Genomic DNA, 71,855 nt, shown 5'->3' on the forward strand with positions numbered 1-71,855 from the left:
AGAAGATGTTCCCAGTGTTGGAGCCTGCTCACCAGACAAAGTAATCTCAACTACTCCTTCCCGGCGAGGAATGGTCGCAGAAGGAACTGCTCCACGATGGAGGATGGAGGACGAGAAGCATTTAAATGACACATCAGGTGTATCCGTTTGAATTATAAGACCTTGTAGTAGTTTTTGAAGGTCTGTATAAGTTTGTAATTTATTGTGATAGTCTTAACATTTAATGATGCAACTGACATGACATTTTTAAAATCATGTATAGAACGGTACTATTTGTTGCAATGTAGTGATGAAATAGTTAGATTGAAATAACAAAATTTATGTATGGCTAGGATCATAAATTAATTACGAAACATTTTCACATAACAGTATAACACACATTTGTTCATAAGTTATCATGATATTAAATGTTTCCGTTGCAACGCACGGGCACCCACCTAGTATAATATTATATACTTGATAATCTTTAACAATACATTAACATGCACACGATGACTATAAAAACTCGATCTACGGGGGTAAGACATCCCTCGAGTATTGTATTAAAAAGAAGACCTTCTCACACAGGTTGAGAAAACCTTCGAACACATGCCCCACCTATATACAACGGTATCGAAGCCTATGACTGGGACTGAGCTTAGACCTGTGCTTTGGCGTGTGACAGAAGATGAGATTTTTTTAACCATAGCCTAAAATTTATCCCCACAGGGAGCCGAACCCAAGACCTAAGGAATGCTAAAATTTATCCCCACCGAGAGTCGAACCCAGGACTGAGTGAACCAACATGCACACGATGACTATAGAGTGGATGCACATACCAAATAGCGATCTCGAGTAACCTATTGTTTAAGTCGGGGTGATAGTGCGCTTCTTAGATTGTAATGTCACACATAATATATTGTACGAGAGACTTATCTAATATGCCAGCGTTATGTAAAACAAAAGAGCGGTGTGGCGGTGCCGCGGTGTGTACGACCATAAGCTGTTCATGTTAGAGCTGTAATAAGGCTGTAGGGGTTTGTCTCCATCTCCAGGTGCAGTTTCTAAGAGAGAAAAAATGCTACTGCATCGTTTCCTTTGCAATGACCGAATGACGTGGAGTGGAGACGAAGAAACTGCAGAAAGTGAAGCGCAGGCGACTGTGCATAAAGAAGTAAACTTGCTGGGAAGATGCCTCCAGACTCCAGAGCGGAGACAGACAATAACCAAAACCAACTGGAAACATGCCGTGCTGCCATAGCAATCGCCATCGCCATCGCCAGCCTCAGCCGAGCTGTTTGCAGGAATGCAATGGCGGAGCGCTCAGCTCTTCCTCTTTGTTAGCACGTTAACAGGGAGGAGCTTCGCGATCTGGGATTGGCGATGTGGACAGGTGTTATTCCTTGCGGTTCAAGTCTGTTCGGATTTGTTCAACAACCAAAAGCCAAAAGCCAAATTACAGAAATGGCAGCAGTTCGCCTTTTATATTTGCTACTGAAACCCGAACCAGAGATACGCCCATCCCCTGTGTTACAGCCAGTTGGCACCAATATATTTGGAGTTCGGCTTCTTAACTCTGCTGCTCCTTCTCCGCTTCACAGCTCCATCAGCTTCCGCTTCCAACGTCGGCTTTCCTCCCATCAGGTTTTCTGTAGTCGGGCTGGCGCCATCCTCGCGTGGTGTAGAGTTGTTGACATATTCCCCTCCTCGAGATCCAGCTTGCCCCCAAGCTGGTGCAAAAGGAAAGTGTTGTTTCACCATTACTTCATCTTCCCATGTTGCTAGAGAAGTATCACATCCCGACCATTTGACCAAAACCTGTGACACTGTCTTCCCTCCACGCCAGATCAGTCGCGTTTCTAGAACAGTTTCAGGAATTTGCAACCCAGTGGAAATGTCTGGTATAACTGGACTAACTGATGTTCTTGAACCCACTTTTGGCTTCAATTGTGAGACATGAAACACTGGGTGAATACCACAACCCACTGGGAGAGCCAATTCATAAGCAACTGAGTTAATCTTGCGTACCACTTCAAATGGACCAAAGAACTTAAATGCCAATTTTGGATGGGGTCGAGAACAGTGGCGGACGCAAGGGGTGGGCAACGGGGGCCACGGCCCCACCTTGATTTTTATAAACTCTTATACATAGACTTAGATATATAATAAAATAAATAAACTTTTATATACACTTAGATATATAATAAAATAAATAAACTTTTATATAGTAGGTTGGACTACATTTAATGAAAACTAGACTTTGATCTAACTTTTTCTCGGTGCTTCACTACTCAGCCCACTCCCTACCCGAGTCGTGGTGCTCATGGCCACATCGGGATCCTGCACGCAGTACAGCTACTTTGACTTCTAATCCGCACCGACAGATGTGTAGGCTATTAGTGAGATTCTACCTTGGCATCACAGCACCACCCCGCCCTGGCTATCTCACAAGGGTCCTGTTGCGCCGTCACAACGTTAACGCGACAATGGCTATCGCTTGCTGCCACCGCCTTTCGCCTCGTCGTCGCCATCTACTGTCGCATCGTCGTCTGTCCTCGCTACCCCACGCCTATTGTCGCCTCACCGTCGTCATTTTGCGGTGGAGTCGCTGACTCTCCACACCGACGTGTTGATGCGCCCGCTTCGCCCTAACGTCCAGTCCCCGTCAGTCCACCCTTTTGTTCTCTCCAACTCTCCTTTAGGGTGGCCAAAATGAAGTTTCAATATTCATGTTGTTTTAGAACACTACTCATATTATTACTTAATCTCCATGTTATTATCATAGAACTATTTTTATCAAATAGTCTAATATATTGACTTGTCTTCTACGTTATCGCCCTACCTGAAATTTTGTTCTGCGTCCGCCACTGGTCGAGAAGCAACAGAAGATTGACAATATGGCTGAAGCTTAAGGAAAACCTGTTGGCCAACAGTGAGAACCCGATCAGTCCGACCTTTGTCAGCTTGCTTCTTCATTCTCTGTTGGGCTCGTTGAAGATGCAATTGAATCTGCTGGAGCATCAACTGTCTTTCCTCGAGCATAATCTGCAGATCCGGGACTGCACACTGTCCACTTGCATCCAGACCAAAATGCACTGGTTTGTGGCCATACAACACTTCGAATGGTGAAGTACCCAAAGCTGAATGAGAGTTAGTATTATACCAAAACTCGGCTAATGGCAACCATGACAGCCACTTGCTTGGACAGGAATGGACAAAGCAACGTAAATAAGCCTCCAAGCATTGATTTACCCGCTCAGTTTGCCCGTCCGATTGTGGGTGATATGCACTGCTCAAACACAGCTTGGTACCAGCCAGTCTGAAAAGTTCTTGCCACAATTTGCTAGTAAACACTGGATCCCTGTCTGACACCATAGCAACAGGCAACCCATGTAAACGATAGACTTCCGACAGATATAATTTGGCCACCGATAAAGCAGTAAAAGGATGGCCCAATGGAAGGAAGTGAGCATACTTTGAAAATTTATCGACCACCACCATAATACAGTTGTAGTGTTTGGATCTCGGTAAACCAGTAATGAAGTCCAGAGTGACAGTATGCCATGCATGCGCTGGGACCGGAAGGGGAAGAAGAAGCCCCGGGTATTTTCCCCGATCAGGTTTTGCCTGTTGACAGGTGGTGCAGGATTGTACAAATTCCTTAGTGTGTTTCTTCATACCAGGCCAAGCAAAGGTTGCCTTAAGCCTACGGTATGTCACTGGAAAACCAGAATGGCCCCCTTCAGCACTGTCGTGTAACGCTGATAAAACAGTCTGTTGTAACTCCGTGTTAGCTCCTAACCAAACTCGACCTTTGTATCGAATTACCCCATTAATAAGACTATAGGCACCATGATCACTTCCAGTAGCTAAGATTTGCAACAATTCTTTAGTCTTCGGATCCTTCTCGTATCCTTGCACCACTTGCACTAGCCAACTAGGAACCACCGTGGAAACAGCTATCTGATTCAGTTGTAGCTGAGGTGCATCTCGTTCCAACCCCGGGCGCCTTGACAACGCATCAGCCACCTTGTTGTCAATCCCTTTTTTGTATATGATTTTGTATTGCAAGCCCAATAGCTTTGTAAGAGCCTTCTGCTGCCAGGCAGTAGACACTCTTTGATCATCAAGATGAATTAAGCTCTATTGGTCTGTTTTTATCAAAAATTCCCCATGCTGAAGATATGGACGCCAGTGATCCACCGCAAAAAGAATTGCCAAACATCCCTTTTCGTATATGGACAGCCCCAAATTCTTTGGTCCCAGTGCTTTGCTAATGTACGCAAGTGGATGCCCTTGCTGTTGCAGCACTGCCCCAATGCCAATGCTGCTAGCATCAGTTTCGATAGTAAAAACTTTGTTAAAATCTGGAATACCCAACACAGGAGCTTGCGCCAGTGCGGATTTCAGAGTGTCAAATGACTGTTGTGTAACCGAAGTCCACGCAAACACTGTATATTTTCGTAACAAGTCAGTCAAGGGCTTGCTTATAATACCAAAGTGTCGCACAAACTTCCTATAATACCCTGCCATGCCTAAGAAACTGCGAAGTTCCTTGACACAAGTAGGCACTGGCCAGTTTTGGACCACCTGCACTTTATGTGGGTCGGTAGAAATGCATTGAGCACTGACCACATGACCCAAGAACTCCAATTTGTCCTGGGCAAAAGAGCACTTAGATCTTTTCAAATGTAATTTGTGGTCATTGAGTAACTCAAACACTGCCTGCAAATGTTGCACATGTGTCTCCAAATTGGGGCTGTAAACTAGTACATCATCTAAGAACACAACCACACACTTTCGTAAAAGAGGTGCCAGAATATGGTTCATGAATTCTTGGAAGGTTGCTGGGGCTCCCGTTAAACCAAAAGGCATAACACGATACTCAAAATGGCCATAGTGGGCCTGGAACGCTGTCTTGTGCTCATCTCCTTCCTTGAGCCGAATTTGATGATACCCGGAACGGTGATCCAATTTAGAGAACACTGCAGCTCCACTCAATTCATCGGTGATCTCATCAAAAATAGGCATGGGATATCTGTTCTTTACAGTATAAGCATTTAACCTTCGATAGTCCACACACAACCGCCACTCTCCATCTTTTTTCTTTACCAACAGAATTGGGGACGCAAATGGACTAGAGCTGTGTTGAATAATACCACTGTTCAACATCTCTGTTACTTGTTTTTCTATTTCGTCCTTTTGCTGGGGTGTATACCTATAGGGACGTAGCCTGAATGGTTGGACCCCAGGAAGCAGTGGTATGGCATGGTCAATCCATCTCTTTGGAGGTAGACCCTTGGGCTCTTCAAATAGATGACTGAACTTGTTAACCAACTCAGTAATCACTGCAGGTGTTTCAACTCGACCACGTTGAAATTCAGTATGTAACTCCAACAGCTGCTCAATGGCCTCTTGTCGAACCAAGGATTCGAATTGGGTGCCACTGATGAGGGGGCATGATTGGGTCTTTGGTTTTACTCCTTGTAATTTGATCTGTTTCCCCTTGTACACAAAGGATAACCATTTGTGTCCCCAGTGAATGGCCATGGGACTATGTTGCTCTAACCAGTCCATGCCCACTATTAAGTCATATCCACTTAACGGTAATATCTTGAAATCAGTGACAAAGGTGGTTCCCTCACATAGCCACTGGCACCCAGGTACCATATGAGTGCTCCACAATTTCCTTCCATCTGCCACTTTCACCTGCAAGGGCTGTTGTAGTGGTCTAACCTCAGTCATCACTCCTGACAGGTTGCTGTCCATAAAACTAGCAGTACTACCAGAGTCAACTAATACAAGTACTTGCTGGCAATGTATAGAAGCCCAGAGTCGAATGGTTTTATTTCCTTCACTTCCTGTGGCAGCTGCGACAGAGATAGCCTCAATGCTTTCCTGGTTGGCTTCTAGAGCAGACTCCTCCATTTCCACCATGTGCTCCTCAGCAGAACCAGCTAATGCCCACATTTCTTCCACTACCTGTAACGGAACCGTGTTTGAACAACGATGGAGTTGACCCCAACGTTCGCCACACTTAAAGCATAGTCCCTTGGCTTTTCTGTAAGCTTTCAGCGCAGCCATCTTGCTGTCCTCCCCTTTGACAGGAAAGCCTGCTGAACGATTGCCTAGACCAGGAGGCAAAGGTAGTGGCAATGGTCCCGATTTGGAGGAAGCACGATTGAACAATCCGGCGTCAAACTTCCTTTGATCTTTGCGTACTGTACTGGTCATCACCTCCTCCTTCAACAGTGCTAGTGAACAAGCTGTATCCAAGTCCACAGGACGTTGTATGATCACCACCATTTTAATCTCATCTCTCAACCCATCCACAAATCGTGCTGTTACCATGGTCGATGTCAGTTGGTTCTCATGTGCCAATAGCTGATGCAGTAATATATCAAACTGCTCTATATAATCAGAAACAGATCCAGTTTGATGTATATGATAGAACTGTCGAATCAACAGATTATGCTGATCACGATCAAACCGAGTGATTAGTGCCAAACACAATTCTCCCCAGTTCATTTCTCTAGTTCTAGCTTCCATGGACTGCAACCAATAGAGTGCCGAGCCCTCAAAATGCATCACCGCCATTCGTATCCACATCTCAACCGGAATAGCATAATACTCAAAATAAGTTTCACAACGGCTCTTCCACAGCTTGGGGTTGGATCCATCGAACACCGGAAAATTCATTGGAGGCAAATTCACACCCGATCCTTGAGACCAGTTTATGGACGCAAATTGGCTCATAGGACTTGGTACGAACGACCCAAGTGCAAACTGCTGAGGCGTATACATACCTCCCATCGGTAAGGAATTCCGATGGATCTCTGGTTCAGGAATCGGCCTCCGGAATGGATCGGCGGTGCGATGCAGAGTTGGTCCTGTCGCCGTCTCCATAGACGCCATGATCGTGGAAGAAGTTGTCGACGCGACTGTACCACCTGGTACCGCGCCCAACGTTGTAGATGGTGGAATCGTGGTACCCTTTGATGTCGTCTTGTTCATCTGGTGCTGCATCTGACTCAGCACGTCCGCCATCTCGCCCACCTTCTTCTCGATTCCTGGCCGCCATTTCTGGAACTCGCTTCTATCGACCACCAGTCCCTGAACCGTGGACTCCATCTTCTCCATCGTTGCTTGTATTGCCTCCATGCGTCGACTCATATCCTTGTTACCGTCGTCGATTTTGGCCACCAACTGCGCCAAGGAATCCTCAACCCGCGGCGGCGCCATCCCTCCAGCCTTCGCCTGAAATCTGGTGTGATACTCGTGAGGAGGATCCAGATTGGCTCTGAATACCAATTGTTAGCACGTTCACAGGGAGGAGCTCGCGATCTGGGATTGGCGATGTGGACAGGTGTTATTCCTTGCGGTTCAAATCTGTTCGGGTTTGTTCAACAACCAAAAGCCAAAAGCCAAATTACAGAAATGGCAGCAGTTCGCCTTTTATATTTGCTACTGAAACCCGAACCAGAGATACGCTCATCCCCTGTGTTACAGCCAGTTGGCACCAATATATTTGGAGTTCGGCTTCTTAACTCTGTTGCTCCTTCTCCGCTTCACAGCTCCATCAGCTTCCGCTTCCAACGTCGGCTTTCCTCCCATCAGGTTTTCTGTAGTCGGGCTGGCGCCATCCTCGCGTGGTGTAGAGTTGTTGACACTCTTCCAACCCGCGGACAGGACAAACACAGACTCGACTGGAGAGGACGAACGGCGTCTGGTCAATTCGTCCGCACGCAACGAAACTCGCAAGCGAGAAGCAGTCCTCATCATGGACGATGACGGATCGACACCTATCTCCAGCCATTCTGCCTTTTGCCCATGCGCACACCGCCATGCTTCTTTTCGCGCAAGCGGAGCGACCTGCCGACCTCTGCTCCTGATCCCGATTGCACTTGCACCGCTCTGCCCGTGCCACACGTGCTTATCCCACAGCTCCTCAGATAAAACACCGCGACACGAAACTCCAACTCCTTATTAATGGCTGCTAGCCTGCTAGTGCTGCTAGCTAGACGAAATACGAGACGGGTGGAAGAGTCCGGAGACCGGAGCTTCGGAGCTGTTCGTTCATCACGCGGCACGTACTTGAGCTGACGCGTCTGGTCTCACGTACTGTAGCTGTAGCAGATGTCGGGCCAATGGAGGCAGGTCAGCCGAGATTTATCGCACAGCTGAATCAACGCCTTCAGAGAAGAAATGGTCAAGGAAAGGCTATCAGGCAACCTGGTAGACACGGTCTCGAACATCGCGCGTGCGTGGAGCATGATTGAACAAGCTGGTAGTGGTAGGTAGGATCTGCATGAAAATAAAGACTCTGTCTCTGTGTATATGATCGCGAGTGGCATCGGCCGGGCGACAGTGAATAACAGCAGTGGTTACCTCACATATAGTACAAGTCACAGCATCTGTCCGTGGTTATTCCTATACATCTGATGGTCTGAAAAAGTTGCCTGCCCAGGCAGGCTCCAGCTCCATCCAATCCAACCCACAGCCAACAAAATCTCATTCTCAGGGACGTCCGAATCAACCAGGCCCTCCTCAGTCTTGGGTCCAGCATGTCGCCGTCTTCCCGATCTTGTGGAGAGCCTTGACGACTTCCTCTGGGGTAACGCTCCCCGTCACCGTGACCTTGTTTATCTCCGTCTCAAGGCGATAGCTCTCCATGTCTGCATGGTGGCCGGAAGCATATAAAGTGGATGATTAATTTCTGTGGTATATATATAGAAAGAACTTACTTGACCATAAGCAAGTAATAAGCTCACCGTCAATAGTTTTGATTGCCTTCTTGATGGCCTTGATGCACCTCTCACAGTGCATTCCAACCTTCAGCTCCACAACCTAGCTATGGCCATACGAGCTTTCAGGCTTGCCTCCATATAAACATGACACACATACTTCTAGATGCATGTAAGGTAATAATAGACAAGACAAGGGAGCCGATAAAGAACTTACAGCCATGGTTTCCGGAGAGTAGAGCAGGAGAACTGAATAGCCGAGTAGGAGACCCACTGTGCACAAACTCTTCAAGCAGCTTTCAAGTAGAGATGCCTGGCTCTCTGCTTCCTGGAGCTTATATAGCTGCACCCGTACCTTCCTCTTTTCTGCAAGCAATCGCAACTTTTGTTCTCCACCGTGCAAAAATTAAAGCATGCACTTTGCGGTAGCTCACATGAGGTCAGGCACTTCACACTCGAGAAGGAGCACCCGAAACAGCCAAAGGCCGGCCACTACAGGAATAGGGTAGAATAAAAGAATCTCCTTTTGAACTGTACCCAACCAATCGCTTCTGAAGTTACTGATTACATTCAGCCGACTTGCATAATTGCTCTGTAAGAGGCTCGAACCTGCTGTTGAAATGGATATGTGTGTAATAAAGTGTAGATCTTTTTTTTTTTGCCTGTTGGCCTGTGTATCTCTAGAATGTCAGTTTAAATATCTCTGACGTTATTGCCTATGCATTCCATTTTTTTCCTTTTAATATAAAAGGCTAAATACCATGACTCGAACCATCCTTCAGTTGTGGGTTAGCTTTTGACATTTGCTATGGCCTCTGGATCGATTCCTTCTCTCTTCTGCTCTATTGGAGACCGGCAATTCAGCCGTAGCCGTTGATCCCGGCCCACTCTTCACATCGTCACTGTCCACAACTTTATCATAGAAGCTGCCGTTCTTCTCATCGTATAGATTCCCCGTGCGCACCTCCTGTGCATGCCCAGCAGAACAACCACTGCGTCTCGTCTGTTGGTGGTTGCTGATCCAAAGCACCACCTGCTTCTAGCAGCAGAAATGTCTTCCTCATCTGGATCCAAGTTAAACAGCCCGCCAGCCCATGCGGGATTGCTCACCACAGTTCCCTGTTTCAGGTGGCTTTGTCTCTTCTTGAACCGTATCTGATTCATTGGTTCCTTCATCAGACGGAGCCTCGTTGCCTCTGCTGAGAAGACTGTGCGCTGTGTAAACTCCAGCAAAGACTGGTGCAGCGATGCCTGGGATGAAGAAGAAGTTGTCAGCAAAATCACAGCGTGGTATGCTGGGGTAGCTCCGGTACAGGCTACAGTCAGCATACTGGCATAAGCAAGTCATGTGGAGGAGAGCGACGGCGACCACAAAGGATATGTGTGCTCGCTCGTTTGGACGGCACATACCATTCTTGCATTAAACTTCCGTGAGCTCAGCAGCATCCTCTGCTACCCGTTCAGTTTGTGATCCAAATTCTAAAGAATACGGCTAAGTTGGCGAACAAAGCAGAGGCCCGTCGCCGAAAAGCTTGGACTCGACGTAGGCCAGGGACGCCTGGGGGTGTGGAGGGCTCCGCCTCCCGCGGTACGGATCGTTCCCTACTCACATTAAGTCAAGATATTGATTGTGTCTCTTAAAAGGCCCCGACTAAAAAATTAAATAAATCTTCTTTTCATGTCTACACTACATTTTTAAACTATCATTATAGCCTTTTGTCGGTGTTTATAACTACATTATACCATTTTATAATGGGAGGTGGCTTTCTCAAGAAGGAGTCACTGGGTGATGGTAAAACCGAATGTTCTACCCTCGTAAAGCCACGTCCGCCCATCGGCTTCAGGGTCTCCTGGTTTGTCTTGTTTTTTTATCACGGATGGTGTGGGCAGCATGGCCTAAGCGCCATCATTCGAGCTACGCCGACCCCTGGTCTCCGTAGCCTGGGGCTCGATGCGGCTTGTCTCGTTGTGCCGTGCAGGTGGTCTGCGCACTCGGGTCTAGTCCCGATAGGTCATGAGTGCGCCGCAGGCCAGGGTTTGTGTGGGTCGTATGTGTGCCGCAGCTCGAGGGGCTCGTAGACCATGAGTGTGAGGCGGACTGTCGCCTCTGTTGTGGCTCGGTTCCAGGCATAGTTAGTGCGACTGGTCACCTTATGGCAGATCAGTCTCGGCCAGGTGAGGGATCCATTTGAGTGATTTCCCTTCGCACCCCCCCCCTTGTGTGGTTCCTCCATGTTCGACCCCAAGCTCGGTGCCACGGGGTTCGTCCGAGGGCGGGTGCTTCGAGGGTAGACGTTTCCTCCCCCAACTGACAGACGGATCCTAGTTGCCAGAGCCTTTTCCTTAACACTCTTGTTGACCAATGGTCCTCAAGGACAAGGGACCTTATCCCTAACAGTAGCCCCCGAGGGGGAGTATCTCTTCTCAGGGGCTAATGAAGGGTCGGGTGGCGTTTGACCTCAGCGACTGTGGTACTTATTTCCTTGGGGCTCTTGGCATTGTGCTGCTATACTTTGGTGGTAATCTTCGCAATGCCATCGATCCGCCTGAGGGTTCATCAGCGGTAGAGCTGGACCTGTTGTTAGGTGATTTTGATGTTGCTGCGAACGTCGTGCTTGGGGCGATGCTATGAAGGAAATAGCACGCAATCACTCGTAGTTTCGCGATTCGTAATTTTCCATGGCTCCACGTGTGACTTAGCTGCTCTGATGACACGTATTGGTTTCAGCCCCCTGACCCCATTTTGTCTAGAGCCCTTTTTTTGGTATGGGGCGCTTTCCGTGCAATTTTCACTCGTCCGCCATACTCGTGTGGGGCGAGCCCTCGAGCCCCTGCTCGATGAAGGGGTTCGTCTGGGTGGCTTGTCCCGTCTTTTTAGTTTTACTCTCCCCTCGTATTCCCTCCGCAAGGATGGGGGAGGTGAGCCGAAACATGCTTTCCTCGATGGGCTAGCAATGTCGCTCGGTGAGTTACAAACGGGTAGGAACCATCCGAGTGAGCCCCTGGTTCCTTCCGCACGATCCAAGCGCGGAGTCCGCTAGGAACCGCCCTCATATTCCCGGGCGTCGACTCATATAGTTGTTGATTCCGTTCGACCGAAATCGACGGCTCGCTGCCTCTCTCCACGATAAACCATGAGTCAGACTCTATCATGACTTGAACATGAGCTGGTGATGCCCTTAATTTTTCGTATGTCAGGGTCCTGGCCGCTAGCGTGCCCATCTCTGGCTGCCCCTCGCTCTATTTTCGCTGGAGCGGTCGTGAGCCCTCCGCGGACCAGCCTTTGAACTCTAGAATTCACGACTGCCTTGCTGTGAGCTTTTCGTTTTTTTGGTGCAGAGGGGTTTGTTCGGATGCGGGTGGTTCTAGGATAGACATTTCCTCCTCCAGCTGGTCGGCGGGTCCTACTTGCTAGAGGTTTTTCCCTAGCGCGCTTGCTGACCGGTGGTCCCCAGGGACTGGAGATCTTATCCCGACACTTTTCATCTATTTTATACTCCATTCTTTTATACTCCATTCGCCCCAAAATATAATCCATTTTAGACTAAACATACATTGTTTAATTAATCTATGAATATAGTTTGCACGTATGTCTATATTTATTATCATTTATTTGGATGTAAACGGAAAAAGGCTACAAAGAACTATATTTTGAGACGGATGGATAGTTTGAGAATATTTTTAACTTGATTTTAAAATTTAAGTCTTACTCCAGCCGTCCTAAAATAGTAGTTATTTTAGCTCTTTGTTTTTATGTCTATATTCAAATGGATGAATATGAACCTAGACACATGTATGAAGCACATACGTTAAGTATTTGCATGAACCTGTTAATTAACTAAAACAAATTTTAATTTGGGAACAAGAGACTATTATTTTTTAATTTAATCTTTAAATAAAAGATTTATTGTGTAATTTAGTGTATGCATACCAAATAATGTTCAAATTTTAAAACTATCACTGAATTATTAAATGGTTTGACCGAAATAATGTAATCAAATGTATATATAAATATTAGCATATGCATATCTTATTGTAAAATCCAGGATACCAACTGGCGTCGGCCAGCGTTTTCTGTGACCTGCGGAAAACGACCGGTAGACAAAATTCGTAGGAAAATGGTAGCAAAAGTGTCATTTGCTCCTGCAATGCTGCTTATATCAGCCAGAACGCAAATAATGGCGAATGCCACTGCATGTGCTAATTGCTAAACAAGTCCAGCTTCACCGTATCATCGCGAATGACGAACCCGAGCCGCGTTCCCGTCCAGGTACACAGGAGCATGGGCGAGCACACAGGAGCATCATCACCTCCAGCCCCAATCATACCCACCTCGCCTGTCGTGTTGAACATCACCCGCACGGAATGACCAAACTGCACCCTGTCGACCATATACTATACTAGTACCATTCTTCTTCCCTCACCACGGAAGAGTAAAACAGTAATTTCAGAGCTGGTACCAGTCGCGTGCTATTTTAACGACTGGTTCCCGCTCGTTCGTCGGCGAGCGCCACCCACACGCCACGCCCGAGAGCGCCCGCGAAAATGACGCCGCCGGCGAGAACATCAGGCAAACGCGCGGACGCCGGCGCCAGCGCGGGCGCGATAGACGAGCCGCTGCTGCCGGAGTCCTCGGCGGGTGGGCGGCACGGCGGCGGGGCGTCGGTCTCGGGCGCCGTGTTCAACGTGTCGACGAGCATCGTCGGCGCCGGCATCATGTCGATCCCGGCAGCGATGCGGGTGCTCGGGGTGGTCCCCGCGGCGCTCCTCATCGCCGCCGTCGCCGCGCTCGCCGACGTCTCCGTGGAGTTCATGCTGCGGTACACGGGGCGGGGGTGGGGCGGCGGCGGCAAGGACGAGGCGGCCACGTCGTACGCGGGGACCATGGGCGACGCCTTCGGCCGCGCCGGCGCCGCATTGCTCAACGTCTTCGTCGCCCTTACCACCACGGGCACGCTCGTCGTCTACCTCATCATCATCGGTGAGCTAGCGGCTTCGTCGATCGAGAACGAATTCAGGTCGAATCGAGATTGTGATACCGTGTGCGCGCGCGTGCCGCAGGGGACGTGATGTCTGGGAGCGTCGGCGGAGGCGACGAGCACGCCGGGGTGCTGCAGGAGCTGTTCGGCGCGCGGTGGTGGACGGGGAGGCAGTTCGTGCTGCTCGTCACCGCCGTCTTCGTTCTGCTGCCGCTCGTGCTCCGCCGCCGTGTCGGTAAGTTGTTCACATCTGTCAGTTGCGGGGTGCATTGGTTGATTTTTTTTAGAAAGAATTCAAGAGCAATAGTTTCGTTGAGATTACATATGATCACTTGATTGAGATTGTGTGACCGCGATTGGCGAATCGTCCAATCTGATTTAATATTACAAAAATGACCTTAGCGGACGGGTGATATAATAAAGCGGTAGTATAACGCATGTGGGCATGTCGGTTTGGATCTGGCCCCAAGTTTTAAATGAAATAGACAGTTTGGTAGGCGGGGCATGGTGATGAAGAGATGATGATGATCACTCCATTTCTGTGGAGTTCCGACGTGCAGCCTGTGGCCACAATCTTATTATTGTTTGTGTTTGACATTTTCATGGGAAGATGGGTTTAACGTTTAAGTAGTTGGCATCCTGCCTTTTCCCTTGTCCTTGAGCAGAACCAAAACGCTCCATTTCTGTGGTATACTATAGTAGAAGTCCAATATTAGGCTGTCTTTAGCAACGTCCTCTATATCTATATTAGAAGGTCAATAATGAGTTCCAGTAGTATTGATGCTAGGGATGGCAACGGGTCGGATTCGGATCGAATATTGAAAATATCCGTCCGCAGTCATATCCACGGTCATAGATAATATCCGCTCGCGACTATATCCACGGGTAGAAAGTCATATCCATATTCATGCCCATCGGGTTTCGGATATCCATCGGATATGATAAAACCATTTTCAACAATTGAATAACATAATTACATAACCACTTCTAGACGTCATCCTGCTAATACACCACATTGTCATGGAACCAAATTTATTAGAACCAAACAAAACTGAACAATCAACCAATTTTATGTACAACCAAACTGAGCACTCACTGTCAAAACTGAACCAAACTGAAACAGAGGCATATGTGTGTAGTGTGTGGTGTGTGTATTAATATATATAATTCGCGTGCATTCAAAGTTGGCAAGGAATTAGTAGTAGCAGTAAACTATTCATTCAACCGTGAACGGCGAACCTGAAGGGCTGGCAGGGGCACAATCGCGAACGACGAACCTGAAGGGCGGCGCGTCGTGCTCCCGCGGCTCAGAGCAGGGCGGAGCTCAGCGCAGCTGCGCAGGGCGGGCTGACGAGTGACGCGGGTCGCCTGGGGCGTGACAGACGCAACACAGATATGCACAGGGAGCCAGGGGCGCGACGGGGGTCGGTGGCGGTGTGGGTGGCTTGCCTGGGTGACGGTGCGTAGGGGTCCGGCGGCGGACGCACGACAGGATGCTGGCTCCAGGTGTGAGGCGTCCGGCTGGCTGCATGCTGCCTGGGGATTGACCGATTGAGGGGATGGCCGGATGGGGAATTAGGGATTAGGGTGGGCTGGTGGCTTGGTGCTTTGGTGGGCTGAATGTTGCTTTGGTGGGCTAGCGCCTGGGCTCAATGGACAATGGTGGACTGGTGATTTGTTCATTAGTGTTCATGTGTGGGCCGACAATAATGGACTAATGGTTAATTTCGGATATCCAACGAATTACCCGCGGGTGAGATTTAATATCCAAATCCATGCCCACTTTATCTCGGATCGGATACAGGTCTAACTCGCGGGTCAAAAAACATATCCATATCCTAATCCGTCGGGTCGGATATCCGCCGGATATCCAAATCCACGGATTAAATTGCCATCCCTAATTGATGCAGATATTCTCTCCATCTAGTTTATGGCTCGGCTTGAAGGATGTTGAGATTGATGTGATATCGCTTGCACATGCACGACAGTACAGGCTTGGACATGATTGACACCCATTAAAAGTTTTAGAAAATACGGCCCACGGCCCACGTGACAATGACCAGCTAACAACAAACCCGGGCCCGTTTGCCAGCATTCTTGGTTCAGACCTCGTGTGTCATGTGTGTGACTCAGCTCTTATCCCAACGCCATCCCCATTCCCCACCCATCGTTTTCTCGCCCACTCGCCACGCCTACACGCTCTCGAGCTGCCGAATCCCAGATATACGCACGCGCACCAAACAGTCCCAGCAGTCCAAACACGCCGCTGTTCTCAGCGATGCCCAGCGCCGGCAGGGACAACGCGACAGCGGCGGAGGGGGCCGCGCAGGCGCTGCTGCTCCCGGAGCACGCCGGGGACGACGACGCCCCGTGCGCGGGCGGCTCCGCTTCGGTGCTGGGCGCGGTGTGCAACGTGTCGACGAGCGTGGTGGGCGCCGGGATCATGTCGATCCCGGCGGCCATGCGCGTGCTGGGCGTGGCGCCGGCGGTGGCGCTGATCGCCGGCGTCGCGGTCCTGGCCAGGGTCGCCGTCGACTTCATGCTCCGGTACACCCGCGGCGCGCCGTCGTACGCGGCGCTCATGGGCGACGCGTTCGGCTCCGCCGGGGCCGCGCTGCTCAACGTCTTCGTCGCCCTCAACGGCTTCGGGACACTCACCGTCTACCTCATCATCATCGGTAACGCCGCGAGACCCACACCGGCCATTCCAGCGCGCTAGCTAACTGCTAGCGAACGAACGTGCCATCCGGTTCCGCCCCGGCCGTGCGAGTGACTAGACACGCCATATGCATGTTGTCGCCGCGCGTGCAGGTGACGTGGTGTCGGGCACGGCGAGCGGCGGGGTGGCGCACCCGGGGGTGCTGCAGGAGTGGTTCGGGCGCCAATGGTGGACCAGCCGGGAGGTGGTGCTGGTGGCAGCCGCGGCGATTCTCCTGCCCCTTGTGCTCCGGAAGCGTGTCGGTACGTCGATGCGAATTGTGTAGAACGTGGAAACGACATTGGTCACCGACTCACCGTGCAAAATTTAAAAGATTCGACGTTTTTTTGTTTCAAAACAAAACTGAATCGCCAATAATATTGCGGATGTCGCTGGTAGCCTGGTACTCACAAAGCTTCCCTTCAACATCCAGATTCGCTGAGATTCACGTCGGCCATTTCCATCCTACTGGCGGTAGTGTTCATGCTCATCAGCTCGGGGATCGCGCTATACGCTCTCTTCAAGGGCACCGCGACCATGCCGCGGATGTTTCCTGACTTCTCCAGACTCTCCTCGCCGTTCGAGCTCTTCACCGCCGTCCCCGTCATCGTAGTCGCCTTCACCTTCCACTTCAACGGTACTGGTTTCTTCATCCTTCTGCAACAACCATGCATGCAGAAAGCTGAGCTCGACTTTTGCTTTTACCCCATTCGAACGTCGCTCGAAATTAAACTGATGCAGTGCACCCGATCCGCGCGGAGCTGAGCAAGACGTCGGACATGAAGGTGGCAGTGCGCGTCTCGCTCGTGCTCTGCGCGGCCATCTACGCCGCCGTGGGCTTCTTCGGCTTCCTCCTCTTCGGGGACGCCACCATGGCCGACGTCCTCGCCAACTTCGACCGCAGCTCTGGGGCCGGTGTCCCGCAGGCGCTCAACGACGCGGCGCGCCTCAGCTACGCGCTGCACCTCGTGCTCGTGTTCCCGCTCCTCCTCTTCTCGCTCCGGGTCAACGTCGACGAGCTCCTCTTCCCGGGCCGCCGGCCGCTCGCCGCGGACACGCGCCGGTTCGTGTCCCTGACAGCCGTGCTCATGGCGGTGCTCTACGTCCTGGCCATCGCAATCCCCAGCATCTGGACGCTCTTCGAGTACTCCGGGTCCACGTTCGCGGTCACCATCTCGTTGATCTTCCCTGGCGCCATAGTTCTCAGGTACGGTACCGAGTACCGACGGCCAAATTAACTATGAACCGCTTTTGCATTGTCACTTAATGCTATGCTATCTTACAATCTAACACTCGGTTTTGCTGCAGGGATGTTCATGGAATAGCGAAGCGCAAGGACAAGGCATTGGCGGCAACGATGATCGTTCTGGCAGTGGTCACGAGCAGCATCGCCATTGCCTCGAACATCATGAGCTCCATCAGTGACGAAGACAGAGGAGGTCATGTAGCTGGTAGACGATAATGGCTCAGATCGAATCAAATTAAAATGTGGTTTCCAGGCCAACCGCGCGTGAAGATTGCTGCTCGTGTCATGCGTTCCTCCTGGGTATTCTTTCTTTGCAGCGAGATTGCTTCGGCCCCTGAGATGCAAGTTTAGTCTGTGCCCCCTCATGGTGTAGATGTTTGTGGTTGAGAGGAGATACGTTGGTACATGGTAAGGAAATTACCAGTTGGCCAATGCTGTATACTTGTTTCGGTGATACATTACAGTGTAAAATAGAAAACGGTCATATTTTCTTTTTCAGGGGTTTATAAACCGTAGCAAATAATTGCAGGCCACTTGTTAGCCATCTCCCATTACAACAGAAAGATAGTCCACCTTAGCCTTACCCTTACCATTCTAAATGCCAGACGTAAGAGCCATTGATGAAATTGCTTTAAAGGTTTTACTCAGTTTAAGCACACATTTGCTGTAAAGCATAACTTGATCTCTTGTACTATAGTTGTTTATTTAGAATACTTAACAAATTTAGGATTATGAGCTCTAGTAATATAGTATGCAAAAGCATCAGACTCACCAATCCAAAGAGATAGATGCTCTCTAGCTATCAATCGGCACGACTCATTTCTAGCAACTGCAGAAAAGCACTCCCAACGAACTAGAGATCTATTAGGATTACATTTAAGAACTGATTGAGCAATGCCATCACATTCTTGTTCTTTATTCACAAGGCAGTTATACCGGAGCAAGTGGCCGGTACCACAACTAGATCTAGCACTCAAAATCTGCTTACAATACTTGCAAAGAACACCATACCTTACAATCTTATCATCGATAACATGGGTGAGCTCATAAAAGTCATTCCACACTTTGGATCTAGAAGCCCTCTTGCGCTTGTTGTTGCCGTCGGAGGCGAGCTTGCCACAATAGTAAGGTCCGTGAAGCTTGTCCCCATCCTGCCATGAGGCTGAGCTTGCTCGACGAGGATACCGAACAATGCAAGGGCATCCTCCTCCTCCTCAAGTCCTCATTATGTTCCTAAAGCTCGTTCTCCTCTTCCTCCGCTACGGGGTCAAGATCCATGACTTGGATTTGGATATAGACCCCAACAGATCGACCTCGAGGTCGGCCGAATTTCTTGATGGCTCTGGCCCCTCAATGGCTACGGGACACCGATGAGGCATCAAATGTGGAGGAGTCACCATAGCGGGCTCGTAGTACCATCCATACACCATGAGCACATTTAATGTCACACACAAGATCAAATACTTTTTCGCTAAAAGCACACATCAAATAGTTAGTAGCTTGTGCATCAAGTTGTGGGCAATTCTACGCTTGTGTTAAATTGCTCTCATCCAAGGTATAAGAAATACCCTCAACCATGATCCACAAAAACTTAGGAGGGTTCGAACAAAAATGGTTAAGCATATGCTTGGTTATAGAGGGTTCGAACAAAAACTTAGGAGGGTTCGATACTAGATAGGCACAACGTCAACTCGTGCCGTGATGGTCAATGCCAGATTGCTTATTTGGTCATCTATAGCCCTTGACGACAAACAAGGTTGCTCTCTCTATATATAGTTTTGCAGACAAAAGGGCACATACACACGATCGTGTTCTTCCGCTCCTTTCATTGATCTACACGATGTTGTAGATGAAATAGAAAGTGAAAGTTACATTGTCAGCACGTACGTGATGAGATGCTGATAAATATGGAAGGATCTCCAAGTATCAATGCCGAAGTTCCATTCGAATTTTCAAGAGAAAATCTCGGCCATACAGAATATTGTCCGTTCTCTCATTGTCTCAATTATCGCAGCGGCAGCAATGACACTTTTCTAGTACTAACGTTCGAAATCTGTTCGAAATTTCACTATTCGATCAGATTTGCAAAGAAGTTGCCACTGACACGATATATGAGTCAAACGACGACCATTTTTCTCCCAAGAATATCAGTTTTTTATTTTTCTTTTCCAAGCACGATGACACTGCGTCCGTTACTTGTCCTTGCTGAATTACCATTTCTGAACGCCAATCCTGCCACGGGATCTGGACAGTTCAATCGCTGGAAATTCAAATCAGAATGTAAACACAAACGCGTGTGAGTAGAATAAATCGAGTTGAAATCGAAATCATCGATGCCGCCATTATTTCCCTGCTCCCATATCGATCGGTCCTGTGAAAAGGGAATTTTCTGAAGTCTGAACACCGCGGTGGCCACTGGCCATGGCGAGCAACCGCGCCTTGTTCGTGTTACCTATGCTGCTCGCCGTGGCCGTGCTTCTCCCCGAACAAATCGCCCTCTCTTCGGCAGACTTCCCTCTCGGCCGCCAGGCCACAGTGCAACTGCCTCCGGCGCCCTACCAGCCGGGCTTCGCCGCGAGGGCGGTGGTGCTCGATGCCAAGCAGGGCCATCGGCAGCCGGCCTTTGCCGCGGCCGTGAGCGCCGAGGCCGGCGCGGGACGGTGCACGTGCTCGCTGGTCGTCCTTCTGGGCGGCGTTAAGGTCTGGGCCTCCGACCATCTCGAGAAGTTCGTCCCGGCTGCCCTGTGCCGGCTTGAGCTCACGGAGGACGGCCAGCTGCGGCTGACGGACGGCGCCGGGAAAGTCGGGTGGCTGTCCGGCACGGCGGGGCAAGGCGTCAAGGTGATGCACCGTGATCTCTGTCTACTCTTTCTCCATTGTTTGTTTACTTCGTTCGTCGTCGTCCATTGTCTGGCCATTGTTCTGCGTTTGCTACCAGGAATTAATGATTGGGATTTGTTCGTAGATTTTCGGGGTAGACGATAAAACAGTCCTAGGATTGGCTGTGCATGACTGCATGGTTACATAAGTTAGGCTCAGTTTGGTCCGTGTGACTAAAGATTAGTCCCTCCATTTTAATCTTATTTACTCTCTAAATTATCAAACAGTTAGATTAAAATAAAGATTAAACTATTTTAGTTTTTAGTTTACTTCATGGGGTGACTAAAAAAATACTAAACCATATTAATTTTATTTTTTGCCCCTCATTTATTTCAGTTGCACTGATGGCGAGAGAATGGTAAGAAGTATTTTGATCCTCTTATAATTTATTTAATACGTTCTGAATACTTTTAGTCTCCATTAATCAAATAAGATAGGGACTAATTAAACTTTAATTTTTGGACTGAGGCGGCCATGTTTTCTATAGTATTTGGTTGAGAGTCAAGCCGGGGCGAGGTGAACCCCGGAGTGATTTTTGGAGGCGGCGTGATCCCAAAAAATCGAGGGATGGTGTCGCCCCCGACTTATCCAATTTTGATCTCAAACCAAACACACTATTAATCATCTGCGATAGGCATCTACATGGGCAGTTTTTTGATGAGATTTGCCCCGCTAGGGTGTGGCCAAACCACATCGGCCCAATGCCGTTTCTGTATTATTACACGAACGGGGAATTACCAATGCAACAGTACCTTCGTTACCGAATGTAGCTGATAAAAGAAATAGCTCATAGTAGAAATGAAACAAAAATATATGAACTGCAAATTTTCTTAAATTTGATTTGATTTCAAGAAAATATTAGCAATGTTTATATCTCCAAATAAATTTATTACAAAATATACTAAAAATCTATTTAGCTAATTATATACTATAAATATATTTTTTATATTGGCCAAAGATCAAAATAATTGACTCATAAAAACAATATTAACTTATACTAAGTGTTTTGTAAAAAGCAGGGGGAAGACACAAGCAGATTTTTTCAAAAAAATACATTTCGTTAAAATAAGATTTTCGTTAATAGCCGATGTTATGAAAAAAAGAGTAAAATGTGGTTTCTTTGGGCACAAAAACATGTATGGGCTTATTAGAAGGCCTATGCCAAATATTTCACTAAAACTCGGTAAGGCCTTGAAGCTGTGTTTTTGAAAATGAAGTACCGGTCACGTGACTAGAGGGTCAATGAGAGTCAATCTAAATTTTGGTGTCAAACACTAAAAATAAACACTTCAATTCAACTGAGATTAAGTAAGCGCTCAAACTTAACGCACATCAGTAAACCAGTGATCTCATGATTAAAAATGTTCATAAGACTCATATAAGACCAGCAACACAAACGGGTCGCAAATCGGATACCGAAAAGTCTAAATCGGTCTAAAATTGTGTCACTAACAAGTGATGATTTCAGCAGCACGAAATTTTGTTATCGAATACAAAACTAAATCAAACGAACTCCAATTGAAATGAAATTTTACACACTTTTAGAAAAATATGTTTCCAAGTTCTCCATAAAATTTGAACTCAATCGGACTTGTGAATCAACCGTAGATCTAAAAATACAAACATAATTGGGTTTTTGTTGGGTTTTTTCTAGAATGAACTCAAGACAAGATCAACTAACATCACAACCACAAACTGCACCCAAAAGGCGTAAGTAGTGATTCTAAGAGTATATCTCACCATCAACAAATCCCAACAACACACAAAACACAAGAACTCGATGGTTCTTCTCAAATTAACAAGAGAAGGAAGGGAAGAACATAAGACTTCAAAAAAATTAGCAAGGGAACAGTCTAAGATTGAAACCAACCAAAACATGTGGGCCGAACCGGCGACCATTCCTTGGATTAATCGTTGTAGATTAGAAGATACAATCGATAGAACAAAATCGTTGCGGATCTCCCGGCTAAACTGGTGAAAACCAAGAGAGGAAAACTAGGAGTTCTAAAACAAGAGTCAAATGAAACTAAGTCAAAGAGATACTAAACTAACAAGCCCCTGCTCTATTTATAGAAGGTTATTTTCTATTTTCTAAACTACCCCTATTTACACAGAGTCTATCCACTCTGCTAGGGGCAAAATAGACCAACTTCTAGGTTTTCGATCCGACGCCCACGCGCTCCACACGAAGTTGTTTCGCCTTTATGCACCCTTCGCTGTGACACCACATGTCGCCACCGGTTCCCTTCGGAACCACCGCCGTGAAGTTTTAAGACCCAAACTCAGCAAAACCCGCCATGCATAGCGCATGGTGGTTTTGAGGCTAAAACACCAAACCGTCGTGAATATCGCACCACGTGCGCATCTCCCACATCCTGGACACGTGTCCCATCAGTCCTCGACCGTGCGAGTAACACGGCTCCACCACAGCTGGTCACTCGGCTACTCCGGTCGATCAGCCAAGTCCCATCGCTCGTCTTTCACCACTCCCGGTCCATCAGCACGAGTACGCATTTAGAAAGTTGATGTCACATAACTAACATAAACACACATTTAGAAGGTTGATGTCAAGTATATTTTTCATAAAATCGGGGAAAGGCATTTATTAGTTTCCTTCTAAAAATATCCAGTCAACCAGAACAAAATAGAAACTTGTATCATCTTAATAGTTTTTTTGGTCTTAGAATGTATGCATTTATTTTGTACTTTAGTACTTCCTCGTCTTCAAACAGTTTGTTATAGCTTCATTCCAAGCCAAGCTTCTTTTTTTACCAAAATTTATAAAATTATGTCAGTATCTTACGTTTTTAAATATATATATATTTATATATATTATCAAGATATATATACCTGATGGATAAATTAATGAGCCTAATTTCATTCGAAACTAGAGAAATTTGACTTAGAAAAGAAAGTAAAATAAAATATAGTTTAGATTGAAGAGAGTACTAGTACTCTTTTGAGGGATTCTCCAGCAAGGGCGCCCATACAGACGTATAGGCGTGCAAAATACTATTTTGCACTATAGATACACTGTTTGCATAGTCGAGTTTGAAACCAAGAGTAAGATAGGGAGGCTCCTAGAGATAATCTAATAGTCTTTTAACATTTGGGTTGCACGGTTGGATGATCTCTCTTTGTTTTTTTTCTTTTTTTAAGTGAATGGGCAAAAGACTTGTCTCTTCAATGTATTAGAAGAGCAACCAAAAAACTGTACAAGAGATTAGACTCACCAGAAAACCACAAGAATGAAGAAGAAACTGAATAAAAAACCACTAAGAACGCCTACTCATCTACATTAGGACAACTAGCGCAAAGCCCCTGGTCAAGCTCAACTGAACTAAATGAGCTTAACTGTTTGGTTCGGCCCAAGCTTGCAATGGAATCTTTAGTAGATGTTTGCATATGTTCACTGTCGTCGCTTTGGCTGTCATATTTTTCCCAGCAACATCTTACAATGTCGTCGCAGATTTATTTTATAGCCACATTTTATATTACTGCGGCATCTTAGTTTTCCTCCACAAAATATGTTGCGCTTTGCGCGTCGCACCTAGCTTGACTAAGCTTAGTTGTAGCAAGGATTAGACATGAAGCAAAGTAGCAAACTACATGGCCAATGGCACTCCAATCCAAGATAGGTTGTCGATATCAGAGATAAATTTTAACATGCCAGAAAAATCAATCGATACCAGGTTGGTGAGCAACCCTATACTTTCCGTTCCAAATTACAATTCGTTTTCTTAAGTTTGTCTGGTTAGTTTTATTAAAAAATTACATAATTATTATGAAATTTTCGGGTAATATCATCTAGCATATAATATAATTTAAGTATGATTTTATTTTTTTTAATATTTTTTAATAAAACAAGTCAGTCAAATAAATTTTAAATTAGGACGGAGGAAGTATTATCAAACTTTAAGACTGGGAAGGAGGTCAAAATGTTGGATATGCATCCACGGACACACGGACTACATGCATCTCTACATACTCACACGCGGCACACAACATACAGTAATTACACTACCACTCGGACAAGTTTTTAAAATGTGCCAGACATGCTATACGTACTGATTGCCTGCTTGTGTGTGTAGAAACCTTTTATTTCACAAAAGTGGGGCAAAACATTTCATGCAAATGTACGGTTTACGAGTGAATCATGGAACTATCAAATCTAACAGTGGAAGATCTCTACCATCAGGCGCTGCACTTGGATCGCAGGACCGGCAACCTCGTCCTCCTCGACGCCCAGAACTGCACCATGTGGCAAAGCTTGGACGATCCGACGGACACATTCCTACGCGGCCAGCAGCGCAGGCTGCCCGTGTACTTGATCGCGCCCACGACAAATATGGCGGCGTCCTCGGTGTTCTACTCCTTCGAGCTTGACGGCGACAGGATAGCCACCTACGTCAACTTCGGGGACACCAGGTACTCCTACTGGGAGCTCGCCCCTCCAGCCAACCGGACCATGGCAGCGGCGAGGCTCAACGGATCTGGACTGGGAATGCTGGACCTGCGGGGCGTGACGGTGGCGCAGATCACGCCACCGGTGAAGAAACCGCCGGTAAGCTTCTTGGCGCTGGGTGGCGACGGCAACCTGGTCATGTATTACTACGACACTCGGCACCAGAAGTTCAGGGCCTCGTACAAGGCACTCGGGTTCTGCCAGCTCCCGCTCTCGTGCAGCGTCCACGAGGTCTGCTCATCGGCTGGGAAATGCAAGGACTTCTCCGAGTACGCCGATAGGCCGGCGGCGCGCGCCGGCAACGCCAGCAGCAGCAACCCCCGCGAAGGGGCCGGCGATAAAGCGCGTATGGTCCACTTGAGGGGCGTCACCACGGTGCTCCGGACCGCGTCGCCGTTGGCCAACGTGACGCTCCGGGAGTGCGTGGTGCAGTGCGCGCGCAACCTCTCGTGCAATGCCGCACTCTACGTGAGGGACAATGCCGGCGTCGCTGCGGCCGACCACGGCGTGTGTTCGCACTACAAGGTGACGGCAGGGGCCAGGGAGGTGACTGACGGGAGCCGCCGGTACAGCTACTGGGTGAAGTTCCCTGAAGCGGCAGCAGGAGGTGACGAGGAGGATGACGACAGTTCTCCCGGCACTAGCACGATATTGATGATCTGCGGGGCCATCGACGTGGTGTGCGCCTTGGTGTTTGTGCTGCTCATATCCTTGTATTTTTGTCGGCTTCGTAGGCAGGCGGCCGCGGTGGATAGAGTCGTCGAGCTCCAAGAGTGCGACGGCGAGGGCGCTCGAGAGCACAATGACACCGACAGTAACGGGTCCGAACAAACCTGATTGAACCGTTGTTAGGGAAATACCCTCTCCGTTCTAATTTAAAATTCATTTGACTTTTATATTTAAAGAATAAGGACAGTATACTTTTGAAATGTCGATAGATGCTGCAGTTTTGCAACTGCTTTCATTAAAGAGCTTCGACAACTCCAATAATTGCTTTCAGGAAATGGGTTGTAACTAATTGCCTAGCCTAAAGCACGAGCACGACACGTTTTAATAGTGCCACAGGTAGCCCGACACGATTTAAAGTTGGTTCATCTTCTCGACCTGCAGACCTGGATTTCAAACTTGGATTAGTGAAATGACAAGGTCCAACCCGTTTAGTAGCCGCAAGGTCACTTTTAGAGCTAGATATCGAGCCAGCTCGGCTCGTTCGAGTTTGATCTGGCTCATTAAGCTAACGAGCCACAGAGTCAGCTCGGCTCGACCCGTTTATGAGCTCGAGGCCGGCTCGTTTAGCTCACGAGCCAGAGAAGAAAAAACAATATGTAATAATAATCAATTTCTAGTTAATTATAAATTAATTAAATGATAGAAAAAAGTAATTATACTCGTAGTTTTATAGACCATATCAATGTAACACCAAATTAACACAACTCATCACTCATCAATTCATAATTCACATACATGTTCATCAGTTTAACCCACAGTTATATTCACATAGGCTAATTTAACACATAGACACAATTCATCAATTATTAGTTTAACTCAGGTCATAGGCACCACACATACATATAACATGTTCATCAATTATTACATACATAAATGATATGCATATAATTTTGTTTTGCTAAAATGTGATACCTCGTTTAGCTCACGAGTTGGCTCGTTAACAAACCAAGTTGTCTTGTTAACGAACCGAGCTAGAATATCAGCTCAGCTCGTGAAAAAATTAAAATAAGTCGATCTGATTCTGACCTGAGTCGAGCTGATCACGAATCGAGCGAGTCAACGTGTCACGAGCATTTCGTCCAGCTCTGATCAATTTACTCTTTTTCTAGAGTTATCCTAGTCGCGTTCATACTGTTCATGGATTGCATGCTGCTGAAGTTATTATCGTTATAATTATAAGGTGAAATAACCAGAATGCGAGATGGGTCTTCTAGTTGTCCTCTGCTTGTAGAGTCTTCTAGTTGTCCTCTGCTTGTAGAAATCACAACACAGTACCAAGAAACGTGTGACTCTCTCCTACGAACTGAAATTCTAGTGTTCAGAAGAGGCGCGTGCGTAAGCCAAGCTTGCTTGCTAACGAGATGTCATAGTTTTTCTTACGAGCACACACGAACTTATTGCCAAGTCACTTCATTGGAATGCTGAACATTGCTCAGCAGGACTGCAACAAGTAGCCAAGTCGAGGGAGCACTTTGCCTAACAACAGCTAGTCTAGCGCGTCAAAGTCAGATGCAAAAATTGCAGGTTCATCAAGTGGCATTGCAACCAACAACTTACACTAATTTTGGGCCTGTCCACTTCTATTTTTTTTAGAAAAATTAGGCTTGTCCTTTGAAGTTTGAACGGAACTAGACACGGAGATTCGATCTGCCTTTGGAGGTGTGGATCGGCCTCTCTAATACCGTCGTGTTCCAACCATTCGAACCAGTGATGCACTTTGTTATGGATAAAAACGACATAAAGTAGATCAATCATAGGAATACACCGATTTAATGTGGAAAACCCCTCCAAAGCGAAGGGAAAAAATCACGAGCGCCGACCAGTAACAATTTTACTATTTTTCGGGTGGTTACAGATCACAGGGGATTTACAATGAGATGATTATCTGATACGGATTGCAAGTGTATTTATAGAGGCGAAACACTAAGGTTAGTAAGGAACGATCTGTACCGTGGGGGGCGGAGCCCCAGGCGTCCCTGGGGTGCGGGCCGGAGCGTAGCAATGCCAACTTGATTGCGTTCTTCAGAATTTGGATCACAAACTCAACACACTTAGCCTTTAGAGCATCTATCTCAGCATGCATTTCACCCTCCACTGGCCCAAACTCTGAATTCTGAACGTGGTGTGTAACCATGTGATCAAAAAGGCTGCGTCGCCACAACCTGCTTTGAGGATCGCCGGAGATTCAACTGACAGGACTGCCAACCGGCTCTCCGAATGACACTAAGCACAAAATGCTGCTGCTTTTCAGGTGCTGTCATGTGCGTGTGTTTCAGAAATCGTGGCACCCATCTTATTCGTCTGCTTTTTGACCTTTGAATTTAGCTAGCTCTTTCAATGAAAGAGGAAAATGACATTTTTATACATACACAACAAGCTGTACCGTAATAGATGAGCTCAGCATTAGGTCAGGGTGATCTCCGTTGATCATTCACATCCTAGAGCTTGAAGGTGATCGATCAGGACGCCAGTCCTGGGTTTCAGGAACCTCGGAAAGCGTGGTTGGTTGGTCATGAGTATACGTTTCCATTTTGCGAGTCTGTACTATAGATCCAAGACAATGCCAATTGTCGCCACTTACCGAACGAGTGGACGGCAGCCATTTTCCAGCTCCGGCTCCGGAGGTGGCGGTGTGAATGAAGAAATTCAGAGACTTATTAGGTCTCAGGTATGGTCAGGCTGCACTCCGTACAGGAGTCCAAGATATCAGGGCGGCGCCGTCTGATGTCACCGTGACCTAATCGCAGATGTAATGTAACTCGGCTGGCGCTTCAGCTTCACGTTGAAGCCGGCCGGTCTGCTGAATAATGCGAGTGCCGGCGAACCTGGGCTTCTGTCGCGGGCACGGCTAGAAAGCAGTACACGAATCCATGCCTGTTTCTCCGCAGCGTTTGCTGTCTGTCGATCGTGGTGCCCTGTCCTGTGGTCTCGGGGTTTTAATGGCGCCGAGGCGAGCTGATGGTAACCGCAGGGACGAGGGTGGCCAGACGTGGGGCGAGCACCACGGCGAGGGTTACCCATTCCTCTTGTTATTAACGCGGCGCCTGATGTTACCGTGCGTCCATGGACGCCTATTAACTGCCTCAAAGAAGGCTGAAGCCGCGCTGGTGGTGGAGACATGCTGCGAAGGAAGGAAGAGTCCTGGCTCCTGAGCGCGACGGCCGGAACGTGACGAGCCATGGATTCAGATCTGGAGTACCAGTGGCTGCAACAGGTTCATTGCATCTTGAATCGTTTGGTTTGAGCTGAAGCCGTGCATGCGGCCGGCTGAATGGCGGGAAACGCTTCACGTCGTCGATAGATGGAGATGAAGCGCCGGGAAATGATCTATATCTATGCGCGCTGCCAGGCGAAACCGCTGCTGAAAAGACTAGAAAGTTGTGCGTTTCTTTTCAGGCCATGGATCTGACGCCTCTCCCGTTGAGATTGAATGGAATATCGAATCTGATTGTAGGGCTTGTTCACGTAATCTGGATCAGAGCACCTGATTTAAGCCAAATTGAAGCCCAGATGAAGTGGCCCCAATAAGGGCTTGTTCGCCTATCCTATGTGAATTGAATAAAATTAGAAAAAAATTATAAAAGATTTTGACTTGTTTAGAATTGAAACTCAACCAATCTCATCCAATCACATGGATTGAGAGAAAAAACGAACAGGTCCTAACTCTGCTTGCGATCTCATCCGTCGTGGCTGCAGCGTAACCGTAACCGGCCTGAACGTTCCCAGCCAGGAAATAGATACAGATGCAGTGCAGTGCAGCAACCGGTCGTCAGCTACTGCAAGCAAGCGTCAACAGATTCTTGTTGATTATTATATATTCAATAGATAATATCATGATTTATAAGAACACAGATGAGCTTTTTTTTTAGATAATGGAAACCAGGTCCCGGCTTTGTCCTCTATGAAAGGAGGTACAGCCTTACAAATAAAGTAACATCAAAAGATCAACACTCCCAACATAGAGTGCAATCTTACACCACAATCCTTAAAACAAACACGACACCCAACAGACATACTATAACCTCAATATGTAATCCTGTTCGTAAAACTCCAACCAAAATAAGAAAAAAATTGCATAGATGCGACTTCGATCCGTCGACACGTCTCCTTGATTATCTCCTGGTCTTCAACCCTCTGCAAATATCCCCAAAACCTAAGCCAATGGGTCGCCCGAAACAGAACCTGCAAATAAGTAACCATCGGGGTTTTGTTAAACACTAAGTCATTCCGACTTATCCAGATAGCCCAACATAAAGCTGCAACACCTGTAATAATCAGATTTTTAACTTTGAGGTGCACCCCATGCAACCAAGATCCAAAAATATGTTTAAATGATTTCGGGGTACTTAGACCAAAACACCAATATAAAAGCCTCCAAAAGAATCTAGCGTAATGACATTTAAAAAACAACTGTTGTATAGATTCATTCGAATCACAGAACACACATTTTTTACTTCCCTGCCATCTACGCTTAGCTAGATTGTCTTTCGTGAGAGCTACACCTCTAATAAGATACCACATAAAGATCTTAATTTTCAGAGGTATTTTCATCTTCCAAAGCGGTTTGAAATAGAAAATCTTGGGATTACTAATAAGAGCATTGTACATCGAACGGACCGTAAAAAGCCCCGAGGTTGACAAATTCCATTTGAACTCATCTCTCCCAGTGGATAGATGAGTATGAGCAATACTCAAGACCAATCTATTCCAACATAAAAGATTACCACCCACCAGCGCTCTGCGGAAAGAGATGTTTAGAGGAATCCTATTAAAAACATTTGCCACTGTATCACTTTTTTTACGAGCTATATTATATAAGGACGGAAATTTTATCATTAGAGGTTGTTTACCCGTCCACGTGTCCTCCCAAAATCTAATCTGCTTCCCATCTTTAAGAATAAAGGAACCAAGACCAAAGAATTGGTCTTTAACTTTCAGTAGCCCAGACCAAAAATGAGAGTCACCAGGTTTTCTACCTACCTTTGACAAGGTACAAGATTTGAGGTATTTGTTCCTAAGTAAATTTTGCCATAGACCGTCCTCATTAATCAATTTAAATAACCATTTACCAAGCAAACACTTATTTTGAACCTCTATGTTCTGAATACCTAGACCTCCTTGGTCTTTAGGTTGACAAAGAATATCCCAACGTGCAAGTCTATACTTTTTTTATGATGATCTCCTTGCCAGAAGAACCTAGAGCGATAGTAGTCTATTTTTTCCAGTACACCCTTAGGCACTTCAAAAAAAGACAACATAAACATAACTAAGCTTGTGAGAACAGAATTAATCAAGACTAACCGGCCACCTACCGACATAAGTTTTCCCTTCCAGCTGCTCAATTTCTTTTCAAACTTTATCTCTATGGTTTTCCAATCACTATTACTTAACTTTCTATAATGCATTGGGATCCCCAAGTATCTGAAAGGAAAGCCGCCTTTTTGGCATCTAAATAGAGAGAGATAGAGTGTTTCTTCCTCCTCAGTCAGACCAAAACCAAAAAGCTCACTTTTATGATAATTTATCTTTAACCCTGAAACTTGTTCGAAAGTTATCAATAAGAGCTTTAAATTTGCCGCTTTTGCTAAGTCATGTTGCAAAAAAAGGACGGTGTCATCCGCATATTGCAGAATGGATAAACCCCCATCCACTAAATGCGGGATGAGTCCTTCAAATTGACCCTCCTCTTTTGCTCTATTTACCAAAATAGCAAGCATGTCTACAACTATATTGAATAAAATAGGAGAAAGAGGGTCCCCCTGGCGTAAACCTTTATAAGTCTGGAAATTTGCACCAATATGGTCATTCACTTTAATGCCAACATGACCAACTGTTGTGACTGAATTAATCCAGGCACACCACTTTTCGGAAAAACCTTTCATACGTAATGTTTGTTGTACAAAAGGCCATTTGATCTTATCATAAGCTTTCTCAAAGTCAAGCTTCAAAATCACCCCACAATCCTTTTTTCTACGCAGCTCGTGAATAGTCTCATGTAGAACCACTACCCCTTCCATGATATTCCTGCCTGGTATAAAAGCTGTCTGGGAAGGGCCTATTACCTTACTTGCTACCCCCGATACTCGATTTGTAAGTACTTTGGTAAAGATCTTAAAACTAACATTTAGTAAACAAATAGGTCTATAATGTTGAATAGACATAGCATCTTTACTTTTAGGCACGAGAATAATGTGGCCAAAATTAAGTCTAAAAAGAGGTAACTCCCCCTTATGGAAGGCATCAAACAAAGCCAACAAATCATTTTTTATAACATTCCAGAACACCTGATAAAATTCCGCCGGAAAGCCATCTGGCCCCGGGGCCTTATTGTGTTCCATCTGGAAAATTGCTTCTCTAATGTCGTTTTCAGTAAACACTGTCGTTAGAAAAGAATTCTCATCCGGAGAAACTTGCGGGATATCATCCATTACAGACGAGTCCAAAGACGCCCTAGATGCTTCAGGTGGACCAAAAAGACCTTTATAGTAGGAAGTGATATGCTCTTTCAAAAGTGCATCACCTTCTATAACCTGGTCCCCATTTTGAAGATGATAAATTCTCGACTTTCTATGTTTACCACTTGCCACTAAGTGAAAATATTTTGTATTAGCATCACCTTGTAACAAACCCTTAGTCTTGGCTCTTTGATACCATTTTACCTCCTCTTCTCTTAGTAATTCTGCAAGTCTACTTTGCAAGTATTGTTTTAAGTCAAGCTCTTGTGCTGACAAAACAGATACTTCTGCTTTTTTATCCAACACATCCAAACTGTTCAAAATTCCTTTCTTTTCTTTTTTGTACGCCCCACTTACATTTTTTGCCCACCCTCTTAAGTGCTGCCTAAGCTTCCTGATTTTAGCTTGCCAATTCTCCATAGGTGACTGACCCCTAGACTCGTATGACCAAACTTCTCTAACCATATCGTAGAACCCGTCCCTCAGAAGCCAACCAAGCTCGAACTTGAAAGAATGTTGGGAGGAACTAGAGATTTGTTCCCCAGAATTCAGTAATAGAGGAGTATGGTCGGAAATGTCACGGCTTAGGGCCCTCACAGAAGACAAAGGATATTTTTGATCCCACTCTGTGGTTACCAGGATTCTATCCAACTTTTCATACGTAGGTCTTTCGAGGTTATTTGCCCAAGTGAATTGGCGACCAGTCAACTCTAGTTCCTTAAGACATAGACCATCAATAACGGCATTAAAAAGAAATGGCCACCGATGATCAAAATTGTTTTTATTTTTTTCGCTAGAGAATCTTAAGATATTAAAATCACCACCAATCACAAGAGGCAGCGTCTCATGGTTGCCCATGCGAACCAGTTCAGATAAGAACATCTCTTTTTTTTTCTAATTGAGCCGGGCCATAGACCAATGTTAAAGCCCACTTGAAGCAATCATTTTTATTGCACAAAGTGAATTTAACAAAAAAATCTCCTTCTTCTATAGCCCCAATATCATAAATGTCCAAATCAACACCCAATAACAAACCACCAGAGCGTCCCTCAGGTTGTTTATAGTGCCACAAAAAATTTTTACCTCCACATAAATTACGAAGGGAGGGTTCGGTGAAGGATTTACGTACTGTCTCCGAAATCGCAATAAAAGAGAGGTTCAGTTCTTTAGACAAATCTGAAATGAACCTAAATTTTTTGGGGTCTCTAAACCCATTGCTGTTCCAAAAAACACCCTTCATTTTGAAACAGAGCGAGATTTTTTCCTACCTTTTCTTTTCTTTTTATGAGATACTGCAGTACGAGCCCGAATAAACTACTCACTGGTTGTATCCATAACTTCTTCTAGGATGTCACTACACAGGCTGCTTAACATAAGTTTTTCTAATTCCTTCTCCTCATAAAACTCCTTTTCCTCTTTAGCAATAGCCCTATCTATCACATTTGTGTCACTCGGTACTAAAGCACAAGAATTTACAGAGTTAGAAAGAAAATCCACAAACTTCTGTAAGTCACTAGAGCAATCAGAAAATTTGAAACCGATATGTCTAAGGTTGGAAAGGATTTTCTCACTAGGCAAGAAACAAGAGGGTGCAACATGTTGCGTACCTTCAGTAAAAGATTTATCCAGGTTCCTAGCAGCCTTCAGCTTGGTAGCTCGCTCAATAGAATCCCCAGTGCTTAAATTTGCTCTCCTTTTGCTTCTTTTCGATACCGCATTGCCAAGAAGACTCTCCGGGACAGCAGCCAACATCGAAGCTTTAGGTGTCAAGACCCCAGCCATCTCCTTGCTCACTGTACCCAAAGAGTTACTTGTCGAGCCCCTAGAAATGGGCGACCTCGGCACCACACCACAACTGATCTGGTCTCTATGTGATCGAGTGACGGTGTCTGCAGGAACAAATTGTTCTTGCAAGACAGCCTCGAGCACCCGCCTGCCATTCTGACCATCGCCACCAATTTTACTAGTTGAGCTACTCGCCAAATCATTTTTCTTTCTAGTGCCCCCTTCCTTATCCTGTGGGACAGGCCCATTTCCATCAGCACCATAAGGTTCATCATCTCCAAAATCCTCATCATCCATGTCCATTAGAACCGGGTTATCAGAGTCCACATTTTCCTCTACCCGAAATTGCAGCTCATATAAATGGTCACCGATGACAATATCCACAAACTGAGGAATGAGGTTTGGATCAAGAACAAGTACTTGAAGACGGCAAACATCAAATTTGTTCGTAAACTTCATATCGACAGCCTTTGTCACCCCCAAGATTGATCCAACAGCCCATATCAACAAATACTGTTTCATTTCAGAAGGTAAACCCGTAAACTGGAGCCATATTTTTTTAAGTACAGCCTTAGGCATCTTAGCAGCGACTGGTTCTTCAATCTTCATGGCCGCATTGTATTTTGTTTGGACCACCCCCCACTCCAACATATGGTCCAAGTCCTCTCGCGATGGAAACACTGTCCTGAAACAGTTCGGACCAGATTTCTCCACAACCCAATTCCAATTGCCTGAGACCAATCTCTCTAATTCAGCCACAACTTGCGACTCTGACAGCACACCGCTAGTGATCTTCACTGAGGCCAACAAAGACACGGTCTTATTTCTCTGTTGCGGCACAAAGGGGATGTAGTAGAAACCTAAACCATCCACGGCGTAACCGCAGGTTAAGGCACTAGGTTTGTCCCCCCTGAACTTCGGACACCTTTCCGTGTTGTGGGCATCAGCACGACAGATGTCACAAAACAGCTTAGCAGTACAACCTTTCATGGCATGTCCTTTGGTCAAACAACGATAGCAGTACGGCTGTTTACTAGATGTTTCTTTCACCACTGGATAATCATCCATATCTACCGCCACACCTTTGCCCTTGTCCGATGCAATATTTGAATGACCAGCACCCAGCTGAAGAGCAGCACAGTTAGTCACCGGAGCTGACTTCTGCCCGATCGCATGGCTTAGCAATGCAACAGCTTGTGCAATCATACCAGTAGAAGATGTAGATGGGTCCGACACAGCCGCCGCTGACAGGTTAACCGGAGTACGAGAGCCTCTGTTCCCCTGGAAGCCTCCTCTGAACTGATCTCGACTTCCAGGATTGGAACCTGCATACCCAAAGTTGCCTCGGTGCCCACCAGCGACGCCAGCACCCAGGCCATAGCTCCCATGACGGCCACGTACAGATCGACCCCTGTGCCCACCTTGCCCGAGGTACGGTCGGCGATAACCCACGCGACCTACCAGGTCTTGAGAGCACCTAGAGGGGGGGGGTGAATAGGTGATCCTGTAAAACTTCAAAACTTAAGCCACAAAAACTTGTTAAGTGTTAGCACAATTATGGCCAAGTGGCTAGAGAGGAGTCAAAACACAATAACCACAAGAAATCAATCACAGAGATGACACGGTGGTTATCCCGTGGTTCGACCAAGTACAAAACTTGCCTACTCCACGTTGTGGCGTCCCAACGGACGAGAGTTACACTCAACTCCTCTCAAGTGATCCAATGATCAACTTGAATACCACGGTGTTCTTGCTTTTCTTTTCTCAATCCCGTTTGCGAGGAATCTCCACAACTTGGAGCCTCTCGCCCTTACAAAAGATGTTCACAGAGAATCACGGAGCAAGGGAGGGATTAGCAACTCACACACAACACAAAGATCACAGCGAATACGCACACACAAGACCCAGACTTGAGCTCAGAAGACTAGCACACTAGAACGGAGCTCAAATCACTAGAATGTCGAACAAGTGCGCAAGATTGATGTGTGAGTGATCAAGAGTGCTCAAGGAATGCTTGTTCTTCTCCTCCATGCGCCTAGGGGTCCCTTTTATAGCCCCAAGGCAGCTAGGAGCCGTTGAGAACAAATCTGGAAGGCCATCTTTGCCTTCTGTCGTCGGGCGCACCGGACAGTCCGGTGCACACCGGACACTGTCCGGTGCCCGATTTATTTCCATAAACAGCGCATCCGACCGTTGCTTTCTGATGCTGATCTGCGCACAGTTGGCGCACCGGACATGTCCGGTGCACACCGGACAGTCCGGTGTACCTTTCCGACCGTTGGCTCAGCCACGTGTCGCGCGCCGATCGCGCGGCCGACCGTTGTCCCGGCCGACCGTTGGCTCACCGGACAGTCCGGTGCACACCGGACAGTCCGGTGAATTTTAGCCGAAGTCGCCGGAGAAAAAACCCGAGAGCGGCTGGTTTGCTCCACGCTGGTCTGGCGCACCGGACACTGTCCGGTGCACACCGGACAGTCCGGTGCCCGAGCCCGAAACAGCCTTTGGCTGTACACAGCCACTCTCCACTTCTTTTCTTTTCTTCTTCTTCTTTCTGTTTCTAACACTTAGACAAATATATTAGTACACAAAACCAATGTACTAAGACTTAGAAACATACCTTTGTTGAAGATTTGCACTTTGTTCATCCATGGGCATTGATTTACATTTAAGCACTTGTGTTGACACTCAATCACCAAAATACTTAGAAATGGCCCAAGGGCACATTTCCCTTTCAATCTCCCCCTTTTTGGTGATTTATGCCAACACCACATAAAGCAACTAGAACAAGTGCAAAATCACTTCAAATAAAAACTCAAATTGGTTTTGATTCAATTTTGGCATATATGGATCATCCTTTGCCACCACTTGGTTTGTTTTTGCAAATCAAACTCAAATCTCTATTTCTATGTCAAACACACATGTTGAGGCATAAAGAGAGTCATTCCAAAAGAGATTGATCAAAGATTTCAAAAACTCCCCCTATTTCCCATAATCAACACTTCTCCCCACAAGAAGCCACTTTTGACAAGAGAGACAATAAGAGACAATAAAAGCTTTTGACACAACAAAAACTCTATTCTACTATTTTCAAAATCTCTCAAGTGGTAGCTGATCCATTTATCACTTTGGCCTTTATTTTCTCCCCCTTTGGCATCAAGCACCAAAACGGGATTAATCTTGGCCTTTTAACCCCATTGCCTCACCAAAGTCTTCAATTAAGAGTACAAAAAGCAATAAGATCTTAGAGATGAACTTGGAATAAGTTACCCTCTCATCGGAGTGCAGTGGAAGTCTTGCATGGTCCAAGTTCACCTTTCCCTTTCAATTCACCTTCGAGACTAAATCAAGCAAACTCAAGCAAATGGTTAGTCTCAAAGGGTCAAGTTGTAACACATCTCCCCCTAAACATGTGCATCACTTGCAACGGACTTGTGAGGTCCAGGGAGTGTTTGTACAACTTGAGCACCACAATAAGCAACAAAATGCAGAATGAACATGATCAAGTGCATAAACTCATGTATGCTACAATTCAATCCAAGTTCCGCGAATCTAAGACATTTAGCTCACTACGCAACCTGCAAAAGGTCTTCTCATCTAGAGGCTTAGTGAAGATATCGGCTAGCTGGTTCTCGGTGCTAACATGAAATACTTCGATATCTCCCTTTTGCTGGTGGTCTCTCAAAAAGTGATGCCGGATGTCTATGTGCTTTGTGCGGCTGTGTTCAACAGGATTTTCCGCCATGCGGATAGCACTCTCATTATCACATAGGAGTGGGACTTTGCTCAGATTGTAGCCAAAGTCCCGGAGGGTTTGCCTCATCCAAAGTAGTTGCGCGCAACACTGACCTGCGGCAACGTACTCGGCCTCAGCGGTGGATAGGGCAACGGAGGTTTGTTTCTTAGAGTTCCATGACACCAGGGACCTTCCTAAGAATTGGCACGTCCCTGATGTACTCTTCCTATCGACCTTACATCCAGCATAGTCGGAGTCTGAGTATCCAACCAAGTCAAAGGTAGACCCTTTTGGATACCAGAGTCCGAAGCAAGGCGTAGCAACTAAATATCTAAGAATTCGCTTCACCGCCACTAAGTGACATTCCTTAGGATCGGATTGAAATCTAGCACACATGCATACACTAAGCATAATGTCCGGTCTACTAGCACATAAATAAAGTAAAGACCCTATCATTGACCGGTATGCTTTTTGATCAACGGACTTACCTCCTTTGTTGAGGTCTGTGTGTCCGTCGGTTCCCATCGGCGTCTTTGCGGGCTTGGCGTCCTTCATCCCAAACCTCTTTAGCAAGTCTTGCGTGTACTTTGTTTGGGAGATGAAAGTGCCGTCTTTGAGTTGCTTCACTTGGAACCCAAGGAAGTAGTTCAACTCGCCCATCATCGACATCTCGAATTTCTGCGTCATCACCCTGCTAAACTCTTCACAAGACTTTTGGTTAGTAGAACCAAATATTATGTCATCGACATAAATTTGGCACACAAACAAATCATCATCACATGTCTTTGTAAAAAGAGTTGGATCGGCTTTCCCAACCTTGAAAGCATTAGCAATTAAAAAGTCTCTAAGGCATTCATACCATGCTCTTGGGGCTTGCTTAAGTCCATAGAGCGCCTTAGAGAGCTTACACACGTGGTCGGGGTGCCGTTCATCCTCGAAGCCAGGGGGTTGCTCCACGTACACCTCCTCCTTGATTGGCCCATTGAGGAAAGCGCTCTTCACATCCATTTGGTACAACCTGAAAGAATGGTGAGCGGCATATGCTAGCAAGATTCGAATTGACTCTAGCCTAGCCACAGGAGCAAAAGTCTCCTCGAAGTCCAAACCTGCGACTTGGGCATAACCTTTTGCCACAAGTCGAGCCTTGTTTCTCGTCACCACCCCGTGCTCGTCCTGTTTGTTGCAGAACACCCACTTGGTTCCCACAACATTTTGCTTGGGACGAGGCACCAGTGCCCAAACTTCATTGCGCTTGAAGTTGTTTAGCTCCTCTTGCATGGCCAACACCCAGTCCGGATCTAGCAAGGCCTCTTCTACCCTGAAAGGCCCAATAGAAGAGACAAAAGAGTAATGTTCACAAAAATTAACTAATCGAGACCGAGTAGTTACTCCCTTGCTAATGTCACCCAGAATTTGGTCGACGGGATGATCCCTTTGAACCACTGCTCGAACTTGGGTTGGAGGTGCCAGTTGTGCTTCTTCCTCCATTACTTGATCATCTTGTGCTCCCCCTTGATCACACGCCTCCTTTTGATGAACCTGTTCATCGTCTTGAGTTGGGGGAAGCACCGTTGTTGAGGAAGAAGGTTGATCACGTTCATCTTGTTCCTGTGGCCGTACTTCTCCAATCGCCATGGTTCGTATAGCGGCCGTCGGAACATCTTCTTCATCTACATCATCACAATCAACAACTTGCTCTCTTGGAGAGCCATTAGTTTCATCAAATACAACGTCGCTAGAGACTTCAACCAAACCCGATGATTTGTTGAAGACTCTATACGCCTTTGTATTTGAGTCATAACCTAACAAAAACCCTTCTACAGCTTTGGGAGCAAACTTAGAATTTCTACCTCTCTTCACTAGAATGTAGCACTTGCTCCCAAATACACGAAAGTAAGATACATTGGGTTTGTTACCGGTTAGTAGCTCATACGACGTCTTCTTGAGGAGGCGATGAAGGTAGACCCTGTTGATGGCGTGGCAAGCCGTGTTCACGGCTTCCGTCCAAAAGCACTCGGGGGTCTTGAACTCTCCTAGCATCGTCCTTGCCATGTCGATGAGCGTCCTGTTCTTCCTCTCTACCACACCATTTTGTTGTGGTGTGTAGGGAGCGGAGAACTCGTGCTTGATCCCTTCCTCTTCAAGGAACTCCTCCACTTGAAGGTTCTTGAACTCGGATCCGTTGTCGCTCCTTATCTTCTTCACTTTGAGCTCAAACTCATTTTGAGCTCTCCTGAGGAAGCGTTTGAGGGTCCCTTGGGTTTCGGACTTTTCCTGCAAAAAGAACACCCAAGTGAAGCGGGAAAAGTCATCAACAATAACTAAACCATACTTACTTCCTCCTATGCTCAGATAGGCGACGGGTCCAAAAAGGTCCATATGCAGCATCTCCAAGGGTCTTGATGTCGTCATCACATTTTTGGTGTGATGAGAGCCTCCCACCTGTTTCCCTGCTTGACAAGCTGCACAAGGTCTATCTTTTTCGAATTGAACATTAGTTAGACCTATCACGTGTTCTCCCTTTAGAAGCTTGTGAAGGTTCTTCATCCCCACATGTGCTAAGCGGCGATGCCACAGCCAGCCCATGCTAGTCTTAGCTATTAAGCATGCATCTAGACCGGCCTCTTCTTTTGCAAAATCAACTAAATAAAGTTTGCCGTCTAATACACCCTTAAAAGCTAGTGAACCATCACTTCTTCTAAAGACAGACACATCTACATTTGTAAATAGACAGTTATACCCCATGTTGCATAATTGACTAACAGATAGTAAGTTATATCCCAGAGACTCAACTAAAAACACATTAGAAATTGAGTGCTCATTTGAAATTGCAATTTTACCTAACCCTTTTACCTTGCCTTGATTCCCATCACCGAATACAATTGAATCTTGGGAATCCTTATTTTTGACGTAGGAGGTGAACATCTTCTTCTCCCCCGTCATATGGTTTGTGCATCCGCTGTCAATAATCCAGCTTGAACCCCCGGATGCATAAACCTGCAAGGCAAATTTATGCTTGGGTTTTAGGTACCCAACTCATGTTGGGTCCTACAAGGTTAGCACAAATATTTTTAGGGACCCAAATGCAAGTTTTGTCTCCCTTGCATTTTGCCCCTAACTTCCTAGCAACAATTTTCTTATCCTTTCTACAAATAGCAAAGGAAGCATTTAAAGCATGATATATTGTAGAAGGTTCATTCACTACTTTCCTAGGAGCATGAATAATATTCTTTCTAGGCATATTTCTACCATGCATAAAGGAAGAACTAGAAGCAAACATGGCATGAGAGTTAGAATCATCATATGCATTATAACTCCTATAAGCATTTCTAGTTTGTCTCCTATCATGATATATAAAAGCATGATTCCTTTTAGTGCTACTTGCCATAGGGGCCTTCCCTTTCTCCTTGGCGGAGATGGAAGCCTTATGGCTTGTTAAGTTCTTGGCTTCCCTCTTGAAGCCAAGTCCATCCTTAATTGAGGGGTGTCTACCAACCGTGTAGGCATCCCTAGCAAATTTTAGTTTCTCAAAATCACTTTTGCTAGTCTTAAGTTGGGCATTAAGACTAGCTAATTCATCATTCAATTTTGAAATGGAAACTAAGTGTTCACTACAAGCATTAATATCAACATCCTTACACCTAGTGCAAATTTCAACATGTTCAACACAAGAGTTGGATTTATTTGCTTCTACTAGTTTAGCATTTAAATCATCGTTTATGCTCTTTAAGTTAGAAATAGAATCATGGCATGTTGACACTTCATAAGTAAGCATTTCATTCCTCTTAATTTCTAATGCAAGGGATTTTTGAGCCTCTACAAACTTATCATGTTCTTCATACAACAAATCCTCTTGCTTTTCTAAAAGTATATTCTTTTCATTCAAGGCATCAATTAATTCATTAATTTTGTCTATCTTAGATCTATCTAAGCCCTTGAACAAACATGAATAATCTACTTCATCCTCATCACTAGATTCGTCCTCACTTGAAGAAGCATAGGTAGAGTTACGAGTACATACCTTCTTCTCCCTTGCCATAAGGCATGTGTGACGCTCGTTTGGGAATAGGGTTGATTTGTCGAAGGCGGTGGCGGCGAGTCCTTCATTGTCGGAGTCGGAAGAGGAGCAATCCGAGTCCCACTCCTTGCCTAGATGCGCCTCGCCCTTTGCCTTCTTGTAATTCTTCTTCTTTTCCCTCTTATTTCCCTGTTCCTGGTCACTATCATTATCGGGGCAGTTAGCAATAAAATGACCAATCTTACCGCACTTGAAGCATGAGCGCTTCCCCTTCGTCTTGGTCTTGCTTGGCTGCCCCTTGTGACCCTTCAGCATCGTCTTGAAGCGTTTGATGATGAGAGCCATCTCTTCATCATTAAGTCCGACCGCCTCAATTTGTGCCACCTTGCTAGGTAGCGCCTCCTTACTTCTTGTTGCTTTGAGAGCAAAAGGTTGTGGTTCGTTGATCGGTCCATTCAAGGCGTCGTCCACGTACCTTGCCTCCTTGATCATCATTCGCCCGCTGACGAATTTTCCTAAGACTTCTTCGGGCGACATTTTGGTGTACCTGGGATTCTCACGAATATTATTCACCAAATGAGGATCAAGAACGGTAAAGGACCTTAGCATTAGTCGGACGACGTCGTGGTCCGTCCATCGCGTGCTTCCGTAGCTCCTTATTTTGTTGATAAGGGTCTTGAGCCGGTTGTATGTTTGAGTTGGCTCCTCGCCCCTTATCATCGCGAACCGTCCAAGCTCGCCCTCCACCAACTCCATTTTGGTGAGCAAGGTAGCGTCATTTCCCTCATGAGAGATCTTGAGGGTATCCCAGATTTGCTTGGCGTTATCCAAGCCACTCACTTTGTTATATTCATCCCTGCACAATGAAGCTAGAAGAACAGTAGTAGCTTGTGCATTCTTATGGATTTGCTCATTAATGAATATAGGACTATCCGAACTATTAAAGTGCATTCCACTATCTACAATCTCCCATATACTAGGATGGAGAGAAAATAGGTGACTACGCATTTTGTGGCTCCAAAATCCGTAGTCCTCCCCATCAAAGTGTGGGGGCTTGCCGAGTGGAATGGAAAGCAAATGTGAATTTGAACTTTGCGGAATACGAGAGTAGTCAAAGGAAAAGTTAGAATTAACCGGTTTCCTTTGCTCGTAGTCGTTGTGGTCGTCGTCCTTTTGGGAAGAGGAAGATTCGTCGCTGTCGTCGTAGTAGACGATCTCCTTGATGCGCCTTGTCTTCTTCTTCTTCCCTTCCCTCCGTCTATGGCCCGAGCCGGAGTCGGTAGGCTTGTCTTCTTTGGGCTCGTTGACGAAGGATTCCTTCTCCTTGTCGTTGATCACGATTCCCTTCCCCTTAGGATCCATCTCTTCGGGCGGTTAGTCCCTTTCTTGAAGAGAACGGCTCTGATACCAATTGAGAGCACCTAGAGGGGGGGTGAATAGGTGATCCTGTAAAACTTCAAAACTTAAGCCACAAAAACTTGTTAAGTGTTAGCACAATTATGGCCAAGTGGCTAGAGAGGAGTCAAAACACAATAACCACAAGAAATCAATCACAGAGATGACACGGTGGTTATCCCGTGGTTCGGCCAAGTACAAAACTTGCCTACTCCACGTTGTGGCGTCCCAACGGACGAGAGTTGCACTCAACTCCTCTCAAGTGATCCAATGATCAACTTGAATACCACGGTGTTCTTGCTTTTCTTTTCTCAATCCCGTTTGCGAGGAATCTCCACAACTTGGAGCCTCTCGCCCTTACAAAAGATGTTCACAGAGAATCACGGAGCAAGGGAGGGATTAGCAACTCACACACAACACAAAGATCACAGCGAATACGCACACACAAGACCCAGACTTGAGCTCAGAAGACTAGCACACTAGAACGGAGCTCAAATCACTAGAATGTCGAACAAGTGCGCAAGATTGATGTGTGAGTGATCAAGAGTGCTCAAGGAATGCTTGTTCTTCTCCTCCATGCGCCTAGGGGTCCCTTTTATAGCCCCAAGGCAGCTAGGAGCCGTTGAGAACAAATCTGGAAGGCCATCTTTGCCTTCTGTCGTCGGGCGCACCGGACAGTCCGGTGCACACCGGACACTGTCCGGTGCCCGATTTATTTCCATAAACAGCGCATCCGACCGTTGCTTTCTGATGCTGATCTGCGCACAGTTGGCGCACCGGACATGTCCGGTGCACACCGGACAGTCCGGTGTACCTTTCCGACCGTTGGCTCAGCCACGTGTCGCGCGCCGATCGCGCGGCCGACCGTTGGCCCGGCCGACCGTTGGCTCACCGGACAGTCCGGTGCACACCGGACAGTCCGGTGAATTTTAGCCGAAGTCGCCGGAGAAAAAACCCGAGAGCGGCTGGTTTGCTCCACGCTGGTCTGGCGCACCGGACACTGTCCGGTGCACACCGGACAGTCCGGTGCCCCAGCCCGAAACAGCCTTTGGCTGTACACAGCCACTCTCCACTTCTTTTCTTTTCTTCTTCTTCTTTCTGTTTCTAACACTTAGACAAATATATTAGTACACAAAACCAATGTACTAAGACTTAGAAGCATACCTTTGTTGAAGATTTGCACTTTGTTCATCCATGGGCATTGATTTACATTTAAGCACTTGTGTTGACACTCAATCACCAAAATACTTAGAAATGGCCCAAGGGCACATTTCCCTTTCAGGTCTCCCTGGCTGTTTGAACGGCCCCCACGACCGCCCTGAGCCCCATCACGGCCAGAAGCACCTCCTGCACGTTGTCCTCCCCCCTCCATGGAGCCAAGCAGAATGTCTGCGTATGTGGCGGCGCGAAAGCAAGGAGACACAGGTTGAGCAGAACGAATGTGAGGAGCCCTAGCAAGACCCACACCAGTTCCAGTCCTGGCAAACAGAGCCACTAAACCCGACGCAGGCCTGTATGGCATATGTGGCCCAATTTTCAGAGTCCGATGCCTGGTATCACCAAGCGGCCCAAGACCCTGACAGATGGATGCCCGATCATTGCGCACATTTGAAATTTTTTGAAGGTCACCACGGACTGCAGAACAGGAAAGCCTTACATCCTGCCGTGCCGAACGCCATGGCAGGACAGCACTGATCTGCGATCGATGCGAGGAGATCAATGCTCTACCAATGGCGTCGCCAAGGGTCAGCCGAGGAGAAATCCTAGGTGTCGGCAACCGCCCCTTCCAAGGACGTTGATCTGACCGCCTCTTTGTTCCAGACTCCACCGTATAAGAACCAAGAGGTAATCCCATATCCGAGTACGAGCCAGATGTAGGCTCAGGAACTAGAGGCGGGAGACAATCAGACGAACGGGACATCGGGAGAGCAGGAGTTTCGCAATTCCCAGGTGAAACGATGTGTTCGTCTACCACAGATTCTGAATCAGAGGTACTTCCAAGTGCCCAGAAACGGCCACCATGAAAGTCCTCTATTCCATGAACGTGCGAACCAGTTCTAGAGGCTGAAGCAACTAGGCACTCGTTGAAACGATGCAATTGCTCCAATTCTAAGAACTGTTCTAAGTCTGGATCATCAGGATACTGACCCAGAGGGAATTTCGAACTCGGGGTCGTCGCCAATTGTAGACGACGAACACGAACCTTGCCTCTCATAGAGGACGAAAAATAAAACAAACGAAGAACAGCAAGGGACTTACTCTACGTGGAAGACTGGGAGAGCTCGGTTTCGCCGCCGAAGCCAAGAATGTTGGCACCATTGACGAGAACTCTGAGACGCTCCGCCACGGCGGCGGGAGGAGCCGGAGATGATGCCGCGGCGAGTGGGAGGCCTCGGAGCTGAGCGCGCAATGGGCGGTGGTGGAGCGCCACTCGTCACACGAGCGGGCGCCTTGGCAGCGAGGGCACCGGTAGCCACCGTTTCTCTCCCGACCGCTGCAGGCTCTCAAAGACTCAAGCCTTTTTATGATGCTAGCACACTAGAGTCACCATGTTTCATTCTCGCATGTGTAAATACCATGGAGACACGAAGGTGTAGAACACAAATGAATATGTTGCTGCTATTGGTACACGAGAACGCATGACTACTACTACATCGTCGTGTGTTCTTTCACTACATTGTGTATCTAGTGGAAAATGTCACTAGAATTTAGTGAGTGTAGATCATGTCTATTATACGTTGACAGATGAAGACGACTATAAAACATAGTGAGAGAATAGTTTGTTAAATTATTTAAAATATTAAAGTAAATATAGTGTTCTACTTTGCTTTTATTTTGTTGTAGATGGCACCTAACACTCCTATTGGTTTTGAATTTGTGATTGATTTTGACAAGAAAAACTCATTGAATGACTTTATTGATTGGTACCATAACTTGAGAATTATTCTCAAGTGAGAGAAAAAAAGACTATATTCTTGAGACCATATGTCATGACGAGCTAATGGAGAATACAAGTGATTATGACCGGAGTACTTATGAGAATCACAGGAATGACTCTTTGAATGTTAACTGCATCATGCTTGTCACTATTTCCTCTGATCTTTAGAAGCAATATGAGGATATGAATGCCCACACAATGATTGTGGGACTCCATGGTATGTTCATGAACCCAGCAAAAGTTGAGAGATACGATATCTCGAAATCCCTATTTTCATGCAAGCTAACTAAAGAAAGTCTAGTTAGTTCTTATGTAATCAAGATGATGGGTAACATTGTGAGCTTTGACGTGCTTGCTTTCACTCTTCTTGATGAGCTATCTACAAAAGTGAACCTCTAGTCTCTTCCTCCAAGATATGAGCTATTAATTTTAAAGTTTCACGTGAATAACATGGAGAAAACTTTAGTTCAGTTACATGGGTGTTTAAATAGGCAAGGATAACATTAAAACAATTCTAATCATGTGTATAGTGATGTATTTACTTGTTCATGCATTTCATTCCTTCTCCTTTATGAACAATGTATTGTATAAGTGGCTATCCTCTTCCTTATCTTTTATACTTGACTTGACATTGTCAAGTTAAACTTCATATAAAACTTCTATAAATTGACAAAGGTTTATAATAAAACTTAACTATTTTCTCACACACTCAAGATAGATTGGCATCAATCACCAAAAAAGGGGAGATTGAAAGCATATAGGCCTCTAGTTGGTTTTGGTAATTAATGGCAGCATAAAAAATATTGTGACTAACACATGTAATGAAGCTATACGATGAATAAGTCACGTAATGTAGGAAAATGGGCTCAACCAGTTTACATATCCCAGTGTACATTTGTATAAAGCCATGTAATGTAGGAAAATGGGCTCAACCAGTTTACATATCCCAGTGTACATTTGTATAAAACTAGAGCTATGTAACCCACAAGATCTCGCACAAAGTTTGGTGTGAAACCAAATAAAAACATGTGAAAACCTAAGTTTTCAAAACTCTACAACACCTACCTATCAGATGTATACCAGACATGTAGCACCAGACAGTGCTTGTAGAGAGAATGCAAACATAGCCATGCACACTTACAAACACCATATGTGTCTGATCTGGCATAGGATGCCACACTGGACAAGGAACTCACAGAGGGTGTAAATTATGCACAATAACTTTGTACTCACCGCATATGTCTGATGTGGCATCAGATTATGCCACTAGATAGGACACCTAGTGAGCGTGCTTTTTTAGCACATTTGGTCGTGTACTCACGAGACCTGTTCGATGTGCCACCGGACGCGACACCAAACAGGGCACTCAAAGATGACGCAAATTGCACACTTACTGGTTATGAGCATCGGACATGTCTATCGCATCACTGGTGGCACATCGGGCCTCTGCACAGTAACAACTAATTTGATAAAAACTAGTCGTTAGTACAACACTGATATGATCAGTACACCACCCGACATATCTGGTGCTCCCGAAAAAATTGGGTGAGAGTATATATATAGCTCCATTTGGTGTCTTGCCTCCTCCAACTGATATAACAACCTCATGAAAGCTAAGGAGACCCATTACATAGTGAGGTGACTAGAAAAGTGATACTCTTACGATTAGCAACCTCATTAGTGATAGAGAGCCACTTGTGTGCATCCACCACTTATATTTTACTTGTCATGGTCAAGTGAGAGTCTAATGCTTCTTACTCTTGGTGATTAGCATCACCTAGAAAACTCGTTGGCATTTAGAGTGCGGTGATCACCTGGAGAGCTTGTGGGTGACCCAACTCGGGCATTGTACATAGTTGTATGCTTATGGGTGACCAAACTCTATTAACATGCTTAATATAACCAAGGATGACATAAAAATAACTCTAATCAAGAAGTTAGTCGCAAATGCACGCTGACCCCATCATAACCTACCAATTTACTTGTCGTGGGATCGAAACCACGACACTCACTATGTATAACGATATGTATTTTCGGTTTTTCAAGCGCTACTCCGTATCTGTATAGTTATAAAATCAGGTTTTTAGATGTATAATGAAACATAGAATGAGATATGAGCAAATCAAGATGGAATTTGTCCCAAATATATAACAGGGGAGATATCTATAGGTCCCTCAATATGGTCAGATCAATAAACTGCATGGCCACTATAAGGTGGTTAAATAGTTAACTATACTATGACTAAAGAGTTATTCACAAGTTGTAATACACTATAAGATTGAGTGAAGTGTTGAGCTATCACAAGGCTAGCACAAATCTTGCCTTGATTTCGATTGTTATCGTGTGAAAGAAGGACCAAGACTTGTGTAGATCAAGGTTCGGCTGATATGACCTTTATGTGTATACGGGATTCAATATGTGTTGCTAAACACTGCTATTGACTAATGTGTCAAAAATGTTTTCCAATTACGGTCATCTACACATTAACCTAATAGGTCACACGATTAAGAGGCTGGGGCAATCATGATCTATGGAAGTGTTTGGTTTGAGGAATCACTCCATCCAAGATGAGATGGTTTATCATGAATCCATTCCGCAAATTTGGTAGGATGATCTCATTCCTCATGTTAGTACTAAACAAAAAAGTGATATGGTGATGGATGAACTCATTCTATTCCACAAACCAAACAAAAAAGTGAGAAGTGAGAAGATGGTGGACTAGCTTATTTCTCAAACCAACACGCAATATAAAAACGTTAATGAGCCTTTATAGTAAAAATATATTAACATATGTCTATATACACACTTTTGCATGCTACAGGAGAGAGACATCATGGACATTGTCGCCACTTATGCCTACAGTTACGGGCGTCTAGCTCACTTTGCATTTCTCTCGCTGGTATGGTGCTAGCACATTGCCATTGGTGTCAAAATGTTTCACCTCCATATCAGCTACGAACGTTGGGAGCATGAGTAGTGTTACTGATATACGAGGAGATATGTCTACTTTTATTAAATCCTCCTGTTTTTTTTATTGCGCTGCATGTTCCACTCTTATTTTATCTTAATTATACATGGTATGTATGTTTCACGTTATCTCAGTTAAACATGACACATAGATATGCTAGCACGTTGCTGTACGTAGTATTGATCACGCATCCACCGTGCCGAAAGGATCCCGAGCAACCAACGGTCTGAATTCTGGAGCGAGGCAGCACCTCGTTCTGCTCACACCGTTGGCCGCCTTCCTGTGATAGCGTCGGAGCAGGCTGCTTGCGTACTCGGCTTAACAGCAAACCACATATCTGGCTTGCGGCCACATCCATCGTAGTCAGGCATTGAATTGCCGGTTCGGCTAACCACCGGTGCTGCATAAATACCTGGCACGCACAGCTCTGAAGTGGCAGCACCACCGGAGAAGGACACGATGCCTTCCCCTTCCTCCGCCCACTGGCTGAGCCTCGTCGGGAGCATCTGGCTGCAGACCGTCAACGGGCCGAACGCGGACTTCCCCGTGTACTCGTCGCAGCTCAAGGAGCTGAAGCACATCACGCAGGTGCAGCTCAACTTCCTGGCGTTCGCGTCGGACGCGGGCAAGCTCTTCGGGTGGTTCTCCGGGGTGGCGGCGCTGTACCTGCCGCTGTGGCTCGTGGCCTTCGTCGGCGCCGCGTTCGGCCTCGTCGGCTACGGGGTCCAGTACCTGTTCCTGGACAGCGCCGGCCTCCGGTACTGGCACCTGTTCCTGCTCACCTCCCTGGCCGGGAACGGCATCTGCTGGATCAACACCGTCTGCTACCTCCTCTGCATGCGCAACTTCGGCTCCAGCAGCCGCGTCGCGGTGAGCCTCGCCACCAGCTACCTGGGCCTCAGCGCCAAGGTGTACACCAGCCTGGCGGACTCGGTACCCGGCCTGGTGGCCAGCGGCTCCAAGGCCAAGACCTACCTCCTCCTCAACGCCGCCGTGCCGATGCTCGTCGCCGTCGCGGTGGCGCCGTCGCTCAGGGTGGTCCAGCTCAGGAGCGAGGCGAGCACGGAGTCGGACGCGGCATTCCTCGTAATGTTCGCCATCACGCTCGCCACGGGAGCCTGCGCCGTGGTAGGCAGCATCGGGTCCACGTCCGGCAGCGGGGGGCTGTCGTCGAGGGAGCACGTGATCAGCCTCGGCGTGCTGCTGGCCACCCCCGTACTCATCCCGCTGGCGCTCAGGGTGCGAGAGAGCCTCAACAAGATACGGGCCACCAAGCGGGAGAACAGGATCCACGATCTCGGCGCCGACGACGACGCGGGCGCTGGCGCAGGCGTCGTCGTCGACGTGGGCGGTGCCGGCCCCGAGAGCAAGGAGGGAGAGGGAGACGGCGGCGTCTCGGAGAAACCACGGGAGGAGATCGGCGGCCTCCGGCTGCTGAGGAAGCTGGACTTCTGGCTCTACTTCTTCAGCTACATGTTCAGTGGCACCCTGGGCCTGGTGTTCCTGAACAACCTTGGACAGATAGCCGAGTCGCGACGGCTCGGGCAGACTTCCACGCTGGTCTCGCTGTCGTCCTCGTTTGGATTCTTCGGTCGCCTGCTCCCGTCCTTCTTGGACTACTACTCCGCCAAGTAAGTGAGAAGCAAAGCAAGCATTCTGTTCACACACCACTTGCTACTAGTATATATAGTTAATTTGATCGGTATCATCACCAGTCTATGTTTTTACAAGTGTTCTCTTTAATCGTGCTAACTGGCCGGTGTATATCATTTTCATTGCATTCTCAGGAGTGGGTACTCCATCTCAAGGACGGGATCCATGGCGTCGCTGATGGCGCCCATGGCGGGCGCCTTCTTCCTGCTGCTGAACTCGAGCGACTTCTTCCTGTACCTGAGCACGGCCGTGATCGGCACGTGCACGGGCGCCATCGCGTCGGTGGCCGTGTCGGCGACGAGCGAGCTGTTCGGGGCCGAGAACTTCGGCGTGAACCACAACGTGGTGGTGAGCAACATCCCCGTGGGCTCCCTGTGCTTCGGCTACCTCGCGGCCTACCTGTACCAGCGCGCGGCGGGGGGCAGCAGCAGCCACCAGTGCATCGGCGCCGCCTGCTACAGGGACACGTTCGCGGTGTGGGGCGCCACGTGCGCCGTCGGCACGCTGCTCTGCGCCGTCCTCTACGCGCGCGGTCGTCGTCGCCGCGCAGCTCCGCCGGGAGAAGTAATAAGGACGGCACGAGCCTCGCCCGCTTAGCTATAGCTGCCTCGTGTCTGCCATCGTAGGTGCATGGTACTACGTAGCAGGGCTAGCTAGCTGCAGAAGTTTCTGATCGATCTGAGGGCTTCAGAAGAAGTTTCTGATCTGAGGGCCTGATTAATCACACACCACCCATCGATCGACCAAGCATCATCTGCCTGTAGGGCTCTACAGATGATGATGCTTTTGATCTTTGCTTCTTCTCTTTTTTTAGTGTGTGTGTGTGTGTGTGTGTTCTTGGAGTTTCTCTTGACTGATCCCGATGCCTTGGGCGAGGAGGCTGATCATGAGTAGATATTGTGCAGCAGGTTGGCCACCTTTTTCACTTGTTATTAGTGCGTGTCGTATATATGATCGGTACACTTAATTAACTTGAAAGAAATTCAGGTCTAGCCAGTTCCGTGCTGGTGGTATTATTTCGATCGCATTTGTTGGTATCCTTTTTTTTTCCTTCGGAGTCTTGATGGGCCACGTGGTGGGTACGTACTTCTATCCACGCGTTATTATTCAGTGCAAGGACAGGAAAACAGCAGCAACAGTAAGTAGTTTATATACTTGGGACTTTGAGAGTAAAAAAGTTTTCTGTTGCATGACAGATACATATACGTACATACATATATCTGTGGTAGAAGAATACGAGTACTGAATTTCCGTTCTTTTTTATTTATCGCGTTTTAGTTTAAAAATAAATTACAAATATTCGAGAACGGAGGTTGAAAGAAAGAAAAAGAAAAATAAGAGTACGGAATGAACTACTGATAGTATGGTTAAACGCGTGTCCAGAGTTCAGACCTAACCGTAAGTACCGGTATCTGCCCGTCAACTTTCGTACGGCCTGAATCGCTGGAGAGTCGCCGGAGAAGAAGAAAAAAAAAATCCCCCTAGACGTGTCTGGTTGTGCCGTAGCCATCTCCATATTCCGTATAGTCTCGTGCGGGTGCTCTCCTTTCGTTTGGGCCCTGCCTGATGGGATCATTTCAGACTACTCGCCTAGTGAGTGGCCACGACGACCTGGTGACGGCCACCATGCACCTGGTGACTCGGCGGTGACCACGACCGACCAGTTAGTTATAGGTTAAGCTCGTTTACCTTACCTGGAGCGCTCACGTCAGTATCTCTGCCCTCTGAATGAACTGTACAGTGGCTGGCTACATATTCGCCGAAAGCATGCGGACCCATCAATCAGAGTCAGAGCCTTATTAGCCCGGCCGCGCGCATGGGCTCGCTAGCGCGGTCTCCTCCAAACCCAATCATCTGCTGATGTGGTTATGATGGTTTCGTGAGGTTGGTTGGCCTGCCTGACCACTACTCACTGCTCCTTCGACGTCGGTGATGGATGCTGATGATGGCACGTCCGATCACACTCACTTCAGTAGTTCAGTTCAGCCTGTGGGTCTGAACTTGTCATCGACTACGTCAGATCCCCGGCCGCCAGTTGCAGCGACTGCTCACAATTATTCTTAGATAAATCTTAGTTTCATTTCATTTTTTATACATGGATATGGTTGCACAGCGCATCATGCATGCATGCCCATCGTTACGGTCCGGATCCGGTGCGTGTACATCCGTACGGGGGCTCACATTTAAGCTCCAGCGTGATTCTTGGGTACAGTACACACACCCGGGGTTGCCTGCAGATGGGGGAGTTAATGGGTGCCCCGTCTTGGTGGAGGCTGTAGTAATTGGTGGCGGTGGTTGTCGAGAGGAGGGCAAATGCGCTCGCCGAAGCCACTGACGTACGTACGTGTGCGATGCGGACTTGCCGACGGTGAGAACTGGAGGAGGCGCCAATGCAAAGTGAAAAGTGTGCGCCCTTTCCCTGATTTGCCGACGAGGTCGCGTGTGTATCTGTTGTGGACGCAAATACGCAACGGTGCCGTCGCTCGCTGATGGCCGGAGTATTTGCATGCGTGCATCGGTATCCATGCGGCATTTGGGTGACACGTCCACTCGGTCAGACGAGGATGTAACGTACTAGTAGAGGGCAATGCGTGTTCGCGAGCAACGCGATCCCTGTTCCGCTTCCGCGTCGTCGAATCATCATGCGAGAGAGATGGATGGATGGTCATCGTTCATCCAGTTCTCAAACGCGACATTAGTTGCGTCCTTACCGAAGCAATTTGAGCACAGTGCCTGATTCACCTCTCTCTCTCTCTCTCTCTCTCTCTCTCTCTCTCTCTCTCTCTCTCTCACATGTTATGGTCGCTTCGGATAACCCCAAGTTACTGTCCAGCGCCTAGGGGAGCGATGGATGATGGTGATGGAGGGGCTGAAAAGGGCGACGGCGGCAGCTTCATTCAGACCGATGCTTCTTTTGCTTGTAACAAGAAATAGTTCCATTCCTAATCCCAGAGCATCCGCTTCAATCATCCCTCCTTGAACCACATGATACACATATCGAAATCGGCATGCCCACGTTGCGCGGAGCAGCGCATGCCTGCCGCCCCGCATGGCCGCACGGTGACTGAGGCTATTCACAATGGAGGTTTCATGGGATGTTTCATGTATTACTTAGCCTGTCACATCAGCTATTTTAATGACATGTCACATCATTTAAGAAGAAAGAGTTTCATGGAGTTTCATGGGGATGAAACCATGTTAACTCGTTTCCAAGATCTTGGAAACTGTGTGAAACCTCCACTGAGAATGTTTTGTTTCATATTCATATAACTAGGTGAGTGCCCGTGCGTTGCGACGAAAGTTTCATATTTTATAAAACATGTAAACGGAACGACAAATATCACTATGATATGCAAAATCCGTGTAGCAAATATTATCATACCAGACATTATTTCTAAAGAGTCAATTTAGAATTTTGTAATGATAGATAAATGTGTCGACAATCATACACTAATCTAATCCTTTTTAGCGATATACAGAACAGAGGACAATTCAATCGAGCATCTATACAAGAAAACATTTCTCTCTCTCTCGTGCTCGTGCGTGCATGACCGTGGTGCCCCCGCGACCGCGGCGGAGAGAAAAACGCGAATTGTACTCTGCTCGTAGTAGCGCATGAAAACCAGTACGACGACGACAGAATAGCACCGGCATGTCCACGACCACGCGACCACAGCGTGGTGGGCGGGCGGAACGGAAGGCACACATCGCCTGTCATCCAGCGAATAGTCAAGGGAATAAAAATGGTGTCTTGCATAGTCAAGGGAATAAAAATCACAAGAAACATAAAATAGATCACAAATTCAACACAATTACCTGAGAAGCTGTTGTGATAGGTGACAAATTCTGGAGGCGCGAAAAGGGGGAGAGCAGATAGAAACTGGGGGGTGTGGCTACATTTATAGCCGGTGAGGACACTGCCGATTTCCAACTTCCATCAATGAAGAAAGTTGGAAAGGAAAGAGATCCACAAAGCAGAGGAAAATATAGGAAGGGATCCACCTCGACTAAAATTACGGAGGTAAATATGGCATTCGCACTACAGACATAAGGCAGACAATAACGTGTGAAGAGAAACTCGTCTACACAGGCGTAGGCGTGATTGCTGGCTTTCTTTCCAACCTGGCCGCTCAGATCTACAAAGGCATGATTTGTTGCTTTCTTTAGTCTGGTCGCTTGCCTGGCCGGGTATATGCATGAAAATGCTTCGGCCAGACTTCACCAGAGATCTCGCGGGGCAGGCTTCACCAGCAGCATGCCAGCGCGCATCGTCAGTAGCGCTGACGACAACATTCTCTATTATGTCGATTTCATTCTTCAAGAACTCGTCGTACCACAACGCAGAGAGTTTTGGCGTCCTCGGCAGCTCCGGGTCCTGGAAATCGACATGGTAGAGGTCGTATCGTGAGTAGTAGCCCGCCAACAGCTCAAACATGTCCAGGAACAACCAGACGAAGTATCTTTTCACGTTGGCTCCGTTCCTACAGGAAGCACACACATGATGGATCATGTGTTATGCCTGCCTTCAGTTAATTTTATATCCCATAGTACCTGAGTGCAGCGAGTGCGCTGCCCATGTAGGCACTCAAGTACTCAGCTCTCTCGTGTTTTGCTTAAAATGTCTTTTTCAGAATAAATTTGTTTATAGTATGGTGCCCGTACGTTGCGACGGCACACAAATTATTTGATAAAATGCTAGTGCACAACGATTACCTGATTACATGAAAACAAACTACCCAAATATTATAATTGATCACTAATTATTCTTAAGTCATTTGAAAATGTCAGAACTTGAGTACATTGCTAGTTTCATCCATCTAGAGGACATAATAAACATTTGTCGAGTGCAGCAAAAAGCGTTTTATGAAACCGAGTTAGGTGAACAGTTATTAATCTAACAGGGTTCACAATCTGAATTCAATATAATGGTTTTACTGACAGTCAAGTGACAAGTATAATTGCAAGGCTGATAATCTACAACTTCGTACGGTACAAATGGTAATAAAGTCTTTATATTCAACTTACAGTTGCAAAAAAGGAAATAAAAAATACTAATCCCATACGTATACATGCATCCTGTATACAAAAAGAGAAGAATGCCAATATGGACTACACTCTGCAGGATATAAAGTTTAGCGCACATAGTGACTGAGCAACTTCTGCAAAATTAGTGAACCTTATTTTTAATTACATGGATATGTAGCTTGTAGCTAGAAAATTGATAACTATTAACTAATACTAAAACATTAAGAATGTTGTGACATTTAATGTCTGAAAACTTAGAAGTATACATATATTTCTCAAGTGTGGACTAAAAATTATATGCAGCTAACCGTGACCCCACTATTATAGTAGTGCAGAAAAGCAACCTAGACATCAAAACATTATGCCAAAATAATTTATATCCAATATCTTTTGTAACCAACCTTATGTCCAGTTTAACATCTGAAGCCCCAATCATATAAATGTACCGGCTTGAACAATGTCATGTAGGCATGAGCATCAAGTTACCATATTTGTCTCAAAATAATTGGACGAAAGTGGAAAGATGACAAGCTACATTCTGAGCAAGAGCTTGCATATCAAATATGTCACGGAATCACCTTTAGTTTCACATTTGTGCAGTATTGGTCTTATAAAATTCAAAACCATACCAGTGAAGAAGAGCTAGTTACAAAATCTGCAACGGTGTGGCCTAGAAGCAAAAGGAACGCTACAACCCAACCTAGACATCAAAATTTTCATATATGCAGTCTATTCTCCTGCGTATCTACATACCATCCCTCCTCACAGAAGGTCAAATTTGCACTTCTCGTAGCCTACAGAGATGAAACAACAAATAATCCGGTTAGTCGGTTACAATCCAACTCAAATAAATTGGGTTAGGAGGGAAATGTAGTTAGGTTGGGTTTAACACGCAAGTTACACCATAGTAACAAGAATATTGAAGGCATTTTTAGGAGAACTACAACAGGTAAGATGACAAACTACATTGCAAGTGCTATCATCCAACTTAAAAAACCAAGTAAGATCACAAAAAGCCTCTATTGGATCTGTATACAGTATGGAGACAAGCAACAAATATGCACATCCGTTGCATGTAAGCCAATCCTGATACCTTCTCTGTCATTAATCGTTGGAAGTCAAGAATGTTTGCTAGACTCAGTATTGAATGCTAATTGTAATGTACTGTACATCAGGGATTAGCAACAACAAGCTATGTGATCTTTTTTATTAGATGAACACAAACAAATGCAAGATTGTAGAGGGTTTGAATAGGAATAGGAGGATCGACAGAATCTACCTTCATATGTTCAACAGAAGGAGTAGCAACCACTGAAGATTGAAGCAAACAAGTTATGAAAAAAATAAAATTCAAAAGTGACAACTATTGGAACTCTACCAGAAATCAGTTCATCATGAGAATGAAGAGCTAGCTATTAAGCTATACATGCAGTGGGCACATGTACACCTTCCATTTCCCATCTGCCAAACTTAACCAGACAGTCATCATCAACTGCGTCAAACAGGGAATGAAACAGAATGGAACAAACAAATCTCTGTACAATGAAAAGAAAAGAAAAAGAAAAAACACAAATGGGAACCCACTGTATTCTCAAGTGCTGACTGGTGTGATTGCGCATGCGACACCACCTTGGAGGAGCGCTTCTTCCGGATGGCGCTCCCACGGCTCGCCTTGCGGAGTTGTACATGACGCTTACGCGTCGTTGCAGCCCATCAGCTGCAGTTACCGACACCTTGAAGTTCCTTCGTCGTAACTCTTGTTCGCTAGGACGTAGCAACATCTCCGATGGAGAGCGCACTCCGATGTTCTCCTCTTCTCTCGTCGGAAACAACCTAAGGGTGCAGCAGATGGAAACAAGAGAAGGCATTGGGAATGATGACCACATAAGTCAAACATATATTACAAAATAAACATATGGATCTCCTCCTTGAAACAGAGAGGAAAGTTGAGATCTAATAACCTAACAAGCAAGACGCAGGGTAAATCAAAGCAAAGGTGAGATCGGGTTGGAACATCTTACCTCAGTCCTCGACGTTGGCGTCACAAATGTCAGCAGCAGTAGCAGCCGTCTGTCTTCCTCTTCCTTGAAATCTACATGAAAAAATCAATATCATAATGCACATATATTAATGGATTCAGCAGAGAAGTTTTTTATAAATTGTAGATGGTGTCTACCCCACATGTGCCTTACTAACATATATAATTGGTTTAGAAACTTCTCATATGGTCCTTGTGCGCACATGTGAACCTTCAAGCAAGTTGCCAGTTTTGCTCCGAAAGAGATGCCCACAAGCAGGCCCTCTTCCCAGGCCAAGCACATGTGAACCTTCAAGCAAGTCGCCATGGCCTCCTCGGGGCCACGATGACGGTCTTGACCGTTGATGACCATGGTGTCCAAGACTTTAGGTACGAACCCTGCCCTACTCCCTGGATATTATGCCTGAGAGGCACACCACCTGAAGAACACCAATTAGGCTTATCAACGTGAAGATACAGTGCTAAATCTTATAGCAAATACTCACTCCGTCACAATTTATAATTCATTAGAATTTTTACACTAAGTTTAACTGGTTCATCTTATTCATTTTTTGCGAAAAAATTAAAGCCATACTTAAAGTGTATTATATGCTAAACGATTCACCGTAAAAATTAATAATAGTTATGAATTTTTAAAATAAGACGAGCATACCAAACTTAGTGTAAAAAAGTCAAACGAATTATAAATTGAAACAGAGAAAGTATCGTGTTTTGTTAAGTCGTTGCTCAAGGCTTCCAAAAAATTATGTCGAATTAATTGCTCTTTCTACATCTGTATAACACCACCTGAAATCACTGGGCTTTCTGCAAGCCCAACACACATGATTTTGACACCTTCTTCGAGCTTGGAATTTGACGCCTTCTTCGACTTAGCCAAGCCAGGGCTCACCTGAAACCACCTAAAACCCCAAGTCACGTCAGTGTAACAAGTAACACGTAACCAAAGTGAAACACACTGCTCAACACCATTGATGATGGCTAGACTTACATCTGGGGTTCACTCGAGTTTGACTATTCCAAGGCATACAAACTGTTCACATGACACACACAAGTTCATCCATTAGCCAAATGTCTTTGGAAGACCTCATGCTAGAGCCGAATCACATAAACTTATGCCCTCTGCTGATATGTCATATAGTTCACTGGCACCCATGAGGCTAACTGAACAGGCCGAGAGTTCCTTGTGCCAATTTATGATATGACTTAACATGCGTGTACCAAATCGTTTCTGTCTGGTTAGCTACAGAAAACAAATTCAGGCAACAAATATGGCTGGTTCTTATACAACATAACTTCCCTGCAGATGAAGAGAGGTAAAGGAGTCTTCGTCCCAAAGACAAACAAATGCATGGTCCACTACAAAATAAATGCACGATCCTACTCCCTTCACGCGACACACGAATCTCCTTTAAAGGAGTAGAGATAAATGTAATATAGAAACAACCACTACCAAAAATTTAGACACGATAGTTACAAAAAAGAATCCAGTTGCTAACTGACACGCCACTACGCCAGTGATGGTTAATTAGCTACACAACAAACTCATTAGCATTGACATACCACCTATAGTCCACATCCGTACCCAATGATTACTCAGATTGCTCTACAAGCTCAATGTCGTTGGTAGATCCATAGTTAATGTAGCTCTAACCAGTACATCGGACAGAACTTGCACACGAAATGGTGAGGAAAAGGGGAGTGACACGGGATGGGACCTTGGGAGAGGAGGCGGCTGGCTGCCTCGTTGGGGCCATGTCGCACTCCCGCAGCATCGTGTAGATCTCCACATCAGGACGACTTCTCCTCGAAGAACTCCACCTCAGTATCTCTGGCCACAGTCGGTCGATTTCTCCTCGATGGGTAGATCTAGCGAGACCGGGGCAAGCCACAAACTGGCCGTCGATGGGGGCGACGATGACAGCGCTAGCAGGAGGCGACATCATTCGCTGCGCAAGGGGTGGGAGGCGTGTTGAGGAGAGAGACACTGCGTGGAGGCAGAGGTGGGGAGGACAACGGGAAGGGGAAAGAAGTCAATAGCAGACAAACCTAGTTGGTGCCGCTCGCCGGTGAGTGGCAAAGGGCCCGACGAAGCTCTTGGCACATGTCGCAGCGTTGGGGCAGTGGTCCTCGGTCGTCACGCGGGCAGAACAAGAGAGCGCACATGGGATGAGCCACCGTTCGCAGTCGCAACCCCTGTGCGGACTCCTCTGTGGCGTCCTTTTCCTAGCGCAGGGGCCACCTCGGCACGACGAACACCTCAGACCTCAATCTCTAGCTCGGCTGCCCTTGGCTGGCGCTCGGCTCCACTGTCGCAGCCTGGACGAGTGGGGGCGGGGCGGGGGGCGGTGAAGGGAGGTGTGGGGGCGGCGGCGGGGGGCGGTGACATGGGCGGGATCTACGTCATGGCCTCGCGGGGGCGGGGGTGGGGCGCGAGATGGGAGAGGGGCGGGGACCGGAATGGGAGAGGGGTCGTACGAGGAGACGGAGGACGGGGAGACAGCGCCGGACGCAGAGGAGGGCGAGGAGATGGAGCACGGGGAGAAGACGACGCCGGCGTCGGTGACAGGACAATGAAGGAGGAGGAAAATGTCAGCTAGAGGGATGTGAGATCTGTGCTGGGGGGTGCGCAAATCGCGTGGCGGGAGGCGCAAATCGCGTGCAAGGAGGACGACGGTAGGCGTGATCTGCGGAGGCGGTGCGGAGGCGGGGGCATGGCGTACCATGGTGGACGGGCGATATGCCGTGATTCTTGGCACGGAGGGAGATGCGGCGCGACAGACGCGGCGGGGATGGGCAGAACCGTGCGCCATCCTGTTGTGGACGTCTACACTACGTTCTTAAGTAGTAGTAGAGATTGAGTAAATCCTATTGGTTATTTATATGCAGCATTTAAGAAGTATGTTGACATATGAAATAGTGAGATGAAACTCTCTATTGAGAGAGGGTATTTCATTCATACATAAATCTGATGTGGCATTTTTGGAAACAGTGACATGAAATCTCCATTGTGAATAGCCTGAGAGAAAGCTGTGTGTGCATGGGCAGGTGAGGAGGTCACGGGGCCCCGCCGAACGCGAGCGGCAGACGCGCCGCGTCGGATGGATAATCGGCACGACGATATCAGAGATAGTTAGTCTTTGTACATTGAGACTGAGGAATTAATAGTACTGTACTTCTATGTTAATGCCGTAATCTCCGTGCCGACCGTGGTCGTGTCCCCGTCGCCCGGTGGTGAAAACCACGCCCCGCACGACGATATGCCGCAGCCGCGCAGGTCGTGACGACTGATGACCACTGCTCCGGTCCCTCGTGCCCGTCCAGTAACAGCGGATCTGAGTGTTCGTTGGATCGGTCGCATCGCGTGGGGCTGCCGCCGGCCGGTCTTGGGCTGGTGGTCCAGCTCCACTGTTTTCCCCTAGTATCCCTATGCAGAGAAAAAAAAATTCCAAGGCCCGCCGCCTAGGCACACGGCGCGGCACCATCAGGTTGGTTCACCACGATCTAGGGAGATTTCATTCATGTACTACTACATCTAGGCACGCTTGGCTCGGTTTGATGAGAGGGACTCTAACTTCATTTTAGACTACCGACATGTTTGTTTCTGTTGAGAAACCCTAATGAAGGGTTATGTGGCAAATACCGAATATGCCCCTGAGGGCAATCACGTCTCTATATATAGAACATGTACCCCCTCATATGGAATAGAGATCAGAAAGAGGCTAGAGGCCCAACCCTATATCCAGTGTCTCGTGTGTTTCTTCTGTCGTGCTTATGGGAAGGGAGACAGGTTCTCTACATCTTCTTGCGCCTCTACTGCTGACGGGAGGGAAGGAAGCAGATCTGGTGATTCGTGGTAACGTAGTTCTCAACACGTTATCAGCACGCTCTACCTCGACGTTACTGCGGGATTGAATCTGCATCAACTCTCCGTCAATCCGGCAGGTCCCCCGGCCTAGCCGAACTGTCCTACGCGACAGCCTTCGATTCCGTCTCTAGAAATCATGTGGTATGTATTTCTTAGAAAATTGAATCTGTTGCTCCGTGTGCTCGACCGCGCCGCCGATGGCCAGAGGCGCCTGCGTCGAGGCAGTCGCGCCCGTGCCAGGGCCAGCAGCGCCTGCGTGCCGGGGTCGGACGCCCGCGCTAGTGCCTAGCCAAGCGCCGTTGTCGGCCGAGCGGAGCCGTCGTGCCCTCGCCAGGGCGGACCGAGCCGCGCTCGGGTGCCCGCAGGCTGGAACGCCCGTACCCGTGCCAGGGTCGAGCGGCCGCGTATCCGCGCGCCATGAGCCGTACACCCCATGTCGATGCGTGTTGGGAGCCTGCGCGCGTACCGAGGGGCCCGCCCCATGTCGATGCGTGTTGGGAGCCTGCGCGCGTACCGAGGGGCCCACACCGGGGCCCGTCTGTGCCGGTGCCGAGCACGCAGCCCACACCGGAGGCATGCCCGCATCATGCCAGTGGCTCACCAGGCACGCGGGGTCCCCGAAGGGCCTCAACGCTGGTTAGTGGTTACTCGTCCACTCCATCATTAGCGCGGGGAGAGAGAGGCAGTTGGGCCGTCAAAGCGCATGCGATCTGCCCGGTTAAAGCGGCATATAAAAAGAAAGGAACACTCTGGCGGTTAGGGCATGTACAGTGGAGAGACACCAAAACGGTTCTCCAAGCACAGGAGACAACTAAGAGACTCTATTGTACAATGGAGTGTTTATAAACGTAGTCTATTAATAAATACAGAATTAAATGTATTTGTATAGCATCAGATCGATAGAACAGACGACAAATTCGTACAGTGGGAAGTGAGGCGTCTGTTGTTACTTGGTTTACGAGCCAGAGGCGTCTCTTCACGGAGAGACGGCTCTAAGATTTTTTTGCAAATAACCCCCTAAAACACCTTAAGAGCCCCCACATTAAACACCACTGTACATGCCCTTATGCTGAGGAAAAGAAAAAAAGTAGACAAGGCCACCAGCAGCTGGATCCGTTACATGCACCGTCTCCTGCATGGCCGCATGCATGATGCGTGTACACAAAAAAAAATGAAAAGTTCCTTTATTGAAAATCGCCTAGAAGGCAATAAATAAGTTCCTAATTAAAAAAAACTTTGGCACTATCATTTAATCTATTTATTTTCTGTTGTAAATAATAAATAGAATAAAGCACTTTTCATATTGCAATTTCTACCTTAATTAATTATTTTCTGTCGCAAATAATTAGTAGAAAAATGCATGCTTATATATGAAAAAATGCCTTCATGCAACTGATAAGCTTATGCTCATCTATTAAAATCAGTATTATCTTTCTGCTATGTTCTCGTAGAATGGTGCTTCATGATCTACGGAGGGCATGCGGACCGGGTGGTTCGGGCGAGGGACTCCGATCCTCCCCGTTGTCGTAGCGTCCCCCACGCCTGGGGTGGTAGCCTCGGCGCACCCTTTCGTCGAGGTGGGCTCGATGGTCGCGACGATGGTGCTCGTTGCCGAGGTGGCCCGGGGCAGCAGGCACGGTGTTGCGCGTGCGCCCGGTGTAGACCGAGGCTTCCCGCATGAATCGGGAAGTCGCGGCATAAGGTTCCGAGGGGTATCCCTGCCTCCGGGAGGCAGAGATTTCGGCCCGTCGGGCCGCAGCGCCTTCCAGGAGATTTTTGAGCTCTCCCTGGATTCGTCGTCCCTCGGTGGTCGATGGCTCCGGCATCGCGCGGATAAGCATTGCTGCGGCTGCCAGGTTCTGACCGACCCCGCTGGACGCGGGTAGCGGCCTGAGCCTGACGTCGTTGGCGACGCGGTGCTGGAAACCCTGGGGCAGGTGACGTATTTCTCCGGCCGGGGGCTGGCCCGCCCATACCTGCCCGACGTCCCGGCGGATCGACTCAAGTGCTCCTGCTCCCTCGTCGAGCCTGGCCTGCGCCCCGCGGACTTGCTCGAGCTGTGGGTCGTGACCCCCCGCCGGAACGGGGACCACAGCTAGCTCCCGCGGGATGTCGGCGCGAGGCGCTGGCCTAGGGAGATCACCGTCCTCCGGCATGCCGAGGTGGTTGCCTTCGGCGGGATCCCCTAGCTCGACGTGGAAACATTCGCGGCTTGGGCCGCAGTCCTTGTCGTCAAGGCTGCGGCTACCGTCGGAACAGTCGGAGAGGCAGTAGTCACATGCGGTCATAAAGTCCCGCATGGCACTGGGGTTGCCAAATCCAGAGAAATCCCAACAGATGCTGGATCGTCATCTTCCTCAGACCCAGAGGGCCCGTAGGTCGAGACGTCCGTCAACCGGTCTCAAGGCGACCGCGTACGAAACCCCAGAGGGGTTGCACTCGCCTCAACGAGAGCGCCCGCCAAAGCGAGGTCGCTAGGCGGGTTGAGGCCGAGTCGACATAATGCAGGATGGGAATCAGTCAGTACCTTTTGGTCGACGAGGGGCGATGTAGTCACGTCGGGGGCTGATCGCGCCATCGTCCTAGGTACGAGGGCGACGTCCTGCAGGCCCTCCGCGAGCTCGCTGGCGCCGTCCACTTGCTCGGGATTGGCGTGTCGCGGGGGGACGGCGCTCGCCTTCGTCTCGAATGCGAGGTCGACGCCCGACGCGCCCTCCGTTGGGGCGCTGGGGACGTCAATTCGCTCGACAGCCGACGAAGCGCGGCCTCCCGCCCGGCCTTGGTTGCCCCGCCTCCTCCTCCGCTGGCGGGGGAGAGGACGGGGCGAGCTCGAATGTCGTTCTTCCACAGCGCGGGGAAGACGTTGTCGATTCCGCCACCGGAGGGCGGGTTGTCGGCCGCCATTGTCGTTGTCGCGCGGCGGTGGAAGAAGTATCATGTCGTAGCTGCCGTCGAGGGACATGAACTCAAAACTCCCGAAACGGAGCATCGTCCCGGGTTGGAGAGGTTGTTGAAGACTGCCCATCTGGAGCTTGACGGGAAGCTGCTCATCAACACGCAGCGGGCCCCTACCTGGCGCGCCAACTGTCGGCGTTTCGAGACCGGGGGGTCCCTAAGCCGACGAGTGAGTGTGCTGCGTGCCCCAGCCCAGATGGGTCGAGCGCGTGGGCGAGCGCGAAGGGGGGAAAGGAGCGAGGAGGCCGGAGTCCGGCGAGAGAGAGGTGGGAATCCCGCGGCCTTCGTGTTCGTCCCGCGCCCAGGTCGGGTGCGCTTGCAGTAGGGGGTTACAAGCGTCCACGCGGGTGAGGGAAGCGAGCGGCCCCAAGAGAGCGACTGTCCCCGTCCTCGTCCCCGCGCGGCCAACCCTCTCTAAGAAGGCCCTGGTCCTTCCTTTTATAGGCGTAAGGAGAGGATCCAGGCGTACAATGGGGTGTAGCGGAGTGCTACGTGTCTAGCGGGGGGAGAGCTAGTGCCCTAAGTACATGCCAATGTGGCAGCCGGAGAGATCTTGGCACCCTGCTGGCGTGATGTCGTGGCTGTCGGAGGAGCAACGGAGCCTGGCGGAGGGACAGCTGTTGGAACGGTTGTGTCCTTGCTGACGTCGCCCTGCTTTCGTAAGAGAGCTGAGAGCCGCCGTCGTCACGGGGCTAGCGGGGCGCCATCATTGTCTATCTGGCGGAGCTAGCCAGATGGGACACAGGTCGTGTTCTCTGTGACCCGAGTCGGCTCGGGGTAGGGTGATGATGTCGCTTCCTGTCGACGTGGCTGGCCTGTGCCCTAGGTTGGGCGACGTGGAGGCTCCTCCGAAGCCGGGGTCGAGTCTGTATTCCATGGCCGAGGCCGAGTCCGAGCCCCTGGGTCGGGCGAGGCGGAGGTCGTCAGCAGAGGCCGAGTCCGAGCCCCTGGGTCGGGCGAGGCGGAGTTCGTCGTCTTCCGGGGCTTAGCCCGAGTCCGAGCCCTTGGTCGGGCAGAGCGGAGTTCGCCGTCTTCCGGGGCTTAGCCCGAGTCCGAGCCCTTGGTCGGGCGGAGCGGAGTTCGCCGTCTTCCGGGGCTTAGCCCGAGTCCGAGCCCTTGGTCGGGCAGAGCGGAGTTCGCCATCTTCCGGGGCTTAGCCCGAGTCCGAGCCCTTGGTCGGGCGGAGCGGAGTTCGCCGTCTTCCGGGGCTTAGCCCGAGTCCGAGCCCTTGGTCGGGCGGAGCGGAGTTCGCCGTCTTCCGGGGCTTAGCCCGAGTCCGAGCCCTTGGTCGGGCGGAGCGGAGTTCGCCGTCTTCCGGGGCTTAGCCCGAGTCCGAGCCCTGGGTCGGGCGGAGCGGAGTTCGCCGTCTTCCGGGGCTTAGCCCGAGTCCGAGCCCTGGGTCGGGCGGAGCGGAGTTTCCTATGGTGCCTTTGGCAGGGCCTGGTTTCCTTTGCGTTAAATGCTCCTGCAACTTGGCCGGTCGGTGCGGCGATTCAGTCAGGGTCGCTTCTCAGCGAAGGCAAGGCCTCGGGCGAGCCGGAGATGTGTCCGCCGTTGAAGGGGGGCCTCGGGCGAGACGGAAACCCCTTCGGGGTCGGCTGCCCTTGCCCGAGGCTAGGCTCGGGCGAGGCGTGATCGAGTCGCTCGTATGGACTGATCCCTGACTTAATCGCACCCATCAGGCCTCTGCAGCTTTATGCTGATGGGGGTTACCAGCTGAGAATTAGGCGTCTTGAGGGTACCCCTAATTATGGTCCCCAACAGATATGCAATCCGTTTGCTAAATCTTTATTTGCATATACTTCTAGAAGAAGATGTTTTGCCTTATTGATACGGTTTTGCAAGGATCAGGGGAGCACATTTATAAAAGTTAGCCCTTGTAGAAGATTCGATAGAATCTAGATCTCAGAGGATCGAAATCTGTCCCGATGACAGCTGTTGTACTCTTTTTCCCTTTGTGAGTTTTCTTGAAGTTTCTCACATGAGATTTTTAACGAGGCAACAAAGTGCAAATGCAATTTGCGTCACCATGCGCTCTTTCTCCATATGTTCCTACTGGGTTTTTGGGGAGTTTTAATGAGGCATGTGTTGGTCGCGGTATTCGCCCAAGGGGGAGTGTTGAGAAACCCTAATGAAGGGTTATGTGAGCAAATACCGAATATGCCCCTGAGGGCAATCACGTCTCTATATATAGAACATGTACCCCCTCATATGGAATAGAGATCAGAAAGAGGCCAGAGGCCCAACCCTATATCTAGTGTCTCGTGTGTTTCTTCTGTCGTGCTTATGGGAATGGAGACAGGTTCTCTACATCTTTTTGCGCCTCTATTGCTGACGGGAGGGAAGGAAGCAGATCTGGTGATTCGTGGTAACGTAGTTCTCAACAGTTTCTAATGGTTAGGAATAAGAATCTTAATAAAAACAACTTTGAACATCTTTATAAAATGGTTATTCAGATATAGTATTTTTTTTTACTTTAAACAACTTTGAACAACTTTGAACATCTTTATTTAAAAAAAGACTCCTGTAGATACTCTTGTTAGCTTTATTTATAGTGGACGGCGATGAATGAACGCGACACCCTTTTACGGTACCGGTCATTCAGCTGCTGAGCGTGCAGCAGCCCCGTGGTGACCATCGGTTTAGGAGTATCCCCGCGCTCCTTTGAAAACTGCACGCACGCGAATGCACATAGCCGCATCCTAGCCTAGCCTAGGCTTTTACGTACATGTATGTGCATGTAAAGCGACGAACGGGCAAGATCATATCGTATGGTCGGGACGGACGGAGCCGGCGCTGCGTTGCGTTGCGTGCGCTTTATATGTTTACCGGACACGGTGAAGAGATAGTCCGGCCGGTCGGGCAAGAATAACGAGCCGGCAAAACTAGCTAGCTAGGGAAAGTGGAGCTCGTCCGGTGACGTCGGTTAGTGGTGGAAATCCGTTCATGGAAATGCCGGACCGTCGTGCGTGCATGAGTAGTAGTAGTAGTACAAGCAAAGCAAAGCAAAGGAAAGGAAAGGCGCCGGTCTGAACTCGGTCCACTGGATCGGGCCGTGCGTAAAGCGAAAAGGGTAGGAAAGGGCGCGCAGGAAATCAACGGAGAGGGCTAGACCGCACTCAGCCAGCCGGACCGGGTGCGCGCGACAGCCCGTAATGCGCGAGCGGGGAAAGGAAAGCAACTGCCGCGGCGCGAGCGCGAGGGCACACCGCCCGGCCGGCTCGACACGGGCAGAGCGCAGCGTTATTGTTGCGGGTGTTCGTTCCTACCTTGGTCGTCCGAGAGGGCACGGGTAGCTTTTCGTCCGGCAGATCGCACAGGCCGTAACGAGCTAGCCGCGCCCGCCCGTGCCGTCCATGGCAAAGCGCTGCCCGGTGGAGGCGGTGCCGTACGTCGATCCTGGCGTGTTGGCGGGTCACGTCGCATCGCACCACCAGTCCACCACAATCGAGCGTGCGCCGGCTACGGATATATTCGGGGGAGGACTAGAGATGGCAACGGGTAAAAACCCGTTGGAGATTACTTGTCCAAACTCGTGCCCGCGAAGAAAAAATACGCCCGCTAAAAAATCCATACCCATGATGGGTATAAAATTTTGTCAAACTCATACCCATGTGGGTTTCGGGTACCCAACGAGTTTCTCATACCCACTAACATCAACATAAAAAATAATTCATCGTTTAATAACAATCAATACATAATAAGCTAGGATAAAAGGAACAAGTGATAACTAATTTTAGCTTAAAATTTGTTACATGAAGTTTATTTCAATTAGAACATATTCAATTAATAATATTATGAGACATATTTATAAGAAATGATGATTTTAAGACGGGTTTTAAAAACCCATGGGTTTGCGGGTATCAGGGTATGGGTAGTGGAAGAACAAACCCATGCCCACGTACCCGTTGGGTTTCCATTTTAACCCATTAACAAATCCATGGGTAGAGAAATTAACCCAAACTCATACCCTAATAGAGAAAAACCCATCGGGTTTCGGGTAACAGGTATTAGAGTTGCCCAAACGGGCGGCCCGGCACGACCCGGCACGGGCCCGTCAGGCCCGACACATAATCGGGCCGTGCCCAATCGGCCCACGTGCCGCAGACGCGGCCCAGGCACGGCACGCCGGCCTGGTAACCGTGCCGGGCCGGCCCGTTTAACGTGTCCAGGTTCCCAATAAATCAGAAAAACGTCAAAAAAACTGTGTGGAATTGAGGTTTCGAACCCACGCCCTCGTTCTACACGGCTGAGAGCACTATCTGTAAGCGACTAACCACCAGAACTCTAGTGTTTTTGTTGAAAATAGCAAATATAAAATCTTAATATATATATACTATATTTTCTAAAATAAAAAAAATATAATCGTGCCGGGCCGGGCCGGCACTGCGGGCCGAGGCAGCGGCCCAAGCACGGCACGGCTGTCGTGCCGGGCCCGGCACGGCACTATTAAATGGGCCGTGCTTCGGGCCGGCCCGTCAAGCACGGCCCATTTGGCCATCTATAACAGGTATCCATTGCCATCTCTAGGGAGGACGCCATCGTTTCGTATGGGGGCGCGCCAGTCACGGCCGGCCGCCCGCCCGGTGGGTTGGTGACCTGGCGCGGTTCGTTTGGGAGACCGGACGGTGGTTACGTTGCTCTGTGTTGCCAGAGACACGAGCGTACGTGACTGTGTGAGAGAAACAAAAGCCAGAGCTGACTGCTGACTCGATCGCGTACTCTGCCCACCAAAAGAGAAATGCATGGGTACGTACGTACGTTGGAGGCCGTCGTCGAGGCCGGCGCGGGTCATGCATGGTACTTCTAGTTCGCCGACGCGCGCGGCGGGGCCGTCCGGCCGTGACGGCGACGGCCGGCCACTGCACGCCCATCGCACAGGCAACAGCGCGTTCGTTTGAAATCCAGAGTTCGGATATACTTTAAGGCCCCGTTCGTTTCGGCTGGTTTGGACCGTTCCTAGCCTCCTTCCGGGTGGAAAGAAATAATCTGGATTGAAATTTGGTCCGGATTGAAACAGCCGTTCGTTTGAACTTGGATCAAAAACAGAAGCCACCAGGTTTAGAGATTGTCCGTTGTTCACGGCTCGGTACGAAACCTGGTCTCATGTCCTCCGGATTGGTTCCTGGGCTGGAATGAGTGGGCCACTGTTTCCTGGTCTGGAATTGTTTCTGGCGTGGAATACATCCCCGGTAGCCGAACGGGGCCTAAAGCAGGAAGGAATCCTGCTCCCACGTTCGTCCACGCCAGCAAAAATAATTTTGTCCGTTCGATCGTGGATCATTGATACTCATTCTCTCCCGCGCGGCCGTGTGTAGATGCTTCCAGAATCAGATTACGGTTCTTCTCTCCTCTCCTCGTATCCTCTCTGCGGCTCCTTCCTGCTCATCTCACGCTCCCACCTCCCCCCAAACCCCAAAGCCGCCGCGTCTCAGCCTCCGCACCGCCCTTCATCCCTTCGTTCAGAAGCTCCTCGCAAAAGTCGTCGGTGACCTCCGCCGTCTCGAACCCGTGCTGCTGCTGGCTCCGCGCGCGGCCACTCTGCTTCTCGCCCCCGTCCTGCCTGCGCTTGCCAAGCCCCTGGATGTTGAGCGCCAGGTTCTCCAGCTCCGACGTGGTCCCTCGCTCGTCCAGCTCCGCGAACAGCGCCCGCGTGGCGATGGGGTCGTCGTCTCCCTGCTGCGGCTCCTCCTCCTGCACGCCGTCGTGGACCGGCGCGGCGCCGATGGGCCGCGTCCCGCTCTATCCACGTCGGTTCAAATTCTTGAAGTCGCTCCATCGTGAATCAATGGCCTATGTTCATCACTGTCTCGGTAACATGTGAAATACGACTCTCGCTCCCTCGCTTCCTCCACCTCTGGAGACTTCTAGCAGACGCTGGCCACCTCTTCTCGCTCCTTCCGGCTCACCCCTCTTCCTTGGCAGCGAAGTCCCTGTGCGTGGCCGCGACGACTAAAGTGTCGAGGGCATCGGCGTTGGAGCCGGTAGCTATCGCCAGATCCAGTGTCGTTGGGGATCTAGGGTTCCGTCGGTGGGTTGGTGGCGGTGGACGAGACCGCAGCAGGCGCTTTCCTGGAGGACACCTCCGGCCGGAACTGAAGATCAGTGAAGATGAAGAAGGCTCAGACGATGTAGCTTGTCTACAGACGTATCACTCTCGGAGCTTGGCGGATTTGTTGGTCGACGTCGTCGGCGTAAAGCTAAAGCAATCGTAGCTGCCTCGAAGAAGCTTCGCTTCAGTGAAAGGTACAACATCTTCTAAAATCTTTCATTTCCCATTCTTGATCTGTACTTTCATGGTGTCATAAAGGTTGATTCCGGTGACGTGGGTGGTAGGTGATAGCCGGGTCTTTGTTTTAGAATCACTAAATGTATGATTTGGTTGTATGAACGAGTTGATCTGCATTGTGAAGAGGAACACCATTACCTGCTGTTTAATTAGTTGGTTCTCTTCGATTCCTTGATTCCTTTATTACTGAATGTTGAGCAGGCCAATATGTACTTACATAGATGGAAGTATGAATAAGAATAATTTATGCGGCTAATTCGTCTTACTCGAGGTACTGAAGGAAATGCTGAGTAGTAATTGTGATTAAAATATAGGGATTTAGTAACTTGAAGTTACTTCGCACTATTCAGATTTGTTATAGTGTACTCTCTTCTTATTCCTCAGACTCTCTGCATTTCCTTTGGGCAGCACAACTCTCATGGTTGTAGCCTCCAGATATATGATCTTCTTGGTTTATGTTCTATTTTTTTTGGCCAAGTCATGTTCTTCCACTTTTGTTTTTTCCAATTCGGTCATAGGACAGGTTCTCTTCTCTTATTTTTTCTTTTCCCCATTTTCCCTTCTCCCTTCTTTTATAAGATTTCCTTAGATCAGAATTTGCGGACAAAGCACCAGAAAAGAAACATGCAAACAAGTCATTGACACAAACAAAGGTGAGCTTTGGAAGAATCAATTTGTACACTTTCTCAAAGCATCAGATCTAACATACCTTGTGAATTTATTGTATAAATGATACACAAAGGATTTCATTTGTGTTTTGAATTCTTAGTGGCAGTTTCGTTTTGGAATGACACTGACTGGTAACCTTGCTCCTTAAGGACTACACGAGTGAGGTGATTATTTCTTACATTATCCTATTTTCTAGACAAGTAAAATGCAGTAGTCGGCTGCATGTTATGTTCACCTTAATTTTTTTATTTCCCCCAAAACTTCCTTTCCCCCTTAATTTGTGTTTTACATGTTCTTGCGTTTACAGCCACTTATTGCTTAGAATCTTCATAGATCAAATTAGATACCC

General features: G+C 47.9%; 3 protein-coding genes and 1 long non-coding RNA gene across 6 annotated transcripts in view; 3 read left to right on the forward strand and 1 right to left on the reverse strand.

Moving 5' to 3' along the window:
- Nucleotides 1-90, forward strand: part of LOC103636542 (L-galactono-1,4-lactone dehydrogenase 1, mitochondrial) — a 696-nt gene extending 606 nt beyond the window's left edge. The window contains exon 2 of the mRNA XM_008658888.3: nucleotides 1-90. This exon is cut by the window's left edge and continues 127 nt beyond it. Coding sequence (XP_008657110.1) covers nucleotides 1-44 — 44 coding nt within the window. The 3' untranslated portion in view covers nucleotides 45-90.
- An 8,194-nt stretch (nucleotides 91-8,284) lies between these two features.
- Nucleotides 8,285-9,046, reverse strand: LOC103636543 (uncharacterized). Its single transcript, XR_558057.3, has 3 exons — nucleotides 8,941-9,046; nucleotides 8,751-8,830; nucleotides 8,285-8,654 (listed from the first exon to the last, which is right to left on the reverse strand). It is a non-coding gene; the product is annotated as an uncharacterized lncRNA (long non-coding RNA).
- A 4,066-nt stretch (nucleotides 9,047-13,112) lies between these two features.
- LOC100273033 (uncharacterized) lies at nucleotides 13,113-18,229 on the forward strand. 3 transcript variants are annotated; one of them, NM_001152605.1, is given in 5 exon segments: nucleotides 13,113-13,704; nucleotides 13,785-13,937; nucleotides 16,834-17,037; nucleotides 17,142-17,607; nucleotides 17,709-18,201. In NM_001152605.1, coding segments are annotated over 5 exon segments (1,413 nt in total). In that variant the 5' UTR covers nucleotides 13,113-13,268; the 3' UTR covers nucleotides 17,863-18,201.
- A 31,236-nt stretch (nucleotides 18,230-49,465) lies between these two features.
- LOC100192093 (nodulin-like protein) lies at nucleotides 49,466-51,634 on the forward strand. The gene is made up of 2 exons (NM_001137516.1): nucleotides 49,466-50,643; nucleotides 50,800-51,634. Exons 1-2 carry the CDS (start codon nucleotides 49,472-49,474, stop codon nucleotides 51,260-51,262), a joined length of 1,635 nt encoding a protein of 544 aa, NP_001130988.1. The 5' UTR covers nucleotides 49,466-49,471; the 3' UTR covers nucleotides 51,263-51,634.
- Nucleotides 51,635-71,855: the final 20,221 nt, after the last annotated feature.

This window comes from Zea mays, chromosome 8, assembly GCF_902167145.1.
Source record: "Zea mays cultivar B73 chromosome 8, Zm-B73-REFERENCE-NAM-5.0, whole genome shotgun sequence".
NCBI lineage: Eukaryota > Viridiplantae > Streptophyta > Magnoliopsida > Poales > Poaceae > Zea > Zea mays.

Excerpts from the sequence above, each read along its gene's own strand:
- LOC100273033 (XM_008656334.4), top strand. The coding sequence starts at position 13,269 with ATGACGCCGCCGGCGAGAACATCAGGCAAACGCGCGGACGCCGGCGCC. Across the intron at positions 13,705-16,513 it reads CGTCTACCTCATCATCATCG|GTGACGTGGTGTCGGGCACG; the intron begins GTGAGCTAGCGG and ends CCGCGCGTGCAG. Across the intron at positions 16,664-16,833 it reads TGTGCTCCGGAAGCGTGTCG|ATTCGCTGAGATTCACGTCG; the intron begins GTACGTCGATGC and ends TTCAACATCCAG.
- LOC100192093 (NM_001137516.1), top strand. The coding sequence starts at position 49,472 with ATGCCTTCCCCTTCCTCCGCCCACTGGCTGAGCCTCGTCGGGAGCATC. Across the intron at positions 50,644-50,799 it reads TTGGACTACTACTCCGCCAA|GAGTGGGTACTCCATCTCAA; the intron begins GTAAGTGAGAAG and ends TTGCATTCTCAG.